Source organism: Pinus tabuliformis, chromosome 4_2 (genome assembly GCF_031772625.1).
Source record: "Pinus tabuliformis cultivar Carrire ecotype Pingquan chromosome 4_2, CPIR1, whole genome shotgun sequence".
Lineage (NCBI taxonomy): Eukaryota > Viridiplantae > Streptophyta > Pinopsida > Pinales > Pinaceae > Pinus > Pinus tabuliformis.
The window spans coordinates 448,337,830-448,409,918 of record NC_142304.1 but is presented as its reverse complement, the minus strand read 5'-3'; the positions used below and the strand labels follow the sequence as shown (position 1 = coordinate 448,409,918).

General features: G+C 37.9%; 1 protein-coding gene across 1 annotated transcript; it reads right to left on the bottom strand.

Annotated features, from left to right (window-relative positions):
- Positions 1–13,346: 13,346 nt before the first annotated feature.
- LOC149169898 (S-adenosyl-L-methionine-dependent uroporphyrinogen III methyltransferase, chloroplastic-like) lies at positions 13,347–62,415 on the bottom strand. The gene is made up of 6 exons (XM_089428851.1): positions 61,641–62,415; positions 61,362–61,439; positions 26,163–26,232; positions 25,982–26,051; positions 16,157–16,364; positions 13,347–13,926 (listed from the first exon to the last, which is right to left on the bottom strand). The coding sequence occupies exons 1-6, from the start codon at positions 62,325–62,327 to the stop codon at positions 13,753–13,755; spliced, it is 1,287 nt and encodes a 428-aa protein (XP_089284977.1). The 5' UTR covers positions 62,328–62,415; the 3' UTR covers positions 13,347–13,752.
- Between the last annotated feature and the right edge of the window lie 9,674 nt (positions 62,416–72,089).

Sequence of the window (72,089 nt, the reverse complement as noted above, 5' to 3'; positions counted from 1 at the left end):
GCTATAACTGTATGTAAGCAGGCACATCTGTGTGTTTGGAAGCTCTCAACCACACACACACCTTTTCCTCTGTGTGGTTGGGCTCTAGGGGTGAAATTTGACATTTGATCATAGTGACCAATGACTAGAAAGGTTTTCTCTAATCTGGATTGATGTTGGGAACATATTTCTTAATGTTAATGGGTTAATTTTGCTGGATTATTTTGCATTGGGCACATTGTAATCTCTACTAAACATTTTATGAAAATCTAATAGAATAAGAATTTCAAAGTGTTTTCCCCATAGTGGGTTTTTCCTTGATCATTGACCGAAATTCTGGTGTCTCTTGTTGATGTGTTGATTGTCTCCTTTGTCATTGCATTTACTATCCCATCTTCAATTACTATTGATGATTGGAAATAATAATTATTGATAATAAATTGTTAATTGAAGAATTGAATTGAGCTAAAGTAATTGAAACATCATAGAGCAGTCTGAAATTTAACAAGGGAATGGTTTGAAAAATTAGATAACATCATGGACTAAAATTCTTCTTGTGACATGTACTTTAGGGAGGTTATCCCTATGTCAAGTATGTAGACCTTGGTTGAAGAATGGTCCAGAAAACTAACATTCTTCCTGTGTCACTTTGACCTTTGTTGGAGAATGATCTGAGAAAACACAGTCTCCCTATGACACTTTGACCTTGGTTTGAAGAATGGTCTGGAATAGGATATTCTCCCTGTGTCAGTTAGACCTTGGTTGGAGAATAGTCCTAAAGGCCACTCAGATCTCTTTCTAGAGTGAGCAGGAGCCTCCTAGCATCATGCTCATATCTCTTCTTGTTTTTGGCATCCATCCTAGGTCAAGGCCACTTGGAGTTTCACCTAGACTATGTCCATTATTCGTGTGATGGTGAACAGGGAATATTCTGGATACCATGAGGTTGAGACACCAAATGAATCATGGTGACTAGTTGATATTCATGTTGTACCATAGGTACTGAGTGGATGCCATGATTGTTATAGGTCAAGAGATTTGACTTGGATAATTGTGATGCTAGTGATTATGATATTGATGTTGATGGTTATCTTAATCTTGATCCTTCCTTATAGAATCTTTCAACTTGAGAACATCATGATAAGTCATTATGAATACCTCTGTAGTTGATAGGGATGTTGAATTTTGTAACTATGGTTGGTCTTCATAATGTAAATTGTTTACTATATATTTATTTTTAAGCATGTTCTTCATGCTAAGGTTGACAAAAGAAAAATGTTGTAAAGAATGTTCTGCATGCTCATTTCAAAAGAATAAAATTTGAATTTTAAAATTAGAATTTTTGGCTCCATTGAAGCCTAGTCGACCTCCTAGTCAAGTCGGCCCTCTAAACTTCTCAGGTCGGATCCAGCAAAAGACACACCCATTCGGCAAGGTGAAACACTCTATATTGACATTTGTGCTCCTCCATTTGGCATCCAACTAACCTTCTTCTATGGCGAATTCGGCTCTTATCTAAGGCATACGAAGTAGAAAATATGAGGTCATCAAAGAGGCTTATCTATGAATCTAAAGCCAACAAAACACTTAAGGCCAGAAAAATTATCTCTCTTGTATGAAGAACTGAAATATAGGTTGTGGAATCTTTCATGTCAATTGTTTGACTTGACTAGTAGGATGGACCACGTTAGTCCTAGTGTTTGACTTTGATGTCTCTCTCATTGACTTGATTCTATAAGGAAAGGATTGTTGGGTTTTTATCCAAGTGGGTTTCCCGGGGTAAATTTATTATGTGGTTATCTATTCATGTTTTACTGTTGTAGTTCTCTATGTACTTGCTTTATGATGCATATTAAATATAAGAAAGGATCAACCTAAACGGATAGTCATTAAAAAAAATAAAATAAAAAAATAAATAAAATAAATAAATAAAAAATAAAATAAATAATAATAATAATAGCAAATTAGAACTACTTAAAATTCAACATGGAAGACTTATAACCATCCTCCTCAATGCTGGAAAAGCCCTGTAATGAAAGTAAGCAAATATTTGATTCCATAACTCACATACAATGATAATGTCATGTACTAATTGCTAGGTTACACGTCCTAACAATTTGTATAGACCTCCCTCTTGAACACTAATCACTCCTGCTAAGTGGACATCCTAACAATCTGTACAAAACTCCCTCTTGAACACCAATTACTCATGTTGAGTCTATGCTTGAGCCCTTAGGCCATACAAGAACTTGACCATCTACAAATGCAACTCTGTAACCTCTATCCTCCAGTGCTGAGATAGAGAACAGTTTCTTCAAAACTGGTATAAACAATACATCTCTCATGTGCAGAGAATCTTCAGACTATGGCTGAAACGATGATGTCTCAACTCCTTTCACTGCATACTTTCCATTATCTCCAAGTTCCACCTACAATCTGTCAAATTTGTGAGAGGATTGCATGAACTTGTCATGTTTCTAGAAGCACCACTGCCCACCAACCAAATATCACTATTGTCTGTAATAGTCCCTGTAAGAGTTGAAAAAAATAAATATTCTTTTTGAAGTTCATATGAAATCTCATAAAGTTTAGATTCTTGTGTCTTCTTATGTGGTAGATGTTCATCATCATCATCAATATTGGTTGTTGATGCATGTTGCTTTCCCTTCGTGTTCTTCTCAGGACACTGGGAGTCATAGTGACCAAATGTGTGAGATTTGAAGCACCTGATCTTTGGAAAATCCTTCTTTTTTTATCTTGAACTAGTGTTGATCTTCCACCTCTATACTTCTTATCAAAATTTCTTCTTCCTTTTCCTTTCCTTGCATGAGCTACAAGGGCTTGAGTTTCTCCATCCTATAGTTTCTACAAGTTGTTCTTGGACAACAGTCTGGCCTTTTCTTGAACACAATTAGTCCATAACTGATCAAACTTGGGAAGCTCAACTCGTGCACAAATACCTTGTACAAATGGAGCCCATGAAGAAGTAAATCCATTAAGAGACACTGTAACAAGCTTTGAATCATCGATGGTATCTCCAAAGGCTTTAAGTTTTTCTCTCAATTAGGAGGCTCTCATGAGATAAGTGGCAATTTAATCTGATCTTAACATCATGATACTACAGATTTGGTGCCTCAAGGCTAATTTCTTTCAAGTGTTCTTTCTCTCAAACAATCCCATCAAGGCATCAAACATCTCTTTGGCAGTCTTTAACTCAGCAACATGTGGAATCAAGAGGTCCTTTATGGAATATATCAAGATATACTTAGCCTTTGCTTCATTCTTCTTATGCTTGAATTTCTCCTCGGCTCCCTCTGGTTCTGATACATTTTCCTTCACATAATTATGAATCCCAATTTCGTCCAAGATAAAGAGTATCCTGGTCTACCAAGATCTGAAATTTATAGCACCATCCAACCTGTCTTCCACTATGAGACTGGGTACCATCTTGATAAGAGATCAAGAATCTGAACAAGTTGTTGAATATTGGTATTTGAAGATGAAATCAATAGTTGATCTTCAACAAAGCTATTATACCATGTTGAAATTTTATGGCAAGTGCAATAGAATACAATTTTTTATTCTAATAATTACTTCCTAACTATTTTCAAATAGTATTTCTCATGCCATTGATATAATTGAATAATTACACACAGGAAATGTCAACGGTAAATACAATGTAAACTATAAACATCATAAAAAAATGGGTATGCACAATAGAAAATATTTTTACCCTAGGAAACCCAACAATCTTTTCTTAAGGAGAAATTATCTTTCAGCAAGGCTTACAAATCATAAATTTGTCTAGAAAATTGTGCCAACATTACGAGTCAAATACCCATCAAACCTTACCAAACTACTGCTTAGTCAATGTTGGTCAAACTAGTCAAAAGTCAACTTCGCGATCAAACTTTGGCTTGGTGAAACTCGGCCTTGTGGTCACCCTGCACGTGCGGTCTGCAGTCAACTTGCACATGTGGAAAAATCTACATTCAAACTTTGTCAAACAGTTCACACATTCATCTATCAAATCTAGCCAAAAACTCAATCAACTTCACTGGTCAAAGTCATTCAAGTTGTAGTCAAACTTGGTTAACCTTCCTCATACATGTAGCCTCCAAAAGAGAGATAGAATGATGTCTCCCTTAGCCAAATCAGCATGGCCCCATGGGAAAAATATCACCTATGGGTCATTGACCCCTAGCCCAATTAGCATGGCCTCATGGATGAATGTATCATTCTCCCCTAGTCAAATCGACATGAACCCATGGGAGAATGTATGCCCGATGTTGCAAAAACATCAACACAAACCCCCCTTATGTTTTTAGATCTTGATGGTTGATCTGGATCCATCTCCCTTAATGCCCCTTGCACTCTTCTTCAAACCCCCCACACTTGAATGGAAGTCCTTCTCCATCCAATCGTTGAGATCTCACTATCTCACTGTCTTGTGCTCAAGATGTGTCTTCTCCTTTAGCCTAGTAGTCATTTTATAAGTTTCATTTATTGATCAAATCTACAACCCATTTTGCTTCGTTTGAAGCTTTGTAAAATTTATGTCAATAGGTCTATAAATGCAATCTTGTTGGTTATCTATGTAGACTGGTTTGGGTCTCCTTTGATACAAGATGACAATTTTTACTTCTCTAAAAAATCAACTTTGTAATCTCCCAGGGATTTGTTGTGAACCAGGTGCAGAATTTATTCAATACTACTCATTTTTGTTTAAAAAAAATCTACAACCCTAATCTCCTAAGTGATGGTTGAGATTAAATCTCAACATCATTTAAGATCAATGCTTAAGATTCATCTAATCCATTAATGCAAATTACCTTTGCATTCCATTAGATTGACTCATTTTATCTTATAAAAGTCGATTACTTTAATTATTGAAGTAATTACTAAGGTCAAGGGGAAATTAAGCAACTTCCGCATGTCTAGACACTTAGGCATGTGCAAAAGTACCTGCTCGAGCTATTTTCATCGACACTTCTATTATGATCTACATTAACTTAACTAGATGATTTTTTACCTCCAAACTATTAACCTAAAACAAACCCAGTTATCTAAATGTATATTTATAAATAAGTTAGTGTGGTACTTGAGTGACTCTCATGCCACCTCTGTCATAGTTGGCAATGCGTCAACTAACTCAATGGTTTTTTTCAATTTCCTACACACTACATTTATTTTTAATTTCTTACACACTGCAAACCTGAAGTATAAGTTTTAACCTTGTTGCTTCGATTTTGCATTGCCTTTTCTTTTTACGAGAAAATGGGAGACACATGTTGTCTTTTTTGGTATGAGAAAGTTGGAAATTAGAAGCATTGCCTTTTCTTTTTAGGAGAAAATGGGAAACACATGTCTTTTTTGGCATGAGAAAGCTGGAAATTAGAAACACTTGTTGCAATTTTTGGTATGAAAACTTGAAATTAAAAACACTTTCATGCACCAACTTGAGGATAACACATTATCAAATGCAAGAATCCTTTCAGTTAAGCAATCACATCCAAGGGTCATCTTCACCTGAGACTTGCACATGGCCTTCTCTGCTTGCCTTATAGTAACACACGCCCAAATAAACATAGGGGAACATGCCCAATGGAGACTGAACCCTCTTGATTATCACATCAAGCACTTTGTCGTGCTGCTAGATCATGGCCCTTTGCAATGACTACTGCCTAGTGATTGTAGGAGTGAAGTGATGTGGTCATTCCAATCATGTAGGTTGTTAGTCAAATATATCCACCATAAGTTAGCTTTGATTCAACATTAATTCTACTTTGTCCTTCCAACCTCATTGTATCCCTTTGATTAGTAATCCAACCACCTTATATAATAATTGTAACAACATTATTTGAATTTAATAGCATAATAGCTCTCCTTTGTCGAGAAATGACCCAATTAACATATTAGCTTGGGTAGTTCCCCCATACTAGTGCACCCCATACCAAGTGTGATATGTAGATTCATGCTAACAGGGGAGGGTAAGTTTATTATGTTGAAGAATGTAACTAAGTTTAGTCTTCATAATTGTACTTGAGTCAAAATGAAAAATATTTGACAAAAGAAAGCAAAAGAAATTTTAGTATTTTAATTGACTTGTTAAAGCATGGGTTTCATGCTTGGGTCAATTGTTATAGGTCAAACCTCCATTGTAGGCTTTAGGTTGTTGTCAAATTCAATTGTGGTTTGGTCAAAGACTCCTCCATCAAGTCGCCCTCTTCATCTAGTCGGCCTAAATATAAAGACACTTCTCTTCAAGGACTAACTTCGACTCATTTATAATGGACAAACAACAATATATACAAGCATAAGGATTTTTCTCAAATGACAAGGAGACAAGTTCGATAAAATTTCAAAGAATGAGGATCGGTGAAATCACAGTCTAGTAGAGATGTAACTTCACTCAAATCATAGAAAAGGATTTCGGTGGAATTAAGTGACAGGGTTCCAATATACCTCAGCGAAAGAGTTTGGATCAATTTCAAAGAGGAGTTTGTAGAATTGCATAGATGAATTCGTGTGATCTCAGAAACAAGTATGGAAATTACAGATTTAAGTTCGGTGCAAATCTCAGAAGGAAGTTCGGTTATTACAGTGATGGATTTCGGTGTGCCTTAGTGACATAATTCGGATTATCTTTCAGAGAATGGGACCGAAGGTAGAATTATATTGAAGTGTTGATCATCATTGCTTGGGCTATCTCCACGACACCATACTACATAATAGTGTGATTCATCACACAATTGAACTGTGTCATCACATAAAGAACCGAAGCATGACTGAAAGGGTCATCTCATTGTTGCAAGGAAGACGTGTTGAATACGCATTAAAGAATAAGCTACTACTCACAGGACTAAGAACTAAAGAAGAATATACAAGGTTGACTTGATGGAGGGAGTCTCTAGTATAGGTTGTGAGGGTCTTGGTCGTCTTATCTTGTTTTGAATATAGTGAAGGAAGAATTATTGACCATGTTTTCCCATGGAGTGGGGTTTTTCCCTCACTGCATGCCTACATCTCGTGTCTTTTTCTATTTGTTGTTTGACATTAGTCTTGATGATAAGAAAATATAAATCAAAGAAAGAATAATAATAATGAAACATCACAAGATAATGTCATAATAAGATAAATCAATTAACTTGCCACTCTTTTGATTTCTTAGCATGGTATCAGAGCTACGGTAAAAGAATATCACCTTATTGGCAAGAATATTTTGGAATTAGAGCAAAATCATTTTCTGAGATCAAATTCATTGTCAAGAGAAAATTGAAACATCCAAGATAAACAAATATCTAAAGCCTCCTTAGTTAAGATATTTTGAAGGAACCTTCTCTACAGGCAAAAGATCATAATTTAAGGGTTGAGCAGGAATTCATCATTATCATCAACATGCTACAAGAACAATAGTAGTCCTCCTACACTTGAAGAACATATTGAAGTCAAAATTACTATTAGAAGCTTAATCCAAGATCTAAGAACAATAGTAGTCCTCCTACACTTGAAGATCATATTGAAGTTTGTCCTATGGAAGAAATACAAGCCTTGAGGATCTGAATTGATAGTCTGAGCACAAGGAACCAACTCAAGGAAATCAATCAAGTATTGTCATTGTTCCTTACTTAACAAGATGCATATACAACGAGTCTAATGGGCTATCAAACCAGAGGTATGTAAACACAAGGTACGTATGTTCGTAAGCTTTTAGATTTTCAACATATCTAATCTTAAATGGTTCATATAATCCTTGTCTATAGCCAAATTTAAGATAAAGATTATAACCCCTAGATAACATACAAAAATCTCATATTAACCTTAATCCTTATCTTCTAGAGTTTACAAGTAATCTAGGATGTCAAGCAAATGTCCTAATATTGATTGGAAAAATGAATAACTTGATCTTTGATATCATCCATGAAGATCTAACATGAGAAATTAAATCATGTTCTTGGTATCACATGTTTTGCTTCAAACTATGTATTACAGGTACAAAAGATCATGGCTTAATACAAAAAGAACACTCCAAGGAATCCTTACAAGGTTTGTCAACGAACATCTCCAAGTATGTATTAGATTATACACCTTATGAAATTCTCTTAAAAGATATGTTCATCATATTTTGAAATTTACGCTACATTACTAACATCATTATATCTAGCTCTCTTGAATCGTGAGGATTCTTGATTGGGTGATTCATCATTAGATAAATCTACCCTCCTCACATCTTTGATTATTTTTGTGTAACCCTAAAAAGAGTTCTCTGGAAAAACCCTAACCTAAGGGTATGTCAATGATAATGTGTGAAACCGTAGCCTGGTTAGGGTTATTGAAAAATTATATTTTAAGTTTTTGATGATGTCATGTTTGGGGTTTTAATATAAGTTTGAAAACCTTAACTTGTTAGGGTTGAATGATAATGTCTGAAATCTCGAACCTTTGAAGTATTGATAATTTAGGGTTTGCTACATTTTATAATGAAACCCTAGATCACTAGGGTTTGGTAGGGTGTATAACCAAGACCCTTATAATGTCTTAGAAATAAAATCCTTGGCATGTGTGTGTTTGTCCAATCAAACCCTAGTTTGATCAATTTTTAACTCCTATTGATATTTATGTAGTTGGGTTTGACTAACACATGTTATGAGATGTCTATGCATGATGATGAATTCCTAGATGTGTGAGTTGACCTGTTTGTTGATGGTCATGAGTCCTAGGGTTTGGAACTAAGCCCTAGTCAAAGTCAATTTCTCTAGGATGGTAGTATTTGTGAATTCTAGGGTTTTGGAGTTAAACCTTAGTAGAAGTGAAAATTCTTTGATGAAGAATAATTTGAGATATGTGTAAGATTGTTGAAATTTGAGTTTCAGTTATGATGGATGTTTGAGTGTTTGAGAAAATCTAGGGTTTGTAACAAATCCTAGTGAAAACTAGTCATGTTGTTGATTGAGCTATGATTGGTTTTGATTGTTGAATCTCATGAAAACTAGGGTTTGTATGAAACCCTAGTAAGAAGTCTTAACATATGAATTCTGAAAGTTGTTAGATACATTGTGAATCTATATTTGTTTGAATTCTTTCTAGGGTTTGCTATATAATGAAGGTATGACATATCTCTGAAATAAACATTGAAACTCTAGATGTAATGAAGGTTGTTATGAAATGCTCAAAGTCTTGATGATATAGTCTAGGGTTTATGACAAAAACCCTAGCAAGAAGTTGAAAAGTATGTGTCTCTTGTATGTAACCAAGTTTGAGTATTTTGATGTCTAAAGTTGAATGCTTCTGTAATTTTGATATGGTTAACTTCATGCTTCTATAGATTTGGTTGTACTTACTATCTAAGTTGTGCAGGTATGTGATCTTCAAGTTAGTGAAGATGTTCGTAAAAAAAAGTTGATATGATAAGCATGATGTGAATGGTGATGGTAATGATAACTCTGATGAGAAGGATGGAAGCCATGCAAGATTTTCCGATGTCGTAAGTAGAACTCCCTAAAATTAAGAGGGAGCCTAGATGAAATCTCCCTAGGACAAGAGGGAGCTTGAATGAAAGAAATCTCCCTAGATTAAGAGGGAGCACAGATAAAAGGAATCTCCCTAGTTGAGAGGGAGGTCATATCATAGTCATGATGGACACCTTGATAGAAGAAGTTGGAGAATGTATTTTTGAAGAGTTGCTGAGATAAGAAAAATCCAGATCAATTTGTGGAATATGTTGTTGCATGAGAAGTAGGAAAGGTGCAGCATGGTTGAGGAATCTTTTGGAAAAGCTCGAAGTCCTAGTGGAAAGTTGAGAAGCAACATCAAGTTATCTGGAAGACCCCCGAGGTTTGTATATGTTTATGTACATTTGAAAGTTTGTTACAGATTGGGGTTGTGTTTGTATAGGTAAATCTCTCGGATGTTTGATAGCATGTTTTGACATGCTTAGAGTTGTCAATCAGTTTGATTGGGAGAGATTTGGAAGGCTTTGTTACAGATTGGAATAATCGAGAAGTTGAGGCTTTGTGAGTGAGACATTGCCTGGGAGGACATTTGGTCAGCACTGTGTTGATTTCTAGTTCCCAAAGTAGGGAGGGTGGCGTTGGTCGTAGAGCTTTGACCCCGAACACGCACCTAAGATCCTTGGGTTGATGGTTAGCAAGTAAGACTGATGGTACCTAAATTGGCTGAAAGCTTTAGTCCATCTTAGTCCCACCAGGATAGATTGCTCTTGTCAAGAATCTAGTCCATGGCATCACGGTGCCCAAACTGTTGGAGGACCTTGGATAGATTTCCCTAGTCAAGAATTTAGTCCATGGCATTGTAGTGCTTAAACTTCTTAGTAGATTATGTGTTTTGAGTCCTTCCATGTACCTCTATGGTTATATGTAAATATGAATACCTCCCTAGTTAAGAGGGAGCGTTGAAAATTGTAACTAGGTTCGGTCTTCATAATTGTACTTGAGTCAAAATGAAATATATTTGTGAAAAGAAAGCAAAAGAAATTTTATTATTTTAATTGACTTGTTAAAGCATGGGCTTCATGATTGGGTCCATTGTTATAGTCAAGCCTCCATTGTAGGCTTTAGGTTGTTATCAAATTCATTTGTTGTTTGGTCAAAGACTCCATCAAGTCAACCTAAATATAAAGACACTTCTCTTCAAGGACTCATGTCGGCTCATTTATAATGGACAAACAACTATATATACAAGCATAAGGACTTCACTCAAATGGCAGGGAGATAAGTTCGATAAAATTTCAAAGAATGAGGATTGGTGAAATCACAGTCTAGTAGAGATGTAACTTCGCTCAAATCACAAAAAAGATTTTCTGTGGAATTAAGTGACGAGGTTTCAGTACACCTCAACGAAAGAGTTCGAATCAATTTCAAAGAGGAGTTAGTAGAATTGTAGAGATGAATTCGTGTGATCTCATAAACATGGAAATTACAGGTGTAAGTTCGATGCAAATCTTGAAAGGAAGTTCGGTTATTACAGTGATGGATTTCAGTGTGCCTTCGTGACATAGTTCAGAGTATCTTTCAGAGAATGGGACCGAAGGCAAAATTATATTGAAGTGTTGATCATCATTGCTTGGGCTATCTCCACAGCACCATATTACAGAATAGTGTGAGTCATCACATAATTGAATTGTGTTATCACATAAAGAACCGAAGCATGACTGAAAGGGTTATCTCATTGTTGCAAGGAAGACGTATTGAATATGCATTGAAGAATAAGCTACTACTTGTAGGACTAAGAACGGAAGAAGAATATACAAGGTTGACTTGATGGAGGGAGTCTCTAGCATAGGTTGTGAGGGTCTTGGTCATCTTATCTTGTTTTGAATCCACTGAAGGAAGCATTCTTGACCGGGTTTTCCCCTAGAGTGGGGTTTTGCCCTGGTTGTGTGCCTACATCTTGTGTCCTCTTCTATTTGTTGTTTGTCATTAGTCTTGATGATAAGAAAAGATAATCAAAGAAAGAATAATAATAATGAAACATCACAAGATAATGTCATAATAAGAGAAATCAAATAACTTGCCTCTTTGGATTTCTCAACATATTATGTGACTAAGAGATTTCCCATGAAATAGAAAAGCATTTGAAATCTTGACCATTGATTAAATCATAGGACTTTCCCCACTTAATGGATCTCCCGCCTTCTCCTCCATGAAATGGACACTGCTCATCTGAAGGGCATCTACCAAATTTAATCAAGCAATTAGCAAAGAGAAATTTGCTCGAGAAAGCATTTCAAAGACCTTTGCCCTTGATTAAATGAATGTGCACTTTCCTAAAAACTTCATAGATCTCAGTGCCTTCTTATGATTTGCATCCGCTATACAATTGAACTAAAAGGTAGACAATTTCCTTGCCTGCCAAATCATACGGATAACCGACTTGATCATAAACAAGAAAGGCATGTGAACTTGAACATTATTATTAAACCAGAATTTTTCTTTATCTTCCAAACTTATGAACAAAAAGAGTCCCCTAATAAAGTTCTTCTAAGAATCGAACCTTGTTATGTGCAGCCTTCGAGAAAAAATGTACATATGCATTTTTCCAATGGAAATTCCAGAATGTGAGATAATTACCTTCAACAGCTAAACAAACTGAATCCGTGGAAAAAAAACAGCTAAACAAACTGAAGAGAGGGACAAGCCCTGTTGCTCCATATAAGCTATTTACTGGAAGCACATTCAATATATGGTTAAATATGCATTATCATCTTGCATTTCCATCCTGTGACTCCACTTGCAGTTGTGTAGGTTGAATGACAAAATTTTTCTCCTGGCCATATACTATTGATCAATCCAATATTGTCTGTTTCAGCCAAGTGGCCTTTACTGAACACTAATTACATCGCATCCTAAGTATGTATAAGTTTCCTTGTTTCCAGATGTTTCCTATGATGGTATCTCAGCTCCCCAACATTCCACATAAGGATTCTAAGAATTCCAATAAAAGGAGAATCAGAGGACTAAAATTGGGGGTGCACTTCTTCCACTATTCGATTCTTTACCTGACTCTAACTTGATGTATCCGGACTCTAACTTGATGTATCTGGTTGTTGCTGGTTGCAACATGTTGACTGTAAGGAAAATTTTCCATAAATTAATCTTTATCCACTCCTAAGTTGTAAAAGTTGAGCTGCTCTGAGACTGCATTCTCTCGATGCAGTTAAATCAAAAACCATCCCACGGATTGAATGTTTGTAGGTCTCCAATGTTAAACTTGCGGAGTTAGAAATAGAAACTACCTTAAATGCTTCACTTTTGAATCAATACTTAGTTCTGCATCTCATGTGTTTATGCTCTCTTCTGTGATATTCTAGGTGAGCCCAATAGTTAAAAGGTTGAAGGAGCTCTCAATTATTTAGACTTTCTCTTGGATGCTCAGTTCTATATAGTTCTCTAATTTCGAGGGCAAATCATATTCTGGCAGTTAAGTTAGCTCCGAAATGGTTATTTAAATATCTTAAAATTATGTATTATGGACTTCATTCAAATTGAAGGCTTATTAATCCATCTTATCATTGATTTTTTATCAGCACCTCCACATTATAACATTTCAGTAGACAAATGGACAGATTTATAATGCACAATTGCACCCAAGAAGATAAGCTTTAGAAATATTGTAGCCAAGATCATGATTGAATCAAGTATAAGGAACTCAAATCAGGCGGGGTTTTTCAGGCTAAGTACCTTGATGCATATAAATCAAAACAAGTTAAGAATATAACATTTTGTAGAAATTCAGATACACATTATGCATAGGTACAGCATCCATTCCGTGCTTTCTCCCCTGTTGAATTCTAGCAGAAGATAAATGTACCGACAGAGATCTGGTTATTACAATAAAAAGGAAAAGATTTGAGAAAAAAATTCTGTTACAAATTGAGACCATGGTTCTCCACAGTCAGATATTATTCATGTTGAAGCTTACAGTGTTTCTGCAAGTTACAACTGAAGGAAGATTCAGATTGGTCAGCCATTAACGAATCTCCCTGGCTAACCCAAAGACCTGGTCAATTTTGTCATGGTCAGTATATGTCGGTAGACCAAGTGTTAACCTTTGAAAGAAAAGTGAGAATATGACCATAATTATTGATTACTTTGCCTCTATCACCCAGTTTCTGCATCTTACAAAAAATGAATGAGGTACCATGAAACAAGTGAGACCAGAATTATACGATTTGGGTTTTCTGCTACCAACCCCTTTGATTTCAAGAGGCAATGTATTGCAAGTGTATTGCACACATTACTGGTCTCCATTATATCACATTGCTTCCAAAAATGCAGATTTGTTTTTATTCTGCTCTGATTGTCCTTTATTTGAATTTGTTGACCAGTATGTTGAAAGTGCTACCACATTTCCAATCATGATCAGTGTAGGCGAGACTAGATGAGCATTTATAACCCTATCTGGCAAGTTCTGAAGCTCATCAAAAACCTGTCCACACATTGAAATACAAACTCATCATAATCATGTCTTTTATAGAAACATCTATCCTACTTTTATAACACGTACTTAATCAGAATAGCTACCGTAATTTTTACGACAGCTTGAAGCTCACGAAGCTATGATTGGAAACCATATGGTAAAGAGTTGGATGAAATATAGCATATATAGGCCATGTTTTATGCAATTGCGTGAGGTAGTGACAGCAATTAATTGACATAAATAGCTATCAGAAAGGTATGTTCAAAAGTTCAATATATGGGTCAAAAGAAAAGAATATACTATAGGTATAACACATATATATCTCAAATACGCAAAGAGGGAGAGCGTTTGAGAAACAAAAACATAGTAAGGTTTAGGCAGACAGATATGGTAAAAAGTTTGAACAACAAAAAATAAGGGCTTTAACGGATGAGGGAACAGTTAACAAGCAGTGTATGATCTCAGTAGGCAGCAAACACAACATGATAATAATAAATGAACTTGCGTTGTTATGATCCAAGCTGATGAAGTAAAACAGTATCAGAAAGAATCAAGGAATTGATTAAGAGATCTGCGTGACTGTATCAGGCAGTGCATTGCATAAATAGCTATCAGAAAGGTATGTTCAAAAGTTCAATATATGGGTCAAAAGAAAAGAATATACTATAGTTATAACACATATATATATCTCAAATACGCAAAGAGGAGGGCTTTTGAACAACAAAAAATAAGGGCTTTCACAGATGAGGGAACAATTAACAAGCAGTGTATGATCTCAGTAGGCAGCAAACACAACATGATAATAATAAATGAACTTGCATTGTTATGATCCAAGCTGATGAAGTAAAACAGTATCAGAAAGAATCAAGGAATTGATTAAGAGATCTGCGTGACTGTATCAGGCAGTGCATTTGACATAAATAGCTATCAGAAAGGTATGTTCAAAAGTTCAATATATGGTTCAAAAGAAAAGAATATACTATAGGTATAACACATATATATCTCAAATACGCAAAAAAGGAGAGTGTTTGAGAAACAAAAACATAGTAAGGTTTAGGCAGACAGATATGGTAAAAAGTTTGAACAACAAAAAATAAGGGCTTTAACGGATGAAGGAACAGTTAACAAGCAGTGTATGCTCTCAGTAGGCAGCAAACACAACATGATAATAATAAATGAACTTGCGTTGTTATTATCCAAGCTGATGAAGTAAAACAGTATCAGAAAGAATCAAGGAATTGATTAAGAGATCTGCGTGACTGCGTGACTTAATCAGAATAGCTACTGTAATTTTTATGACAGCTTGAAGCTGATGAAGCTATGATTGGAAACCATATGGTAAAGAGTTGGATGAAATATAGCATATATAGGCCATGTTTTATGCAATTGCGAGAGGTAGTGACAGCAATTAATTGACATAAATAGCTATCAGAAAGGTATGTTCAAAAGTTCAATATATGGGTCAAAAGAAAAGAATATACTATAGGTATAACACATATATATCTCAAATACGCAAAAAAGGAGAGCGTTTGAGAAACAAAAACATAGAAAGGTTTAGGCAGACAGATATGGTAAAAAGTTTGAACAACAAAAAATAAGGGTTTTAACGGATGAGGGAACAGTTAACAAGCAGTGTATGATCTCAGTAGGCAGCAAACACAACATGATAATAATAAATGAACTTGCGTTGTCATGATCCAAGCTGATGAAGTAAAACAGTAACCGAAAGAATCAAGGAATTGATTAAGAGATCTGTGTGATTGTATCAGGCAGTGCATTGCACATAATTTTATAGATGTATCTTATGCAAAAATGCTTGGTCCAGCACGAATAAGAGAAAAGAGCAACAAATTACTATTGAAGGTATCATTGCATCGGTATACAATAAATAAATCATGAATAAATCTGAAAAACATCGAATGCTGCTGAATCAATGAACTCAAAGATGCAAACTTGTAAGGGAAAGTATCAAAACAAAAAGGACAAAAAAAAGCTTAGCAACCATATAAAAAAAAATTGTATACTACCAAAGTCACAATACTTATAACTAGATGCATATGCCATAAACACAGTAGCAACTAAGAATGAAGGAACGAGAATGGGAGAAAACAGATTGCTATTAAAATAGCTTCCCTTTACAAGAACTCATGTCATATATGGTGATGCATTTCAAACCCTTGAACAGGTATCCTTTTAATAGACTGACTGACATAGTAAGTGACCAAATTAGAAGAAATACCACTCGTTGTTGAGAAGTAGTCCCACGCTCAATAGCAGCAGCTGGAGTTACAGGAGGCAAGCCATCAGATATTAGTTTGTGTGCAAGGCCTGGAAGAGTTGCCAACCCCATGTAGACTACAAGTGTCGAGTCAGGATCAGCCGAATGTCTGTCCAAAAATATTGGATCAGTGCCTCCTTTCCTAGAGTGGCCTGTGAGGAACCTAACACTGAAGGAGACAAGCACACACTTTTCTCAGAAAGAAATACCATACCCAGAGTTCATTTGTTGAAATCTAATGAAATGCAAAACATGCATTCTACCACCAGTACATAATCAATAATAAGCATAGAAATCTGTATGTTTAAAATAATGTACAGATAAATATTGCAACATCATCATCCATGGCAGTCGGTAAAACCAACTTCTTCTGAGCTTAATTAGATATTCAGACCAAATATTTCAGAAACAAAATCAGTTTCCAAACTTGTGTCAACCAGAACCAAAGCACCCAAATCTCTAGTATAAGCTGCTGAAAGTGCCAATTTTGTGAACAGTGAATGTGATTTTGCCATCCAAAACAGAAAATATTTCTACGCATGACCTCAGAAGAAAGAAGATTGTGGCTTTACTGAATATGCAGTCATATTTGAGACCAAAATTACAACTTTATACAAACAACTAAAATAAGACATGGTGACCACAAGCTCACCAAAATATGGCAGCCTGAGTTTCGAAATTGTTGTGCCTGATGAAGTTGAGAATCTGAGATTTATATGATACAGTGCTATGTTAAGGTTCCACCCAATTGAATTTATGATAAAAACATTGCTAACAATTTGCTAGCTACTGGAACAACCCAACTTTGCTTCAATAACAATTCATCTTGCACATTAAGATGAATTTAGATAGCTCTTCCCTGTGACTCATTTTTTATTTTAGAAGGGTTTCATGCAGAATGCCAAGACTAGTAATTTTTAAATTTTATGTGGTTGAAATGCAAGCCATGGGCCTTTATAAAGAAGAACCAATTTCATTCACATTATAAGAACTATTAAACTATTGATGGTTGCAGTTGCTTCAAAAAAGATATGACACAAAAACTGTGGAAGTCTATAATCTGGGTGATGGTTTAATAAAGGGATGTGAACTGGCACTGCCAGATCACAATTACAAACCATCCATTAATAATTTTATCTCTAAGCTCCTCTACAATGAAACAATCATTGCAACCATCAGGTGGATTTTGGTCAAGTGGTAAATCAAATGAGATTTCCTCAGAGACCTGGATTCAGCTCCATCCAAGATCATACCTCCAGGTTAATATGTCCAATTATTGTGCTTGTCACCGCAAAATCTAACACCTTAGTGCAAAGCCTCACTAAGCAACCTAGATTGAGTGCAACAATAGGATTATTACCACTATCACCTTAGCAACAAGTCCCCTTGTTTGAATGATGGAAACAATCCAACACAAGGGAGGCTTCCCTAGTAGATCTTAGGGATCAAGTAACCCAATTTAACCTAAATGCCCCCCAGGGGTTCTAGAGCAAGAGTCACCAAGGAATAAGAATGTAACAATTAGGGTTTCAGGTGGATTAACATATAATTCCAAGAGTGTTAATTCAAAGGTTCCTATGGCTCAGTCTATAGGGTTAGGTCAACCAATATAGGCTCAAATAAATTCCCAAACATATACAATCAAGAAATTATACTTAGCTGTCATAAACTAGGGTTTTAAACCAGAAATTGCAGGTAACAAATAAGTTACAACAGCATTAAGAAAAAGCCCTTAGGATCTATGAATAAAAGTCTAAAATTAGGGTTAATTAATGAGTAAACAAGAAAGTAAATTACAGCAAGTTTTTTGTGGTACAATTATTTATAACAACACACTAAACCCTAGACGTCAGCCCTAAATTATGGCTGAAAAATGCATGTAAATTGATAATTTTTCTTTTCAAATCAATTGCAAACAAATCCAAAACAGTGACAACCAAAACAAAGAATGCTGAAAATGTATGATTTTCAAATTTTGCTGTAAATAAACCCTAATTTACTCTCAAAAAAAATAAATTAAGAAGATTATTTAGGGTTTTAAAGGATTGGCAAAACAGATATAACTTGTGTCTTTCTCAATCTAGGGCTAAAGTAATCTAGGAGTAAAAATCCTTGGAAGAAAAGAGATGGATGTGAATTCAAAGAGATCAAGGGAGACAAACTACTGTCCATCAATTCTTTAACCCTAGCGTCCTTCTATTTTATTGGAAAATTCAAAGAGGCAGCTAAACCTAGGTCACCTCAAGAGATCTTGATGAAAAATCTTGTGCAATGGGATTTTTGAGCCATAAAAAAACAACAAAACCTCGGTGAAAGTTTTAATAAACCCTAATTCATCAACAAGAACAAGATTGGCAGATGATAACTCACATTTGCATGGCACATGTCATCAAAGACCACCAATAATCAACCAAGAGAAAGAACTATCCACAAAATATCCTCCAAGAGAAGTTTGCTACACTAGTGCTCCATAGCACACAAGCAAGAAAAGACAAGTAGCTAGTGTGAATTGATCTCCAAGCATCACAATCAATTCAAAGGTAAACTAACCTCTTACTTATAAAGTTATATAGGAGCTAGTTGGTTGATTTCCCTAAAATTAGCCTAAAAAGGCCTAAAATAATAATAATTCATGATTACAAGTTGGATAGGACATGTTACCACCATTTAGGCAGGGGATGATTTGGGTACATAAGGCCAACTCCATGACTTTACTTGTTCAATTTTTGGCTGGGAATCCTCTCCAAGTGAGGCTGAAATCCCTATTCTAGAACATTGCGTATTTGATGAGGATTAAAGGGGAATGTTAAAGATGGTCTATGGAGGCGTTATGCATAGGGATCATAATTCACAAAGCCTTGGGCCAATCCCAAGTGTCATGTTGAGCAAATCAAGATACAAACCCAATTGAAGTTAAACCAATAAAGCCACTTGCTCATAAGTGAAATAATAATCGCTTCTATTGCAATGTCATATCTACACAGACAAAGTATATTGGAAGATAATCTAAGAGTGGAATAGTTGAGGGCACAGGCAAAAATTCAATGTAGACAGCGATTACCTCTCAATCACATTCTAGCACCCAATGAGCACAATGTTCGCAGTCAAATTGGGAGACGAGGTATTGCTTAGCACCAAAAAATTCAAGCCAACAATTCGACTTGTAATGCATTTTCCATGTAAGGCTATGTTGGGAGCATTTGAGAACTATATGCAAATAAATGCTAGCCTTTTCCTTCACATTTCATGAAAAAGAGACTAGAGGAAAACCCAAATGCTTTGTTCCACCACTTAAAATTTCCCAAATGTGGCATAGAGGGAGAAGAATATATTTTGTAGAAACTATTCAATATCCCTCAACAAAACTATTGATTCTTTGGCTCAATGGTAGGTCTAGATGTTCGTCATTTGGATATGAATCAATGACGGAACTAGGAACTTCATTCACCATGCATGGAACCAAGTAGTGAATATATTGTTTTTGTTTTTCTCCTTATCCTTAATAATTGCTTGTGATCTTTAGTTAGATTCTTCTTATTCTTTATTAGATTCTCTTCATCAAACAATTATCAAGAGAATAAAACAATAAAGACAATAGACACAAGTAGGCTCCAAGCTAGGGAAAAACTCCTCCAAGGGGAAAACCCAAAAAGAATCTCTTCTCTTCTTATAGAATTTGCTTCAAATGAGAAAACCAAGACCCAAAACCCTAGACCAATCCTCCTCCAAGCACCAAGTTAACCCTCCAAGAATCAATCCCAAACAAGTCAAAGTTTGACCAAGTCAACCAAGGTCAAATCTCACCAAATCTGCTTCACTTCAGAAATTTCAGTCTTCTGCTTCAAATCTGTAATTCCGGCTTCTAGACCACAATAAAACTAGCTTACTTTCAAGAGTAAGCTCTCCAAGAGATCCTTGTTCAAACTAGTCAAAGTCTCCAAAGTCAATAAGAGCCAAACTATGTCAAAACAAGATTTCAATCCTCCTTCCAAGTCTACAATCTAGACCTGCAACAACCGCAAAAACCCTAATTCCTTCGCACATGTGAGAGAAAATAGGTCTAAAAATAAGTTCTTTTCTCCTTTGACTTTCACTCCTTTTATTATGTTTTTCTTGCTTCAGATCAAGTTCTTGTTGCAAATCGAATTGTGTTCTAAAGACGTCGAAGCTACTCTTATATACCAATTTGAGGAGGTTGAATAGCCTCTTCTAGGTCAACATGTCATTGATAGGGTTGACTTGTGCATGGAGGCCTACATTGACTTCCTAGACTCAAAACAATATCTTTTACATGTTACAACTTGCCCAATAGGGTCTTATACAAATGATAAAGACTCTCTTGACTCAAAAAAAATATATTCTTTTGATTTGACAAACCCTAGAAGCATGAAGAACATGCTTGACCTTGTTGACCATCAAAATGGAGCATGAAACCCATGCTAAAAATAATATTTTTCTTTCTTCTTTTTCTTGTAACATAAGATATACCTAATTACACGAGTACAATGACAATTATGAAGACCGAAACTAGTTGCATTTTCCAACAGTTTTTAGAGTCTCCCGTGAGCATGGGATTCTCATACTCCAATGCAAACTCCAAATATAACAAGACCAGCAATACACTAACAATCAAGTAATCACATGCCTTCCTTTCCATAATATAAATTCTGAATTTTAAAGCATTAAAGGTTGTCATAGGCATCGTTCATTGATTTCAAAGGTTCAAAGCATATATCAAGGAGGTTGAATCATGGACCTATTCAAAGGGGTCGTTAGGAATTATTTATCAAGAAATTTTGACCCTTTCCTCCAACTATTTAGTTCAACCCAATCCAAAATGGCCATTGCACTACCTCTTCAAAAGGATCAGATATTTTATTCAAGCATTGTGCTCTTCTTGTCAACCATTGAGGGGTTTATGATTTTTCATTGTACATGTGTCATTGACCACTTATTTTATTATTTTTTTTAGTTTCTGGAAAGTTAGTTAGATCTAGTTTTTTTATGCTAGATCTAAGGAAATCCCATCCCTTAAATAATATTATTTTAATGTAAAGGAAGCCCCCTAAAACCCACTATATAAATGATGAACTTCCTCATTTGTAATCCATCGTTGAATAGTGGGAGTATTCCTCTCCCTGGAGCTTAATGAAAATATTTCTTGGTATTTATTAGGATTTTGAGTTTATTATGTGACGTATTTTTCAAAATAGAAGGTTTTTCTTTCTTAGTTCTATTTGCAGTATTTTAAAGCATTTAAATTTGCATCAAATTCTTGTTTCACTGCCTTATCTTCAATACCAAGTTGCAGTTGCCTGTTTTCAACTGAGAAGACCACAATTTGGCCTCTCATTGGTTCATTGTCTTCATCATACTTACACATGGTCCCCACACAATAATACAACTTGTTGTCATTTGTGAATGAACATCTCAGGAAGCAGCGTGTTTGTTTATTATCATCAAGCAGCGTATATGGTGTAACATTTTCAAATCTTTTATCATCAAAGAAACGCACCAAATTGTTTGTTCTTCTTTCCTGATCATAATCACATTTCTCAGTGCAAACAGCGAATGAGTGAGATTGTTCTTGATAGTAATTGCGACAACCCTATTCCTCAGGATGAAGCTTCCAAAATTCATCCATTGATCCAACATTAAGCTTGTCTTCCTTTACGATCACAACAGTGTTAGAAAAAGATTGTATTGAAAGCACACATGTAAGTCAAGAAAGAGCAGTGTGAAGAATAGAGACCAAGTTTCTCTAGAAGGAACTGAGAAGAGCAGTCCAAGATCAAGAAGAAAGGCAAGGAAGGAGAGAGGCAGAGCATCAAGGTTAGTGACAAGGTTCTTGAGAGGATACTAGAGTCAAAGGTCTGTGTCATGGTCTTGGTTCTTATCAATTGAAGATCTGGAAGAAGAATTTCGATCGGGTTTCCCTCTCAAGAGGTGAGAGGTTTTGGCCATGGCTGAGAAGCCTACATATCGTGTCACTTGTCTTTTATTGTGCATATTGGTAATTGTCTTGATGAAGAAAACACAATAATAACATAACGAAGAAAAGATTATAAGCTAAGAAGTAAAAGTGCATCACAAGCAATTATCCAGCAGAGAAATCTTGTAACTTTGAATGCCCTAGATTTCTCAACAAGGTGCTCTTGAACATGATTTGAAGCATTGTGAGCTTGTTGCACCTGTGCATGCTGCTAACCTTCCCTGGATTGGCATAAAGATGGAGAAGAATCCCCTTGCATCAGAGAATTGGGATTAGATTGATTAGTGAAAATAGAATTTCCAATATGAGAAGCTCCAAATCCAACGTCTTGAGATAGTTGTGTTAGATCATCATATCTATGATCTGCGTCCAGACGATACTGCCACATGGGTTGATGCATTGGAGGTGAAATTTGAGCAACCTGCTCCAAACCCATAGGATGTAGCCCATCTAACCTAAAATCCAATATTGGTTGTGCAATCTCAAATTGGTCTTGCAGTTGACTAGGCTTTCCATAAGAGTATAATCTTAGTAAATTGGTGTCATTAAGTTGCTTATCACCTCAATACATTGAATTTGGGTGACTTTGTAGCGAGACATCATGAAGTTGATTAATGGGCAAGTCTAGGAATGTCCTAGCTGTAGTATGTTCATATTGGAGCTCATGGTCAAATGCCCCAGAAGAGGATACAGATGTTACATAGTGGCCCTCTGGTGGATTAACTGTACAGTATGACTGGCAATCAACCTGCGAGCCTTTATCAGGAAGAATGTGGATAGAAGTCTTTGTTACTTCAGGTTGCTGGACATGAACTAGCAGAGTAGAGGATGGTGGTGGAAGAGTAGGTGACTTGGTTGCAAAAGAAGCAGTAGATATAGGTGGCTTTGAAAAGTGTGGTATCATACATGGCAGATTTGCAGTCTTCACACCATCTTTTACTGCCTCTTCCTTGGCACGTTGAGTTGCAGCCTCTTTTGCCTTCAAGGAGCGAATTAATTTCATAGCTTTCATCATAATTTCCTTCTCTTTCTTAGCCTCAAAAACGAAATCTTCCAGGGTATCAACGGTTACAATCTGGCTGGGGCGGAAAGTCCGACTGCAAGAATGTGACTCATGTTCAACAAAACCTTCCAGGGTATCAACATTTACGATCTCACTGCAGCTGGAAGCCTGACTGCAAGAAAGTGAACCATCTTCAATACTGATAAATGAGCATCCGGTATCTAACTCCACATTCAGGGTATTGTCATTTTTGAACCCACTCGAGCCAACAAAGTCTGTTGTCTCAATGAGAGGAAGACTGTCCATACTTTCTTTATAGAGGGACTCAGTTGCATTAAGGGGTTTGATTTGCTCTTTGACAACTGAAAAGTTCAGTTGGGACTCGCTTGTCCTTACTGTAGCTTCTTTTGTGCATTGATTTGCTTTTTCATAATTGCTCATCTTTGTGGCATCAGTACAAGGACATTGTTCTATTGGAGTATTTGAATCAACCATACCACTAGCTGCAGAACTTGTTGCCAGCAGGTTAACCTCGGTACCTTTTGAAGTGCTGCCACATTTTTCAACGGTGACATCTTTAATGGTCTTACCATCCTCAGACTACATTAGAGGTGTTTCACTGCAAGCTAGGTGATTACCTTTAATTCCACCCTTATCATCCAAATGAAAACTGAATCCCTTGTTTCCAATTCTAGTTTGAGATTGGCTCAAGTTAAACTGACATGATGAACTAGAGGTTTGGTTCGTGTTTTCACCACAGGACTACTTAAGTTTATGGTTTTCATGGACACATGTCTGCTTCTTGTATAGCGACGACCATGCCTTTGTCTCTACCCCAGTGCCTCCTGTACTTTGTTCTACAGTCTTGGACTTATCATCAGTATTGCTCAATTTGTTTTTCTTGCCACAATTCCAGAAGTTGTTCCATACTTTTCTTAGATGCTGCGGCATTTTGTTGAATTCTTCAAACCTTCGAATCCTTTCTGCTTGCTGCTCTTTTAGCCTCTTCCAAGACATTGCTTGTTGTTCCCAAAACTCTGCATACTTTTCCCAAAAATTTGATTGTGGTAGTTCCATTTTCACATACCGTCCAGGCTGGCAAGATTTCTGCTCCGATACCACTGTAGTGATTCAGGGCAATTTTCTTATACTAGGGTTTCACAAAAATCTTTTAATACACAGTTAATTCAAACAGTTAACCAGTGGTGCACAGACAAAACAATACGTCATTTAGTTAGCACATATCCTTAAGCTAATAATACAACCAAACCAACAAGATCATGTATTGTTCTTGCTAGAAAAAGTTCATAAATTAATCCAACACAATATGTTCAGTACTTCTCACAATGCCACACGCCCATATCATAGTTCTTGTTTATTCTAATACAGTCCTACACAAGTAAAACATTGATTTCGATCAATTCTACAGCTACGAACTATCAAATACCAATCTATTCCGCTACTGCTTCAGATCCCGAACTTTCACTTCAAATTTTGCTTTGTCTGCTACGGACTCAGTTCCACTGCCTGGGAGGCCAAGAAAAGCCTTGACTTGTTGGCCGAAATCCACCTTCCGAATTGCTACAGATGCCACACTTATTATCAAGCTCTGTTGATACCAGAAACCGTAACAAATTGCATAGATGGGTCTTCAGCTGCCTTTGATGACCACAGGGATGATGTCCTTGAAGCCCTAGGAATGTTTGGAAGTCTGACCAAAGTATATATTGAAATGCTTTGATGAAATAACCGTGAGCCTATATCTTGATTAGCCCTTGGATTCCCAATCTAATCACAGAAGAGATATTCGAGTTTGCTGGCTTCAGGATCCTGGCTTGATTCTGCTCAATAATTTGAGGGCTTCCAGATCCAAGATGAGCCAGGTCCTATTTCTTCCGACTTTCCACAAACTCAGCTACCTTGGAGACTCCTCATTGTCTTTCCTAGCCATTTTCATCAAAACCTACCCCAGATTTAGAACCTTCACTGCTCTCCTGTGTTAAACAATTGCAAGGGTAATGTTTCACTATTTCTCTAGATCCACAATACTTCCACTGTGCTTCCAGACCAGAATTCGCAAATCTTCCTCAATGTAATTTCCACCCTGTGCTCAAAACTAAAGAAAGAAGAATATGTTGCCTGAACAGAATGAAGGGAATGGAAATGTCAACTAGGGTGGAATCTCTCAGCACCAAAATTGACAAGAGAGAGGAGGGGTCTAATAACCCTCAGAGCTAATGCTCAAGAACAATTGATTTTGATCCACAATGATGCTCCAAAATGAATTCAAGCCTCCTCTATTTATAAATTTTCTAAGGGGTTTCATCTTCTCAATTGATTGAGTCAATCTTACTCGAGTCAAAACCCCAATTTTGGGTTTCTTCGCCCAGATGCCCCAAAACTTGCCCAACAATGGGTATTTTGGGGTTTCTCCCCTTTCAGGTGGACTATAGCCTACGGGGATGGATAGGCTAATGAGTCCCATTTGTCCTCAATTCGTAGAGGACATTAGAAAGGTTGGATATACCAAGCTCTCTAAATTGAAGTTGTACTTGGAAAAGTCTCAACTCTCAAGTGAAAAATTATTGCATTGACTAAAATTTGCAAATTAATGAAGTTTCAATGAGAGCTAAAACAGAAGGTGCAAAATACCCAAAGAGAAAACATCATCTTTTTATTCGTAACGTCATTTGTTTACAAACTGGTTTCAAGGTAAATAGGAAAGAAAGCAATTCATGCATTCAGAAACCAGCTTCTCTTATCATGCATTAAAAAAAATAAAGTATGGTACCTATTCGCAACACCCCGGTGTGTCAATGGGATTCCCAGTTCCGCTGCGATACCTGAAGCAGCAGTGATTCCTGCAGTAATATTTATTTTCGTTCATTAAGAAAACACAAAAAATCTCATCAATCCACTGTTAACTTTGAGCAGTTTGATCCCCAGTCTAAAATATACAATAACAAGTATACCCGGAATGACTTTTACTTCAACTCCTTGCTGTCGGAGGAAATCCATCTCCTCTCCACCCCTTCCAAACACCTGTGCATATTGTATTGATACTCAATTCTGTTAGAGAGTACAAACAAATCAACCCAGTTATAAGTATTGAACACATTGCAAAAAAATATAGTTTCCAACAATTCTAAAGTTTCAGGAAACGTATCTTCTTACAGAATCCTTAAGACTAGTTTGTAAAAGAAGAAATCAAACAAAAGAGAAACAGTATAGTCCTCATCACGATATCATCTCTGAATCAGGATCTCCAATATATATCACAAAGCGTACACTTACTTGGAAGAGAATGGCTCTCCCAACCACTCTCCCAATTGGAAGCCTCCTTTTTATGAAAAGACAACTTGAGTGGTATTATTATTATTATTGGCTAAGGGAGAGATGGCAGTTGTGTCATTACATGCATGACTGAAGGAATGAAATATTAGTTACATTTCTATTGAATTCTACATTTCATTATTGCAGAGTTTATTTCAGAACAGAAAAAAAGGCCTGCCCATTATAATATCAATGTAATATGACATGTAACATTGATGAATTATATACGGCGGTTTACTTTTGGGTCTTGAATGGATTTGGATTCACTAAATTAACACTTGTATACTATATTCTTAGTGTGCAGGAGGGGAAACATTTCTTACCCAGAAACCCTCTGACCCCATTTCTCATTGGAAGATTTACCCATTTTGTTTCCCATGTATTCTTGTTAACTTACAAGCATTAATCCGGAACTTTATGGGAGATTTGTTGCTAATATCCATGCATCTCCAGACTGGGATGCCTTTTATAAAGTAAATTTACTTTGGCAGTGACCTCAGAAGAGGCACTAATTGTCTAGACTCTAGACTATAGAACTGTTTTTTTGGTTGCTTGTATTACTTTACTCTGTCAAAGGATATAAGTCATGCCTCAGCACATAATTCATGATTCATGCACTTTTCTGATTAAAAAAAAATTACAAATGATATAATCCTCCATCAGGGAAACATTTTTTTGGGCTTCTTTTAGTACATGTCAAAGAAAACAAGCCATCATTTTTAAATACCATGATTTCAACTTTCCTTCCAAGCAGAACATTTTGAATCATGAAATTTTCCTGATTATTCCTAAAGAAATCTATGTACTTTCAAGTATTGATCAGCAGATGCACATACAGGAAGGAACTCTGGCATTCCTAATTAGTAATTATTGATCTAGTTGGGCTGTGAAAAGTGTGACTGTCCAGGGGCACTTCATTAGATGTTAAAGTGGGGTGTCTCAAAACCCCCACAAAGGTTGATATCTCCAAGACATGTTTCACCTCTTGCAGACCATCTCGTCCATTCAAGCATTTCAAGTGTTTGGGGCCAGGTACAATTCTTGGGGGCAGCTTGGTAGAAAAGATACCCTAGACCTGCAGCCTCTTACAGAAAGGGATATTTCAAGACTATTGTAAGCCAGCTATATTGCATTGTAATACTCCAAAAGTTGGGAAGAGCATGGTTGCTGCCCATTGATAATAGGATGCATCTTGTCAAAAAAGAAGGATTGTAATGTCACTGTTGAAGAGGAAAAAGTTTTATTATAAATGGAATGAAAATCATGTTGAAAATATTAGCGAGAAAGGGTTCCTTGATTTGTGCTTAGCCTTTAATCACAGAAGCCAGAACGAGTTCCTTCTTGTGCATGACTCGAGTTCCTAAAAATTAGGAAATTCCCTATAAATTAGGAAGAGTTCCTATAATTTAGGAATCAGTCCCTAAAAATTGGGACGAGTTAGGATGCAGTTAAACTAATGTGTTGTAATTGAAAGTCGAGTTCTTGATTTTCTAGTGTGAGTCAATTGAGGAAAAACACAAGTGATTGAGTTTCAGGTGGTTGAATTGAAATAGGGCGAGTTGCATGAGCAGTTAAGTCATGCTAACTCAATCAATCACAAAATCATTCCATAAATAGAAAACTCACTAATTTTAACCATTCAAATTGCCTTTAAAAGGAGGAACGAAGGCACAAGTTTAATCATTGTTTTGGTGAGCCCGAGTTGTTGATATCAAGCAATAGGAAGCACGAGTTTGTGCATGGAGCTTGTGAGAGGCAGGGTGTGCAACAGAAGCTTGTGCACAGGTTGGTAGAGGGCAGAAGAGATCAGCAGTCTTGCAAAGGTTTCAAGCTTAGATCAAGCAAGAAAGACAAATGTGTCTTTCAAATTGAAACAGCTGTATTTTGTAAGAGATCAATTGCTCAGTTTCTCTATCAATAAAAATCTCAAACAAGCAGAGGATTTTCCTAGTTGGGTTCCCTAGACAATTCTGTGTTTTTGAATTGTGTGACTGTGTTTTTATTTCGGTTCCTATTCCGCTGCATCTAGTAGAGAAATTGTGTCTATATGAAAAGAAATTTTATTTCAGATTGCTCAATTAGCAGATCAGAATTTCGTGGATTTTCTACATGCTAAGTAACCTGACACGGGGATTTAGGATTCGTCGGATACGAGGATTCGAGTGTCGGATTTGGACACGTTGACCCCCCGGAACAGGACACGTTCAGATACGTTATATATTATTTTATTAAAATATATATATATATATATATATATATATATATATATTAAAAATTAAATATTTCTTACACAAATTCTCATTAATGATACAAATTCATTGATTTCAAACATAGATCTTCATCTAGATGTAAGTTTTACTGTTTACAAAGTAAGTTAGTAACATTATAGCATGCATAGTACATACAAAATTCAAATACATGTCAAATAAATGATAAATCAATGAATCATAAATTCTAAATTCTAAATTCATAAATGATAAATCATAAATCATAATACATATTCAATTCATCAATGATCCAATAGGAGAAAGACAAGATAGTAAGATAAAGACACTGACAGCTGTAGTTTTCTCATTAAGTCATCAAAATCAAAATGTGTTACATAGGTAGTGCAATGCCAATGGCAAATAGAAATATAAAATACAAAACAACTACAGGTATACAAGCCTCAAGGCAGTAGGTAGCCCATGACTCATGAGTCATCAATCCTCATAGTCATCATCAGAATCAGCATCACTATCCTCATCATCATGGTCACCACTGCTCTCCTCTGCATCCTCCTCCCCTGTATCCATAGTCGCCTCTACATCTGCTGGTGTGGAGGATGACCCCTCTACAGTATCACCATCATCAAATCTAACAGGCTCTAGCACTGGATCATTGAGATCCATGTTGGCCAATGCCAACTCAACACTGTTGTCCAGACCCATATCATCAGGAAAGACATCCCACATCTTTGTCTTTCCCTTCAACCACTCTTCCCTCTGCCTGTAAATAAGACGAAGGTTGGTGTGCACATACACCATTGTCTCTACCCTGCACTGCTCAAGCCTGCTCTTCTTAACACTATACGGATTCCCATATGTGCTCCAATTCCTCTCGCAACAAGAGGATGAATTCACCTGAGAGAGGAGTCTCATGGCTAACTGTTGTAGAGGAGGGCTTGTTGCCCCATGATTTGCCCACCAAGAATAGCGCTTCTTAGCCCCCTTGTCTCTAATCACATCATATCCTGCAAATCGACCAATGCCATTGGAAAACTCTGCAAAGGCATCCTCCACCTCATCAAGCAATGCTCTATCCTGAAAAACCCGCCTGAATGCATCTTTCCTCCCCTGTGAGATTTCACCATCCATGTGAGGAGGGAATCTGCCGAAAGGTCTACCATTCAGCCACTCATGGTTGTAGTATTTTGGGTTCAATGAGTGAGTCAAACAATGTAAAGGTGTGCAATTCTTGTCCCATCTGCTGACAAGAATATCTTGTATAGTACCACAGAGGCCTCTGGTGATGTCTCATCCTCGGGGCACTCACTTTGTAGAATAATGCTCCTCACAGACTCAATCATAGAATCCCATCCCTCATAACCCTCTCCTAGGATGGGTTTGTCTATATCTGTAAATCGAAGCAAAGAAACGATAGGGTCCATGATCTGAATAATTAGATCTGCCCTCTCCCGCCAAGCATCATCTAGCATTGTGTCCTTCACTCTTTTACATGCTAGTTGATCTGTCTTTCTCCAAAAAGACCAAAACTCTAAAATAACCATGGCCCCAAGAGAGGTCTTGACCTCCCTCAACTTCTTCAACATGATGAATGAAGAGGCAAACCATGTATCGGCAATGTTCAACAATGATAGATTGTTGTACTCCTTGTAGATAGTGAGGGCATTTGTATGATTTTGTACAAAGTTACAGATATGCCATGCATCCTCAATAATGTTACCAATCCAAAGCACATCAGAAGCAATGGATTTCAGTGCTAAGTTCAATGAATGGACAATGCAAGGTGTCCAAAACACTTGTGGATATTTAGCTTCCACAATCATGCCAGCAGCCTTGCAAACAGGTGCATTATCTATAATGATTTGCAAACAAGAATCAACACCTACATCTTCAATAACTTAAATAAACAACTCACCCATATATTGTGCATCCTTGTATTCTCCAAGTGTATCCACTGCTTTCAAGAAAACTGGACCATTCAAGGAAGACACCATGAAGTTGATGAGTGGGTGTCGTGCTGGATCTGTCCATCCATCAGAAACAATGCTAACCCCAGATGTTGGTTATGATGCTTTAATAGGCTCAAGCATTTTTTGCACCTCTTTTTTTGTCTTCGTCAACAATGTGGTTCTAAGCTTCTTTGAACCAAGAGACACATACCATGACGGAGACCCGTGAATTAGAGCTCGACACATATCAATAAATAGAGGTGAACGTGCAACATTAAAGGATATGAAGTTTTGATAGAAAAAAAGGCAATGGTGAGATCAAGCTCTTCTCGTTTCTCTTTTCGAAAAATCTTGTCCATTGGACCAAGTGAAATTGCTTTTCTTTTTGTTGCTTATCCCCCAATAGAACTCTCAAATGGAAATTTGGTGGTGCCTTTCCTAAAAAATGGAAGGGGGTCATCATTTTTGTTTTATTTTAATTTTGCAGCCACATTTGCCATACCAACAGTGAACTCTTTTTCCATTTCTTTCCTATTTTGTAAAGGAACTTATGTACAAGCTCCAACTCCACAACCTGGTAAAGCCAACAAATGGCCTTCTACACGAAAATATGTGCTTGTGAAAGTACTGTGGCAAAAGTTGCATCTCCAATTCACTTTTCCTCCTCCCTTCCCCTTGCCGCTTGGCCCATCCTCTCTTGTGACATATTTCCGCAAAGGATATTTCTCAATGTTACCTTTAGGAGAAAGTCTTCCCTCAACATTACTTGCAACAGACTCTGATGATATTGGGGGAGGAGGGGCATCTCCAATGGGGACATTCTTCCCTTTCCTTTGCCACCTACCTGCTGCCCTTGATTGAGCCATGAACACTGTAAAAAAAAAATAAACAAAACATGCACAAATTTGTAAAAGAAATGCATATACAAACTGTTGTAATACAAATGCAAAAAAATAGAGAGGAAATGCACTTACATGTTGCTTGAATCTCCTTGAAAACACTCCAAACCCTTGGCTCCTTGCTCCAAACTCCTAATAGCAAACCCACAGCTCACTTCTTGCAAAAGGAATGACACAAAATGATAAAAAAACATAAGCATTTTCACCCTTTTATGGTCGCGTGGGTCCTGATTTGTCGGATTTGTGTCCGGATTTCGTGACACGTTGTGTCTGAACGGGACACGATCCGGATTTGATGTAACACGTGGTCAAAAAATAACAAATCCAGTTTCAGAGTCTACATGGTATCAGATCTGGTTGAGGAAGAGGGTCGGAGGATGAATTCTAGGTAGTTTTGTGCATAGTTTGAAGTGTTGTTTCTCTTGGGAATAGACCGCAGATTTCAGTGCAGTTTGAGGAGGCGGAGCTCCTGTAGCCTAGATTGGGAGGGTCATATGGCCTACACGTGGCTAGTATTGAGGGCCGAGTAGTCTCAAAAGTACAGCGCAGGAATCGACTTGTTAGAAGAGGAAGGAGTGAAGTTTTTGTAGCAGTTTGAGGCCGAGTAGGAGAGCTCTAGCAGCTGCTACAAGCAGCCCTAACCAGGGGCAGAAAGTTGCAGTCTTGAGTGCATGCACAGGACCAAAGATTTGGGATAGAAGTTAGCATCTCAGGTATGGTAAGTTTCCTTCTAAGTTGGTGTTGTTTACTAGATTGATTTTCCAGGTTTGGGACAGTTTTGGTGGATATCTTATGTACTATTTGGAGGGCAATTAGAAGGTGTCTTTGGTGCCCTAAGTCCAGTATTTGAGAAGGAAATCAAATCTGGTTGGAGTGACAGAATTGTTGAAGCCCGGGGTTGATCCTTAAACGGACAAAGTGTTGAAATTTGCTACTAGTTTCGGTCTTCATAATAATCTATGTGCTATTGATTTTTTGTATTTGATGTAAAAGAGAGAAAAAATGTATTATTATTATTTTATAGCATGGGTTTCATGCTCAAGGTCAATTTATTTTTAGGTCAAAGCACCCATTGTGTGCTTCTAGGGTTTGTCATAGAGTCAAGGAGTCACTGTTATATGTAAATAGACAATATTGGGCATTTTGTATTAAATCACTATAGGATGTAGGGTCTTAGATTAGGACATTTGGCAGACATCCTAGTGCAAGGAACATAAGGTATACACCAGAGATAGCAGCAGTCAAATCAAGTCATGCAGAGTTTGTTATGACAACCTTGGAGAAGGTCTAGTACAAAAGGAAGGCAGGGCTTGAAGGAAGGCATCATAGCACAGAACTTAGAGGAGTTTTGAGGCAGTGTTAAGGGTTGTTGCAGTAGGTCAAGAAGCGCTAACTAGTGGGTCGAAAAACTCAAACTCTAGGGCACAAAGCAAAGTTACATATCAGATATAGTATGGTGTTTCAAGTTGTTCTTTGCTAAGTGGATGAGGTCCTAGAAGAGGACAGAATTGGAAGGTCATCCTAAGGCTGTAAGGAGGGCAACAAGTGGATGGTCTTAGTAGCCCTAGGTCAGTTGACAAGAAGGACTTTGGCAGCTGCAAGAAGGGTGAAGACTTGTAAGCTCAGGATTGATCCTTGAAGGACGAAGGAAGGAGGTCAAGGGAGAAGATTACATCAGCCCAAGTTCATTGTTGAAGAAGGACGTTTAACAGTGATAGGTGGCAGCCCTCCATGCCCTAAGTGTGTCTTCATCAGGCATCACAGGAAGTCACTAGTGGGAAGAAATACCTAAGAGTTGTGTCCTTGAAGGATTAAGGAACAGCGAGTGGGCAAGAAGTCCCAAAGGAGCCGAGGAGCAGCAGTGGGCAGTTGAGAGTTGTTCAAATACAAAGTTGTGAAAAACTCGACAGGGGTCTTGATGTGTCGATGCTTTGAAGGACTAACGATCAGCTAAAGAGCAGATTGGAGTTGTGTTCAGTGACCTAATGGAGTTGGTTCATTGATAGAGGCATGTTGGTTGTAGGTTTCAACCCTGTACAAAAATTACCTGCAAACAAATTCTTAAAAACAGAAAATAAACAATGGCAAGAGCATAAAACATAAAACAGATATACACAAATATTTTCCCCTAGATCCCAAAATCGGGACTACTAGATTGATTTTTCATCATATTCCTTTCAATGTTACAATACATATATGTACATGTCGAAGCATTCATAAACCCCAATCCATTAACCCTGGATTAGAACATAACCGTAGTTCCCTTGACCAGATCTACAAAATACCATGGGCAAAAAACCATTAGTCCAAAACCATGTGTGAAATCCATGCACAAAACCATAGGTAGGTCCACCCACCTAATATAGGGTCCAAAACAAAAATCTCGGGGCACTGCCCCGGACACCGTGCACGGGGGCTACCGCCCCCCCTCTAACCCCTCGGCTTCGCTCATGGGGCTAGTCGTGGAAAGAATATAACACACACCCAACATTCTGCCACTTGTTGTTTTCTTTCCACAGGGGGCCACAGGAGAGCTTAGTCATTGGTCCAACCCTGCAACACCCATTGTTTCTCTACACCAAGAAAACTTCTCAGTGCTCACAGACTTCATCAAGGCATCTGCAGTGTTCTTCAAAGTCTCCACCTTTACCAGCAACACCTTTTTGTCCTCAACCATATCCTTCACAAAGCGACACTGAACATCAATGTGCTTTGTCTATGAATGATAAGAAGGGTTCTTTGCCAAGAAAATTGCACTTTGGTTATCACAGTCTATCGTTATAGCTCATTGTACTAACCCCATGCTTGAACACAATCTCTGCAACCAAACTGCTTCCTTACTTGCATGAGTGGTTGCCATGTATTCTACCTTTGTAGTTAAAAGTGTCACTACAGACTGTCTCTTGCTCATCCAATTGATTGCACCTCCAAATAGGTTAAACACATACCCACTTCTAGATCTTCTCTGATCCAGATCTCCATCCCAGTCTGCATCAACAAAGCCACGGATGTCCAAAACTCTGTCAAATCTCGGTCTTCCTTGGTAGCACAGACCATAATCACTAGTGCCACTCAAATACCTGAAAACTCGCTTCACTATTGTCCAATGTTCCTTCCCTGGTTTTGACATAAACCTGCTCAATACTTCCACTGCATGTGCAATGTCTAGTCTAGTACAGACCATTGCATACATCAGGCTACCGATTGCACTTGCATATGGAACACGGGACATGTCCTCTTCCTCTTTGTGTGTCTTGGGACATTGTTCAGCAGATAACTTTACACCTACAGGAATAGGAACCTTCACCGATTTACTATCCTGCATATTAAACCTCTGCAGTATTGTCTCGACATACTTCCTCTAGTTTAACCAGAGCTTCATCTTTGCGTGATCTCGTTTAATTTCCATGCCCAAAATATAGTTTGCAGCACCAAGATCTTTCATGTCAAACTTGGAGGACAATTGGGTCTTCAAATCCTAGATAATTTCTTTATTATTTCCAATCAGCAACATATCATCCACATACAAGACCGAATAAATAACACGATCACCAATTAATTTGAAATACACACAATGATCCGCTTTGCTTCTGGTGAAGCCAAGTCCCCATATAAATGTATCAAATTTCTGATACCACATCCTTGGTGACTGTTTTAACCCATACAAAGACTTCTTTAACTTGCATACCAGTACTTTCTTACCCTTCACCGCAAAGCCTTCAGGTTGCTTCATGTAGATCTCTTCTTCTAGATCCCCGTGAAGAAATGTTGTCTTCACATCCATCTGTTCTACCTCAAAATCAAAAGCAACAACAACAGATAAAAGTAATATAATAGAAGCTACCTTGGCAAGAGGAGAAAAAATATCACCAAAATCAATTCCCGACACCTGGAAATAACCTTTTGCTACCAACCGAGCTTTGCATTTCTCCACCTTGCCTTCTGCATTCACCTTCTTCTTAAACACTCATTTTCTTCCAATGGGTTTCCTTCCAGTCGGCAACTCCACCAAATCCCAAGCCTCATTTTTGTCCAAAGATGCCATTTCATCAACCACAGCCTCTTTCCAGAGTTTGTCATCCTCTGAATCTATTGCCTCCCTCACAGTTTTGGGATCATCATCAGTAATAGATAAAGCAAAATATGAATAGAAAATAGATGGAATATACATTTTTGGCTGCCTTCTTTCTCGAACTGATCTTCTCCCGGCTGGAGTTTGTGGTTCTTCATCTTCTGATTCCTCTTCTACTGTAGAGTCTGATTCTTCCTCCTTTAGCTCAAACTATATCTTCTCAAGTTCCTTTGGTAGGACTTCATGTTTAATAACATCTTTCACCTCTCTAAACACCATATCTCGGTTGTACACAACCTTCCTTGTTTCTGAGTTCCAAAGCTTATAACCTTTCAAACCATCTTTATGCCCAATAAAGATGCACCTTTCAGATTTACTATCCAACTTGGTTCTTTTCTCCTTTGGAACATGTACATATGCATCACAGCCAAATATCCTCAGATGTGAAAGAGAGGGTTTCTTATCGATCCATACCTCTTACGGAGACTTATCCTCTAACGTCTATGAAGGTGATATATTAACCAGGTAACATACAGTCTCCATCGCCTCTGCCCAGAATTCTTGTCCTAACCCGACACTACTAAGCATGCTCCTTGCCTTTTCCATCAACATCATGTTCATTCTTTCTACAATTCTGTTTTGCTGAGGTGTATATGGAGTAGTCTTCTTCCGTGCTATACCACACTTCTTACAGAACTCTTCAAATTCCTTCTTACAGAACTCTCCACCATTATCTGTCCTCAGCACCTTTATCTTCTTCTCTGTTTGGTTTTCCACCAAAGCCTTAAATTCTTTAAACTTGTCAAAGACTTCAGATTTCTTCCTAAGGAAATATATCCATGTATTCCTTGAGAAGTCATCTATAAATTATACATAGTACACAGACTTACCTAGTGATGGAACCGACACAGGTCCAAACACATCACTATGCACAAGCTCTAATATCCCTTTCGCCCTCTTAGCACCAGAGGGGAAACTCACCCGATTCTGCTTCCCATATACACAATGTTCACAGAAATCGAAATCCAGAGAGCAATTAGACATACCTTCTACCATACCATTACCATGAAGTATTCGAAGGTCCTTCTCTCCAATATGTCCAAGCCTTTGATGCCATAGCATGGTCTTTTCTCTAGAGACCACTAAATTTTCTGCTCTACTTTCAGGAACCACAAAACTGTTGCACCCATCAATAACAGTGCTACCCAAAAGCTTGTACAGAGTTCCAATCCGAACTCCCTGCATCAATACTAGTGTTCCCCAAACCATCTTGCAAGTATCTTTCTCGAACACTGTTTTTACACCTGCATCATCCATCTTGCTTAAAGAATCAGATTTCTAGTCAATGCAGGAATATGTAGAACACTCGAAAGTGTTCTAAACCTTCCACCTTGGAAATAACACTGAGAGGGGGGGGTGAATCAGTATTATCAAACTCTTTTTTAATTTAAACTAATATTTGAAGTTCTAACTAATGAAACTTGTGTATACCTTCCAGAGTTATAATTCAATATATTCTTCAGATGTGGATCATTAATCTGAGTGTCAGAACCATATAACAGTAAACAGGAACAAGAAAAATAGAGCAACCAATCACACCAAAGAACACAAGATATAAGGTGGAAACCCATTGTGGGTGAAAACCACCTGCTGCAATATGTCTTTATCTTCTTTCAATTAGAAACTTCTTTTTACAATGCTTCTATACTGGTGCAGTCTTATACCAGCACGCAGGCTTCAACCTGCAGAAAGCTACAACCTTCTCTTTTCTCTCAAGGACCACGTTTCATGAATTTTCAGACTGGATCCATGAATATCAATCAAACTTCAAATAGATCTGCAATTAATCAACTTCCTTGTGCAACTACGAAATCAATAACTTCTCAGAACACAGTACCAGTAACCAGACACTAATTCAAAACCCAGAACACAGCAGTAACAGAAAGAAGCAGTTAAAACAGATTTCAAGAAAAGTCCGCAACTTCACCAATAGAAACCTGCGCACATCCGCGGCTTCTCTGAGTCTAATCTGCGGGTCTCCGTGCCCACACTGTGTCAGTCCTGCGAACTTCGCACCTGTGGTGTGCAAAACCTGCGAACCTCCGCACCTGCGGTGTGCAAAACCTGCGAACCTCCGCACCTTTTCCTTGATAGACCTGCGGATCTCCGCACTTTCTCCTTCACTGGCTTGCAGATCTCCACACCTGCACCGTGTCGCACCTGCGGTCCTACGGTTATAGAGATTTTCAAACTTCAAGTATACCCCAGACTATCAGATTTACAGATCTGATCATGCGCCAAGGAGATCTCGACCCATCAGTAGATCCGCCTTATAAAGCTCAGGTTTCTCCTTGATTCAGATCTAGCTATCACTCACCAACCGATCACCAAAATTTCAGATCTTGCTTTCCTTAAGATATTCAACACATGAGTGCTCAGCCAAATGATCTCCTTTCCTTTTTATAGACAAGCCCTTACTCAAACCATGGACCAAAACCATAGAAAGCCAATACAAGGGACCCAAAACCGGGGTTCAATACTTTAGGAACAAAAACCACAGACCAAAACCATAGGATCAAAAACATCGGACTAAATACCATGGATCAATCATAAAATTTCCCACGTGCGCGCGCTTCTCTGCATGAAAGTGTGTGAATTTGATGACCGCACTTTTTGTTTGGAGAACCTGTGGTTATGTCCGCACCTCTTGTTCGGAGCACCTACGGGTCCGAGGCTTTTGTTCGGCACACCTGTGGGTATCTCATTTTCTATCATTTTGAGAGCCTTAACTGTGATTTGCCACTTGAGTGAGTTGCCATCAAGGACAACACTTATGCCATAGCGCCACACCTGTGTCATAATGCCAACAAACCAGGTAACATGCAGTCTCCATCGCCTCTACCCAGAATTCTTGTCCTAACCCGACACTACTAAGCATGCTCCTTGCCTTTTCCATCAACGTCATGTTCATTCTTTCTACAATTCTGTTTTGTTGAGGTGTATATGGAGTAGTCTTCTTCCGTGCTATACCACACTTCTTTCAGAACTCTTCAAATTCCTTCTTACAGAACTCTCCACCATTATCTGTCATCAGCACCTTTATCTTCTTCTTTGTTTGGTTTTCCACCAAAGCCTTAAATTCTTTAAACCTGTCAAAGACTTCAGATTTCTTCCTAAGGAAATATATCCATGTATTCCTTGAGAAGTCATCTATAAATGATACATAGTACACAGACTTACCTAGTGATGGAACCGACACAGGTCCAAACACATCACTATGCACAAGCTCTAATATCCCTTTCACCCTCTTAGCCCCAGCGGGGAAACTCCCCGATTCTGCTTCCCTTATACACAATGTTCACAGAAATCGAAATCCAGAGAGCAATTAGACATACCTTCTACCATACCATTACCATGAAGTATTCGAAGGTCCTTCTCTCCAATATGTCCAAGCCTTTGATGCCATAGCATGGTCTTTTCTCTAGAGACCACTAAATTTTCTGCTCCACTTTCAGGAACCACAGAACTGTTGCACCCATCAATAACAGTGCTACCCAAAAGCTTGTACAGAGTTTCAATCCGAACTCCCTGCATCAATACTAGTGCTCCCCAAACCATCTTGCAAGTATCTTTCTCGAATACTGTTTTTACACCTGCATCATCCATCTTGCTTAAAGAATCAAATTTCTAGTCAATGCAGGAATATGTAGAACACCCGAAAGTGTTCTAAACCTTCCAGCTTGCAACTTCAGCTTGACTTTTCCGCATCCGACGATTCTAGCCTTACTGTCATCCCCTAAGAAGACATCACCACCATCATATTTCTCATACTCGCAGAACCACTACCTATGGGGAGTGAAATGAAAGGATGCACCTGAATCAATCAACCATGCCTCATGATCTACATGTGTACTTGAAGAAGAAGCCAAGAACACATCTCCACCTTCATCTGAGGTGGTTTTCGCCTTCGTAGAAGAAGCATCGTCAGATCCCTTTCCTTTCTCAAGAGCTTTAGATTTACAGTCCTTTTTGAAGTGCCCTTCCGTTCCGCATTCCCAGCACACCTTTACAAGTTTTTCTGAATTTATATCTCCCTCTAGATTTAGATCTCCCACTGGAGGACTTATTTTTGTTTATGTTCTGGGACCGTCCTTTGTACAGACAAGGCATCACCATTCTGGCCCTCCATATTTTTCCGTCTCATCTCCTCCGACAGCAATGATGAGACTATTTCATCAAATTGCAAGGTAGCTGTATTGCTACCTATTTCAACAACCAGACTATCCCACGAATCTGGTAGAAAACACAACAAATTGATGCACTTTATCTTCATCTGATATTTTAATATCAACTGATAACAATTGGCTTACCATAGAAGAGGCGTTCAAATGCTCTGTCACCAAGTCTCCATCCTTCATCCTCAGGTTATACAACCTTTTCCATAGGAACAGTTTATTTACCAAAGACTTAAATTGGTACAAAGTCCCTAACTTGTCCCACAAAGCCTTCACCGAAGCTTCCCCTAATACATTCAACAATACTGAATCTAAGATACACAACCATATTGTGCTCTTTGCTTTCTGATCCAACTTGTTCCAGTCTTCATCGGACATTGTCGTTGGTTTAGTACCCGGATCTATCGCGATCCATTGATCTTTATCCACCAATAGATCCTCCATCTTGAGTTTCCACAACTCAAAACTCTGACCATTAAATTTCTCGATCTATATCTTTCCACCGCTCGCCATCTTTCACCACAAGAATTAATCCCGCAGATTTCCCACTAAACGGGGTCTACCACAACCCCAAGAAAACCTCTCAGCAGCAAAGGCGTCCCCTTGAAGCCGAAACAGCTCTGATACCAAATGTAGGTTTTAACCCTGTACAGAAATTACCTACAAACGAATTCTTAAAAACAACAAATAAACAATGGCGAGAGCATAAAACATAAAACAGATATACACAGAGTTTTCCCCGGATCCCAAAACCGGGACTACTAGATTGATTTTTCATAATATTCCTTTCAAAGTTACAATAAATATATATATATACATGTCGAAGCATTCATAAACCCTAATCCATTAACCCTGGATTAGAACATAATCGTAGTTCCCTTGACCGGATCTACAAAATACCATGGGCAGAAAACCATCATGCCCAAAACCATGTGTGAAATCGATGCACAAAACCATAGGTAGGTCCGCCCACCTAATATAGGGTCCAAAAAAAAAAATCTCGGGGCACTACCCTGGACCCAATGCAGGGGATCTACCACCCCCCCTCTAAACCCCTAGCTTCACGCATGGGGCTAGTCATGGAAAGAACATAACACACACCCAACATTGGGGTTGTTTCAAATCGGGAGTCGAAGAACCAGGCAAGTGTGTTCAGGGTACGAGTCACGACCAAGAGGAGCTGAGAGAGAGCGCTACATCAGCGAAACGATCAGTGTATCTTGTTCGGGCAGTTTGATTGTCATAGTTGTTGACACCAAGTCCAAGTTGTAGTCTTGTACCAGTGGATGTATGAGGGCCATTATCCCTGGCACGGGAGCCCTAGACAGTTGTATTACAGTTTGTTAATATAACGAAGTTGGGCTTTGTAAAAAGTGTAGAGAAATCTAGGGCAACAAGTTAGGTGATTTCTCTTACTTTGATAATTGTTTGTGATGTCTTTTTACTTCTCTCAATTAGATTCTTCTTCAACTTGATTATTATTGTGTTATTATCATCAAACAGCAACCAAACCATAAAGAATAATAAGACAAAGGACACAATATATAGGTGATTAGCCACAAAAAAAACCTTTCCAATTGAGAGGAAAACCCACAAGAATTCTTCTCTTCTTATAGACCCTTGACCAAGACTCCTCCAAGACCAAGTCAAACTTTGCCCTTTTCTTGTCAGGTCAAACAAAGTTAACCTTGACTTAGAATTGTTGCAACTTGTACTTTGGTCCTGCAAAACTAGTCTGCTTCTCTTCCTGCAATTCTCAGCCTCCTGTAACTTCCTGCAACTTTTGCACGTGTGAAGTGATTAGGGCAACTTTTAGCCCTTCTTCTCCTTCGCTTGACTAGACTCCTTCTCTTCAAGACTTCAGCCTTCAAATTATACTACTTTGGCACTAAATTTTAGACTCTTAGTATGACTGAGATTCGGTCTATATTCTGAAGTGGATGCCCTAGCTTTAGCCTGCACATGTGAGACTTTTTACCCAAAAACAGACCTTAAAGTGTGCTTCTTCTTCTTCTTCGTTGTCTTTTGTGCTTCTAGATCATGTTTCTTGTGTGTGATTGATGCTCCCTAAGGTGGTCGACTAGTCTTATATATAGGATTCTAGTCACTTCAAAATAGGTTGACTTCTCACTGTCCCTAGTCCGACTTGACACTATTTGGAAGGCCGACTTGTTGCTTGCATCTTGACTTGGTCTTGGAGGGTCCTTTGACTCTATTTGACTTAAATAATTTTCCTTACAATATGTAACATGCCCAAGAAGGGTCATTCATACATGATAATGACTCTTATGACTTGTAAACTTAATGACAAGCCCTAGAAGCTCTCAGTGGGAGCTTGACCTATAGAATAAATTTCCTTGAGATGAAACCCATGCCTCAAGAATAACAATGATAAATTTATTTTTCTCATTACATCAAATATATGAAATCATGATTACATATGTCCTTATGAAGACCGAACCTAGTTACATATTTCAACACTCCCTCTTAACTAGGGAGGTATTCATAATCCATACAAGGTACTTGGATATTCTCAATCTGAAGAATTCTCATAAGAAGAGTTGGATTGGTAACCCGTCTATTTAGCATCATATCAACCAGCATTATCACGTAGCAAGGCCTTGACTAATAGCTCCATCTCTCCACAAGATCATAGCACAATGTTGGCGAAACCAATGACTTATAGACACCATCATCATTGTCTCTCAAGGCACATACCCCACCCGGGTTTTCACAAAGTATGTCCTTCCGAGACTATTCTTATCTTGGATTCCCAATCCTCAAAGAATATCAGTCCTTTATGACTACTCCTATCTTGGATGCCCTACATAATCCTCAAAGAGTATCGAATGCCAGATGCTTACCCAATCCTCCATTCTTTCTTTGCAAAGTGAGGACAAGAATGATGTGTCTTTCTCTCCCTCTCAATTAGGGAGGATATACCCATTCCTATAAAGGAATGTACCTATTCCTCTAAAAGGAATGTACCCAAGCTCCCTCTTATCCAGGGACTTCTCCAAGCTTCCTCTTAACCAAGGACTTGCTTCCAATAGCTTTCTGCTTTAGGTGGATATCATGGGACTATTAGCTACTTGTTGGGGCTCCTTGTTTCGATGTCATGAAGTTCATCTTCAACACTATGGACCCTCCATCTTTTGTAGGGCATCGACCATCCATCACTTTCTTTTACGAGCCACATTGGTCATGTCATCCTTCTCTCTGTCGGAAAGTGATCCTCTAGTCCCCATCTAGATTTTTCCTCATACAACGACCTCTTTCAAGTCATGTTTCCTCCAGGATCTTTCATCCAACCACATGAGTGCTAGTTGTAGGCGACATCTACAACTCTCTTTTCAGTAGCCCTGTACCAGCCCATTCAAATGTTGTTCAATAATCAAAAATAAACATCAAATCAAAGTTACCTTTTGTGATGGCCTTTCATCATGACATCTTGCTTTCTTGCAACATCCTACACATTCATAAGCACCTCTCCAAGACTTCATATGTCAAGGTTTTCCTTTCTTTACAGACCTTATCACGGTCTTCTTCTCTATGGAGATGTCATGATCAATTCTTCTAGTCATCGAATGTTGACTTCCTGTGAACGTAGTTGCATCTTTCACAGTCTCTTCTTTCTTTCTTCACACATTGTTTCCCAGGAACTCATAGTTCCTTCATCTTTGTCAACCACCTCATATTCCATATGAGGACATATTATGTTGATTTCATCTTATCAATATGTGAATCATGCCTTCATGCATCTTTCCAAAGAAAGAGATCCCTTTTCTTTGATCATGCTCATGAGATAGAGCATTTTCTCATGCTATTTGCAACTATATGATGACATGACTTAATCTATCAAATATATACATACCTCTTTTCTCTTTTTGGTCATCTAGACTTCCTTCGGAAGCTTCCTTTCCTTGATTGAGAGTACTTCAATCAACTTGTCCTGCTGCACTCCTTTGTCACCATACCATCATCCTTCTAAACAATGTATCCCACACAAGGTGGAATGATCAGCGAGACGCTTCTTCCAAGTGGAGGTGAACCTTCTAATGAAGATTTCAACAGAGGATCTAGATTATCCTCAGTTGGCAAAAGCTACTTTCTTATGATGTATGATGAATTTCCTCTATCATGCTAGATGACTTTCTTTCAATTATATGCACTATATATGCTTTCAATGAGGTTACCATGAGCCACTTCCTTTAGGTGATGATTACTACATCCGTGTAGACTTCTACTTCAGTTATCCTTTTCAAGCTTCTATAATGAGCTCTTGCTTCAATCGTATGCTTCCCCCATGATTTCATTTCCTCATATGATGCATCCTATCATACTTACAATGCTTCCTACCATGATAGCTATTATTTACAAAACTGAAAAGAGCTTTGTGGAGGAGATTATCTTAATCATAGTAAAGATCTTTTACTTCCACCTTTGATTTCTTTTTTTCAACTTCTTCCACTTCTTCGGTGATATGGGCATCTTCCCTTCCTCTTTTGTTGTTGTCCTTCTTGAGTTTAGGACAATTTCTTTTGTAGTGCCCATATTCATGACAGTCGTATCATTGGATTTTCGACCTATCCTTCTTATTCTTTTTCTAAGGACCAAACCTTCCAAATTTTCCTTTCTTCTTAGCCATGGCAGCAAATGCTTGAGCTTGCTCGTTTGATCCTACCTCGCTTTTTGCCTTCAACCTGGTTTCTTCAATCTTACATAATGGGCAAAGTTCATTAAATGGGGTAGCTTCTTTCTTTCCATAGATGCTTGATGTAAAATTTCCCCATTCCTCTGGTAGTGCATTGAGCACTATGGTGGTCATTTCTTTATCGGACATTATTTCTCCCAACTCTTGTAGTTGGTCTCTTATTTCTAATACCCTCATAAAGTATGAGGCTATTCCATCTTCCTTTGATATCTTCATCTTGTAGAGTTCTTGTTTTAATGATATCACTTCTCCAGCAGTACTTACGGAGAATAATTCTACTAGCTTATTGTATATTTCTTTTGATGTCTCCAACTTTGATACATAGGGTATGAGGGGATATTTGATGGATTCTATAAGGATCCTTTGAGCCCTTACTTCCCCTTTCATATACTTTGCTAGAGCTTGAGCTTCTTCCTTTGGAGGCTTAGTGATTGATCCCTTAACATGTTCAACGACTTATTTTTCTATGAGGATCAAATTTGTCCTCTTCTTCCATGCAAGAAAGTTTGATGACCCAACCAATTTGTTGTTTTCCTTGCAAAAAGGAGTCATTTTGATAGATTCAGATGTGGACATAAAGATACTTACTTGTGAAGATAATCTTTGATGACAATATCTTCAACTTGATGCCTTCTTGATTTTGATGATGATGACGATAATAGAAGATGTCTCCTTGATGAAGATGTCTTCCTTCAAAAGTGATCCTTCAAGGAGAGGGAAATCAGTTTGATTCCTTGATGATGATGACAATGCTTCTACCTACTTTCCTTGGACGTAAGGACTTCTAGATGCTTCAATTTGTTGTCCTTTGAGTAGAGGTAGAGTCTTTGAGGTCTTCTTTTTCTTGAGGTGATGATTGTGCAAGGTTCCCAAGAATGCTTCAAGTGTAGAGTCCTTCTTTGAACAAACTAGGGTCTTGAGGTCTTCTTTAGCGTCTTTCTTCTTCAAGATGATGATGTAATCCTCGTCCTTGTAGTGCCTTTGAGATGAGAGGTCCTTCTTAATGATTGATGATCTTCTAGTGCTTCAGCCCTTGAGTGTCCTTGTTTAAGCTTCTTTTCCTTGTCTAGTCACCTTAGCTCCGATACAATGTTGAGAAATCTAGGGGCAACAAGTTAGGTGATTTCTCTTACTTTGATAATTGTTGTGATGCCTTTTTACTTCTCTTAATTAGATTCTTCTTCAACTTGATTATTATTGTGGCTTATCATCAAACAACTACCAAAACATAAAGAACAACAAGACAAAGCGCACAAGATACAGGCGCTCATCCAGGGCCAAAACCTCTCCAATTGAGAGGAAAACCCACAAGAATCCTTCTCTTCTTATAGAATCTTCAATTGATGAATTCCAAGACCTAGACCCTTGACCAAGACTCCTCCAAGACCAAGTCAAACCTTGCCTTTTTCTTGTCAAGTCAAACAAAATCAACCTTGAATTAGAATTGTTGCAACTTCTACTTCGGTCATGCAACACTAGTCTACTTCTCTTCCTGCAATTCTCGGTCTCCTATAGCTTCCTGCAACTTTTGCATGTGTGAAGTGATTAGGGCAACTTTTAGCCCTTCTTCTCCTTCTCTTGACTAGACTCCTCCTCTTCGAGACTTCAGCCTTCAAATTAGACTACTTTGGCACTAAATTTTAGGCTCTTAGGTATGACTGAATTCGGTCTATATTCTGTAGTGGATGACCTAGCTTCAGCGCGCACGTGTGAGACTTTTTACCCAAAAATAGACCTTAAAGTATGCTTCTTCTTCTTTGTTCTGTCTCCTCTTTTCTTCACCGTCTTTTGTACTTTTAGATCAAGTTTCTTGTGTGTGATTGATGCTCCCAAATGTGGTTGACTAGTCTTATATACAGGCTTCTAGTCACTTCAAAATAGGCTGACTTGTCACTGTCTCTAGGCCGACTTGTCACTATTTGGAAGGCTGACTTGTTGCTTGCATCTTGACTTGGTCTTGGAGGGTCCTTTGACTTTATTTGACTTAAATAATTTTCTTTACAATATGTAACATGCCCAAGAAGGGTCATTCATACATGACAATGACTCTTATGACTTGTAAACTTAATGACAAGCCCTAGAAGCTCTCAATGGGAGCTTGACCTATAAAATAAATTTCCTTGAGCATGAAACCCATGCCTCAAGAATAACAACGATAAATTTATTTTTCTCATTACATCAAATATATGAAATCATGATTACATATGTCATTAAGAAGATCGAACCTAGTTACATATTTCAACAAAAAGTTGTCTATATTTGGGCACGTGTTGATTTACTGCTATTTATTGTTGTGTTGTGCAAAGTAGTTTGTTGTGATACTTGGATTGGTAGCGTCAATGATTGTAAGATTCTAACCTAGACCCCAGTATTGTGGAAAAACAACAAAGGAATGGCCCACTCCTTCCAACATCATGGTTACTCTCATATCACCCACCTCTTCATCAACTTCAAAATCAACAAACTCTCACTTGGGGTCCCATAGTTAATAAAGCTTTAGCAAATTGAAAGATGTTCATACTCTATGTAGAAATTTTATCATTGTTACCCACCAAAAGTGGGTAACCCATGGAAGAAAATTTTATCATCATTTGACAACTACACAATTAGCAGCCCTATTGTTGAAATTTTGATTTTCTATGTTGTTACAATCACTTAAATCCATAACTTCTTTATGCTGCAAAATAAGTTAAGCAATTGTAGATAGAACATAAACCATATAAACCATATGCACAATGGAAGATAGCCAAGAACTCAATAAGACACAGAGAAGTTAGGCCAATGACCAGGGCAAAACCCACATGGGGAAAACCCAACCAGACTCTTCTTCTATTAGAAAGCAATTGTTCAGCAGAGATACAAAGTACAATGAGAGAATGAAAAAGTTCACCCAAATCTGAAGATCTTTGATAGCAGTAGTTGATGCAAACACTAAATCACTTTGGTTCACCAAGATCTGTTCTTGCTCTTCAAGACTCTCTTTCTCTCTCTCCCAATCTTCCTTTAGACTCTCCAACTCTCACTTTCTCAAGTTCGAATTCTCCTTTCACAAGCACAAGTAAGTGTGTTAAGAAAGGATGAGAAGCACAAATATATAGGAAGAGTGAGGAGGTCGAATTAATGAGGGAGTAACTCCTATGCCTTGAGGAGGAGTTACATATGCCAAAATAGGAGTGTAACTTATGCCATAAAGGAGAGGAGTGTAACTTATGCATTTAGGAGAGAAGTGTAACTTATGCATTAAAGAGGTGTAAGAGGAATATTTTTATGATGAGTCATTAAAGTGTGTAAGAGAGTGTAAGAGGTGCGTAAGAGCATTAAAGAGAGAGAGGAATGAATCCATTAAGAGAGAGAGAGTAACATATGCATTAATTGAGGGGAGTTACATATTACATGATTGAGTCTAATGATTGAGAGACTTGAATTTCTTTTTAATAATAATGTAATAATATCATAAAGAGAATAATAGTAATAATAATAATATTGATCATTAAGTTAAAAAATAAACAATTGAGAATCATGATTGATTAAGGACAAGTTAAGTGAATGTCCATCATATATATATGATTACGAATTGATGGAAGGTGATTTACTATTTTTGGAAGTCATGGTTGCAAAGATAGACATGACTTTCTATTTTTAGAAAGTCACTTTAGAAAGGCCAAAAACAAAATTCTATTCAAGGAAATTCATCCCATAGCCATCAATTTTCAACACCTATGAAGGTCAGCACTGGTGGGTAACCCATGGGAGAAAATTTCCTCCTCATTTGACAACTAGCCAATTAGTAGCCCTATGAACGTCAGCACATAACATTATGCCAAAGTTCTCCACCTATTACTCCAGTTAGATCTCTCTCCCATCTAGCATTTCTTCTTGAAGGAAGGTGATTCATCTCTCGACAGGTACTCTAACCATTTTTGCAATCATGTTCTTTCATTTAATATTATGAGCATATCGATATGGATCACAAGGCAAACCTATGTAACAAGGTTCATCTAACTTTAACCTTGAGGTTCGAATTTTGGCGAACCTTAAAAAATTTTGAGGTTTGGCAAACATCATCGAACCTCGTAGCCAATGACCGAGCCCATAGATCAAAACTCATAACTTCATGTCACAGCTCAAGCCTGTAATTTATCCTTGCAATTTCCATGTCCAAGATAGCATTTTTGATGTTTAATGGTGTTGATTTCTTAGTTTCCATGTCCAAGATAGCTTTTTTGATGTTTAATGGTGTTGATTTCTTATATATATATATATATAGATATATAGACGATATATATATATATATATATATATATATATAGATATATAGATATAAACGAACCTAATGGTGAACCTCATCAAAAAATTCGAACTCAAACCAAACCTAATCATTGTCGAACCCGAACTCGAACCCACACTTCACTTAGAAGGTTAGCCTTTGACTCTAGTCTAGTGGGACCTCCTCTGAAGCCTTAGAGTTTAATAAGGGCATTACTAGGGAGACATTGATTGATATAGCATGTCCAAAGTAATCCATACTTTCCATTTCTCTTGATTATCCATATCCATTCTTCGGGATGGTATGCATCCACATCCTAGAGTCAAGGCACAAAAACTTGGCCCCAAAGGTTGATGCAGCTGAAAGAGAGTTAAAACTATATAGAACCACAATGAAAGAAAATGTAAATGCAAAAAATGGTTGAGACAATATTGAAAGTGTGGACAAAAGCCTAGCAAGGGCTCTACCCCCCTTATTAGCCATCACCCAGTTCCTTAAAGCATTCAATGCTTCATCTCAAATAAAGGAACTCTTGAATGTCCTAAACTCGATGAGTGAGAAACTACTACATCTTAAAGGGGTGCTAGAAAAACATAAAGCAAGTTTGGGCTCCTGAGCTATGCACTAAATATAGGGAAACATTAAAGAAATAGGCGCACCAAAGGGGCGAAAAAAGCAAGCCAAGGAAAGGGGTAATTCATGCCACCACGATTGCTTCCTCCTTACATCATTACACTCATAATGTTGGAACCCCATTAGCTAGTCTCATGGCTGCAGCACCTACCTTGAAGTCTCTCCCATTCCATAACCATCATTATCACACACACCTCTGGATTGATGGGCTAAACTAGGACATGCCAGTCCCCTTTGGGACTAGGAACACCTAATAGGGTTGTTGACCTATTCATCCTAACATAAGTGAGGTAACTTGTATATAGATCTTGATCTAGTTAGACATTTGAAGGTCAATGTTGTGTGAAGTATTCTAGTGCCCTTAACACTAGATATGCTTCACTATGATGCTCTAATGGTTTTATGTCCCTAATGACGTTGATCTCACTTGATATTGAGAGGTTTTATTCAAGTGGTCTCACCTATGTTGCAGGAAACGTAGGGCAAGGGGGCGTTTCCGTACGGAAACGAGTACGAAACGCTAAAACGCGTGTGGTACGGCCCTGAAACGCGTTTCAGGCCGTACTGCCACGTTTCACGAAACTGAAACGTGGCTAGTACGGCCTGAAACGCATTTCAGGGCCGTACGACTCACGTTTCAGCTTTTTACTTGTGTTTTTTTTAAATTTGTTTTCTAATTTATTTTTAGGTTATCCTAGTGACTTCTAGTTGCTTGTAGATGCCTGTCTAAAGTTATAAAAGTGAACTTTTGCCCTAGTGTTGATATGCAGTTCATGGTAATGTTAAATTCTTAAAGTAAAAGGATTCATCCTTTTACTTAAATTTTTAACATTACCATGAAATGACTCAGGATGTTTGAGAGTGGTTTCGCCCTCATTGGATTTCATATGGAGAAAGTAGAATTTTAGATCTCACTCAAAATCCAGCAGACTTATCTGTTTTTCAGGATTTTAGGAGTGGGGGGATTGCAATGTTTCCATTGGATTTTATCATGTACTAGGGTATGGAACTTGTATTTAATCAAGAGAACCAAGCCCTCTATGCAGGAGAGACTCCCAATAATGAAGAGCATGTAGGGTACTAGGGTATGAAACTTGTATTTAATCAAGAGCACTAAGTTCGTTCGACTATGTAGGAGGAGACTCCCAATCAAGCATGAGACAAGAAATTAGAAATTTCTCGTGGCTGATTTTGGATATTTCTATTTTCATTATGTGATCATTCATGAGTAAATGTGATGTAAATTTAGAGACTTATAGTTTATGCATTGACAATTGACCATTTTATAATAATGTAATAAATTAGAATGTATCATATATGCTTTATGATTGCACATATTTCTTAAATGTCCTATAATATATATATTTGCGTTTCCCCGTTTCCAAAATTTGGGGAGGTCACGTTTCGTATTGGTTCCCGTTTTGAAAACTCATATCGGTACCCGTTTCCTCGTTTTGTGCAACCTAGGATATCACATATGCTGTAGAGATCCCTTTAGGGATAGCTATATTCTTCTTCAGCATCTTCCAGTGGGTTCTTTCCCCCTTTCAGAGAGCAAACATGACTTTGTGGCCCCAAGGCCTTCCACAGATGAACATTGGGCCTTGAGGTAATTCCATATGATGTTACACCCCTTGATGAACCTCTAGATGTTGAATCAATTGAGATTAATAGCTTGGGCATTAGACTTTTTTATGATGTGCCCAGATGTACCCAAGATGCCCCCGGGCTAGCCTTGACCCTGTTTGATGGACGGTACCTTTTTCAAAGCCCAAATGAGGATGGTAATCACTAAGATGACTTGGGAGGGCTATCACATCCCTTTTTGATGCCAACGCTTTGTGCCATGTCACTCCCATATGCTTGAAAAGGGCGATGTAGGGCTTCTCTTGAATGATTTCATAGTGGAGAAGGCACCATTTGGAGATGTACACATGCACTTTGGGACTTTCTTGGAGTGAGGGCCCTCTTCGACCATTGTCTCAGTTCCTTGATGCCTTATTACATATTTTGGAGGATGACATCATGGTGGAGACCATTTTCTCCCACGTGTTTGGGCTCTTTTCAACATTTTGTTATGTTTTAGAGCTATTTTAAGGTTGCCTTGTGACCTTTGACCTAGTTGAATGCCCAAGTAAACTTGTTTAGGGGTTTTTCTTGTAAAATTAATGAAATAAGGCTTGGTTTTGGTCATATAAATAGAGGGAAGACTTATTCATGTTTTATCATCATTCATCATCACACTTCTCTCTCTTTTGGAAGTGCACATTAGCTTTTGCCTCTTTTCTACTTGGACAAAATGTAGTTCTATGGTGCGAATTGCTCTTGGAGGTGGATTTTGCTTGAGGTTGGTTTCTTGGGATTGATTGAAGAGATTCTTGTGGAAATTTTGTAAGTTTATTACTTATCTTCTATATTTTGCATGTTATATTGTGTAAATTAGGGTTTCTACATGTACCATGGTTAAAATTGCTAAATTTATTTAGAAATCTTGATACTCTATGCCATGCAAAATTGTTTTCCTTGCGTCATTTAAGATAACTCTTAGTTGTGCATCTCTTAAATTTAAAATCTCGCTATTAAGGAAGTCGTTAGGGTTTATAATAAGAGGCTTTAGCCCTCTCACCCTCTTCAACAAGGTCATCCTCATTGAATTTTCCCTAAGTAACTCCATTTCCCATTTAGATCAAGGCACTAGTCTAGGTGGTGGTGATCAAACCTTCTACTTTTACTATTTTCTCTCTCTTCTCTCTTAAATTCTAGATATCTAAAGTTAAGGTTAGGGTTTCTTTGATATATTGCTAAAAAGTAATTTCATTTGATGTGTTATTGCCCAAGTAGGAAACGTATTAGATAATTGTTAAAAAACAAAATCTAGCATTAATTGCATGTTGAAACCCTATTTCTAGGGTTGGCAACATCATTGTATTGTTGATTTATGCATGTTCCAACCATAAAAACTCAATTGCAAACCCCAAGCCTTCAATATCTAATTGAGAGTCTTGATCCTTTCTTGATTAATCATTATAAGACTTTTTCTTCTACCTGCTATATGATATTGCATGCCCTATTATTGAAAATCAATCAAACCCTAACTTATAATGGCCCTATAGTCTGCTTAAGTGGTCTAGGGACAAAGTACTTGTATTGTGGTAAAGATTATCTTAGCCCTCTAGGCTCCGTTGGTACCCTATCCCAACCCTTAAACCTCATCCATCACCTTGAACCATTCTTATTGAATATCCTTAGGTGATCTTTATAGGGAAGCCTCCCTAGTGGTTCAAACACCACTAAATAGCTAGAGAAAGGTTGTTGATGTGACAATGGTAGTCGATCTCTAGCTGCCCCAAGGTTTGGACCTACTTAGTGAGGCTTTGCACCATGCCTGCTAGATTTTGCACTAACAAGCACAAAATGGCTTTTAATGTAAAACAGAAATATCATCTCTTTGACTACAGGTTTCCTAGATCTTAACCCAATGAATTTCAACCTTAGGATTGTTAAAAGATAGATTATAATACAGCAGCAGAAATTGTACAATGTTTGACTCTCTAACAACCCAATCTTCTAGACAATCTAAGGAGAAAATATACTAGACTGTTTAGATAAGTTTTCAGCCCTCTAGGGCAACTTATCACACATTAAATAGATCTAAAAATTTCACTTATAAAACAATTATAAAAGCAGCAAAATAGCCCTTAAATTCTTCAATGATAATGTCAAATCATTCAACGAATTGTCCTTTTACTTATATCAAATCATCAAGACATATATAGTTGTAAATAACAATCCATGATGAACATATATGGTTGAAAATTAAATTTGGAAATTGCGCAAGTTTTGGAGACCTAAAAACTTCAATGATATGCTCAAAATGAAGTTCATGCACATATCATAGTCCTCTCTCAGCTGGTACACACCACAAGCTCTCCAAAACCTTAGCTAGGGAAAACAAAGAAAAACCCTAGCTTAACCAAGAAACTTCAACATGTAAGAATCAATCTAACAAGTCCTCCAAGGTAATAAATCTTCTTCTCTACCCTAGGGTTTTATCAAAAAACCGCAATCTCAAACCTCCAAGAGATTAACCCTAACACTAGACTTCAAGATGCTTTGAGAGCATGAAACCCTGGTGCCTCCAAGAGAGAAAGAGAAGACTAATACATACACCTCAAGATCACATCTCTACACGAAAGTGAAAATATGAGTGAATGATACGAATGAGAAAGACACTTCCTTCCTCTATATATATGGATAATGGGAGGTAAGGAAGGCCAAGAATACAATGTAGATCCAGGCCCTTACAAGCAACCTACAATAAGCTCATATAGGCTTACACTAGTGAAGCACTCCACTACAAGGGTACACATGACATGCTCCAAAGTGATGTCATACATAATATGAGCTACAAGATAGTGTAGCTACCTTACCCAAGTGAAGCACTCCACTCCAAGGGTACATGTGTATGTTGATGTTTTTGTAGCATGGCCAAACATTCTCCCATGGGGTCATGCTAACTCGACTAGTGGGGGAATGATACATTCGCCCACACAACGATGTTGATTTGGCTGGGCCAAGCTAATTTGGCTAGGGGTGAATGGCCCAGGGGCAGTCTTTCTCCCATACAGCCATGTTGATTTGGCTGGGCCATGCTGATTTGGCTAGGGGAGATTGGCCTAGGATGCTCACATGGTGCTCTGTGATGGAGTGATCTATTTTTCAAAGAGTGGGTTTGAATTGTTTATTGATTGGGGTTTTTCACCCATCCGTGGGGTAAACATTTCTAGTCTAATGTTGAGTTGACATGTAGGCTCCATAAGTGACGGAGTTTCATGCTAAGTTGCACTGAAACGAATACGAGAACGGATACGGAAACGGGGTTTGAAATGGATATGGCGAATTTCCAAAAAATCCAAATATGATACGGCAAGGAAACGACGCACACACACACACACATATATATAATAGGGTTTGAAATGGATATGGCGAATTTTCAAAATATCAAGATATGATACAAGAAGGAAACAACATATATATATAGAGAGAGAGAGAGATACATGTGTGTATGTGTGTGTGTGAAAATAAAAATTTCATCTTACCATTCATCTTTAAGAATCTAGATTCTATATTTAAAAATACATAATCATCATCATGAATTCAACATAAACAAATCATCATCATGAATTCAACATAAACAAATCATCATCATGAACTCAGCATAAAGTTTAAATATTGTAATCATCATTAATGATTATTATAACATTCAACATATCATCGAGTTTTTGTTTCCAATTTCAATCATCAACATCATCACCAAAATTAATAATGCTAAAAGCACACTACATAGTACAAATTACAACATGAACTATGACTGGCAGTCTACTATCGTATGACATATTATGGTATTCAATGTTCATTGTTCAAAAGTTTAAAACATCATCATAAATTACATTTGCATATTATCAAATATGTCTTCATCCATGTGATTAAGACCACATCAACAATTGGATCCTCTTCATGAGTGGGAGCATTGTTGCCATGTCCACTTGAAGATGCAGTTATTGGTGCCTCCTCATCAAACAAAGTCATATAAGACATGGTATTCAACGTCATATCCAAGTCATGCAACTCTGGAAATGGATCCAAAACCCTTAAAAATGCCCGAAATGTTTCAGAAATAAAATCCTACATTTCCAAAAATACTAAAATGTTTCAGAAATAGGATCTTGCATTTCCAAAAAAACTGAAACATTTCAAAAATAAGATCCTGCGTTTCCAAAAAAAGTGTCATTTCCGTGCCCTTTCGTACCTTTTTTTTGTTTTTGAAACGCAAAACGGTGTTTCTACAATTTTGGAGGGACATTTCCAGTGACTTCGATTTCATGTGATGAGATGCCCCCATATGTGTCTCCACTCAACATTAGAGCTATATATAAATAGACAAACATGTGAGAGGCAAATCATCATCATAACAAGCTCATTGAATCTTTTCTTGTAGAGGAGAAATTTAGCAAAAGGAGAAATCCGTTGTCTTGGTTCATCTTCATCATTTTCTATCTCTCTTGTTTTGGCTGCACATGTGAGGAAGGAAGATTGAGTTTGACCGGTTGAGTTGACCAAGTTTATTGACCAGCTTTGATAGCCACATGTGTGAATTGTTTGACCGAAGTACAACCAAGTTTGACCAAAGCAAAGGTCACACGTGCCAATTGTTGACCATAGGGTTTTGACCGCAAATTTGACTAGGTCGCACGTGTGGACTATTGATCGCAAACTGCAGTTGACCGTAGTTTGACTACAGGGCAAATTGACTGCAAAGTCGAATTTGACCAAGTCAAAGTTGGACCACAAAGCTGATTGTTTGGCCAACATTGAATTTTGACTTTTTACTAGTTTGACCAGCAACTATTTGACCAAGTTTCACTTATATTTTGGCACAGCTTTCTAAACAAATTTCTGATTTGTAACCTCGCTGAAAAAGACAAATTTCTCCTAGAAAATATTGTTGGGTTTTCTCCTAAGGTTGGGTTTCCTAAGTGAAAAATTTTGTGTCTATTGTGCATGGTTGTCTTCCTATGATCTTTACTGTTTTCATTGGATTTACTGTTGAGATTTTCTAAGTATAATTATCGAATGATCGCAGTGGCATAAAAATATTGTTTGAAAAATCATTAGGAAGAAATTATCAGGTAGAAAATTGTATTTTGTTGCACTTGCCATAGAATTTCAACAATGTCATGCTCCAACGTGATGTCATATAGAATATGAGCTCCAAGATAGTGTAGCTAGTCAAGGTGTGTCCACACCTCCCCATCCCAAGACCACATGGACTCCATCACTCCCTTAAGCCATGTACTCCACTAGGTCAACTGCTCCTATAAGAACATTGTTATAGAGCATACATCCTCAAGCTAACTCCAAGCCTCCATCTAGGAATCCAAGCTACCCCATGCCATCTATAGCTTTATGCCTCCCCTGAGATGCCCAACACTCCTCCTCCTCCTAAAGCAGGTTCTCCAATCCAGTGTATCTCTACATGTGTCCACAACCAAGGGTGTTCACCTAGCAAGCAAGAGAATTCCAATGCATTAGGGAAGAATACCAAGCAAGCACCTACATGAGGTTAAGCAAGCAATGAGCAAATTGTCTCCATATGCAAATCCATCACAGACCATCTCCCATGCAATAGTCCATCTCAGACCATCTGTGGGCTAAAGCCTAAACATGCACCATGTGCCCCAACACTCATGAAGTAATTCCAAAATACGGTATAAACACTTTTAGAATAACCCAAAAGCTAATACTCCAATGTTTACTCTTTCAAATCTACAACAACCTTTTGAGATTGAGACTGATACACATGGTACTTAAGTAAGGTGGACATCCAACGGCCTATCATTTGGAGATTTTGTCACAAGCTAAGTTGAATTATAGCACTTGTAACATGAAATTTTGCATCTTGTTCCAAGCAAGGAAGTAATAGAGAAATTTTGCATCTTGTTCCAAGCAAGGAAGTAATAGAGACACTATCTCGTGGACAACGAGGTTATATTACACATTGATCACCAACCTCTCCAATACTTGAATTCTCAAACCAAAATTTAGGAAGATTGGCTTCTTATATCCAACATTCATTTGGTTATCAAGTCTAAGGTGCCACTAACAAAGTGGTTGACCTTCTAAGTCGCCCTCCTACTTGAATACTTACCATTTTGGATCCATGATACCCTAATTATGAGGAATGAATTAGCTTTCTTCCAAAGATCTTAATTTGGGTTCAAATATAGTTGCACTACAACAACTTGAAGTGGTTAATTAGGGGCTCTTCCTAGATTAGCACTTATGGGATGAGTTCCTCTACAAGTTGAATTAGTTGTGCCCCAACAAATTTTCCCACCATCTTCTACTCCAAGAGACTAATTCCTTCTCCCATGGTGGCCATTTTTGGGCACACAAGACTTTGTAGCATCTACAATGTTAATTTCATTAGCCTTCCATGTGAAAACAACGCGAAAGTTATCATTTGTCAGTGTTCTCTTTATAGTCAACCCAAGCATGCCAATCAAAATCTTGGGTTGTATCAACAATTACCAATGCCTTTCTCATCCATAAGCATCCCTTTCTATGGACTTTATTAGTGGTTTACGTCAAACTCAATGCCATCATGATTCCATCTTTGTGGTGGTTAGATGCTTCACCAAGATGGCAATCTTCAATCCATGTACTAAGTCTATAGATATTCCACCACCACAAAACTTTTCTTCAAGCATGTACGGAGCCATTTTAAGTTGCATCTCATTATTAATTATGATTGCAACTCATGGTTCCTTAGTCATTTTGGGCGGTCATTATGATGGCGTCTTGGTTTTCAATTATGGTGATCATTATGATGGCTTCTTGGTTGTCAATTATGTTTCTCCATAGACCAATGGTAAAATGAAGTGGTAAATCGCACCTTAGTCCATGCTCTCTACATCCACCACCAGGATATTAAAAGAAAATGGTGGGACACATGTCTGCATATTCTTCAACATAGAAATAACCAAGCAACACAATTCCACAAGGCATTCTCCATTTGAAGCTTGTTATCCAACTCTTGGGGCCTTATGAGAATTTTTATTGGTCTTCCATCACCAAACATGTCCAACCAACAAATGAACAAGAAAAGCCTCCTCCTCTGTGCAAAATTTGGCCTAGCTTCACACCAAAGTGCAAAATATTCTCTAGCAAACACAAGCCAACTTCAATGCACTTCATAATCAACATCAAGCTCATCCTTCTTTCAACATTATGACCAAGTATGGCTTCATTCACAGAAGTAGAGGTTAAAGAACAAGCAACATCACAAGCTTAATGCAATTCAATATGGACCCTACACTATAGACCTTTGATGTATTGTACCACTACGTAGAGTCGGGGACCTGTACGCTGTACCCATCATTTCCCTACTGCTGTGATCTTCACAGTGGGTGCAAAATTTACTATAAATTTGGTGGGAGTGGCTTTGGGAATGGGGGATATTATTGGGAGCTTTTCATGCGTCATTTTTTTAGAGTGGGTACTGATGGTCAAGAGTGCTCTGATGGTCAAGAGTGCTCAGAAGCTCCTTTCCTATGAAGCAATGCCTGGAAGCGCCTCAACGGACAGGTAACTTCTACAATTTCCCAGCCACAAGGGGCCTGAAAATCCCAAGTGCCAAAAAAAATTGCCAACTTGCCCAACTCATCCCTAAATAAACCCCTAACACCAAGTGAACTCGATTTAGAAATAAAACAAAGAAAAAAAAAATCATATTTTTCCTATAAAAACATGGTTGCATGTGAGTGAGTCACTTGTTTGTGAATGAGACTTAGGGCATTCCTGATTTGTTTCATGTTCCTTCAAACTCACCCTTTGTGAACTCATTTGAATCCTACAGGTTCTTTGGCATGTGCTTCCTCCTGGTCCTCCTTTGTTGCTTTTGGGCAGGCTTGAGCCAAAAATGTGACATGTCACAATTGGCATTTATGGGGATTCAAGGGCAATGGGGATGTACATTTCCAATGCAGTGGAGATGGTTGTTTTCAATGTCAACTCTAATATGATTGGCTGATTGGAGTGCATGTTAACAAAGAGTATGAAATAAACTGAATTTTTTTAATATCCAAGCTCAACCAAAAACTTTAGCAACGCCCCTGAAAAATATTTTGGGCAGTTTTTTGAGTTCGTTTTTGGCAGTTTTCGGCACATGGTTTTTGCTTTTGGTGGTTTTGGTAGCACATGGTGGTTCACCGTTCAACCCATGGATTTGTAATTCCAGTTAAGGAACTACAATTGTATTTTAATCCAAGGTAAATGGATTGGTGGTTTATAGATGTGACAGAATATACATATTATATTGTAATACTGTACAGAAGGGATACACAGAAAAATATTTCTGGTTTTCCCAGTTTGAATTTCCAGGTAAAATCTGTGTGTTAATGTGTCTGAGCGTCATTGCATTTTTTCTATTTTATTAAGAATCTGTTTGCAGCAATTAACTGTACACGGTTAGAACCTACATTCAAGAACCAGCAATGAACTTGCACATGCTTCAATTTCTTGGCAATGTTGAACAATGACATCCCTTATGGCAACGGACATTTAGGATTATGGATTTCAATGCCAAGAAGTTGAGTTCCTAAAATGATTCTCTGGATTTCCTTTTAACCAGTCAACCTCAAAGTCTAAGGCTGAAACCACCTCTTCAACAACAAAAAATTCAATTTTCTTGGACAATTGTATTGCTGGCTATAAAACAAAAGACAGTGAAGTTGGGGATGAAATAATTATATTCCTTGCTTTTCAGTTAGGCATGGAAAAGGCCTTCATATATTTCACAAATCACTTGGCTTAACATAAATTTATAGAAACAATTAAGGATTTACGATTATTAGACTGCATACAAGTCTCCAGTAGGTGGAATATTTAAATCAAAAAACTATCAACAAATGGAAATTTTTCCCAATTTTTTCTTTTTTTTTTGCTTTCTTTTTTTATTTTCTATTATTTCACAAATCATTTGTGTTGGAACTTGACATAAATCTGTAGCAACAGCTTAGGATTTTCAATCATTAGACTGCATACAAGTTATCAGTAGGCAAAAATTAGAATATTTAAACTAAGAAACTATGTATCAACAAATGCAAAATTTCCCCTATTTATTCTTTTCTAGGTTTCTTTATTTGTTTTATATATTTTCTAATAAATAATAGTGCCCCTCCCAATCTGTCATTTCCTGCAAATTTGGGCAAAGCTTCTACCATAATGGGCAGCTGTACCCCACATTCTGAACATCCCTGCATTCTGGGAACTTGCATTGTCAATGTTATTCAGCTCAAACTGTATGAGCAGTCCCACTTGGATAAAGCGGTTCCAATCACTTGTCCTCAGGACAGTATCCCAGATTTTCAATCTCTTTTGTGTGGGGACACCTTGTTCAATGTCAAGACTCACAACACTCGATGGAATTCATATAACTGGAGTCTGTACCTAGGATCAGCACACTAATGGGATGGGGGTGTTTAACTTAGGCAAATAAGGACAATTTGCACTAAACACCAATGAAGGACGGAGGACCCAATGTATCCATTCAAACTAGATTACTCAAAACAATGGGATAGGCTCCCGTTAGTCTTTGATAGGTGCTTAGAATACCCTCAAAATACTCCCAACTTTTCTATATGCCACTAAGCATAAAGGTAGGTTTTGTTTGCGTTGAATATATGAAACGACAGAGCTCAACAACAATAAGATTGGATTAGATAATTTTATTTATGTACAACAAATTACCAAAATAGTAGGTCAATGCAACTAAGGAGTAGCATCTCCTAAATCTAATATAGCAACGGTAAGCAAAGATATAAGAACTGCTGCATAAGGAAAATGAAATGCGTAAAATAGTGCAAACATCGATGGGAAGAGCATGTCAGATGGAACTGCAACTGGGAGCCGATGTCAAAAGGGACTAGATACTTTGTATCCTAATTAGACTAGACATACCCTTTCAGATATTGGCCAAATTGCGCAAAGAACATGCCATCAGTTCAGAATTTCGCACAGGAAAAACTACGCTTCTATCACATTGGACCAGTTATGTTTCAGGTACAGTTAATTTTCTTTTGAATAAGTTAAACAGCATTTCTTATGTTCACTTTTCATTATCAGAGAATTAACCTAAGACGTTGTAAAAATAACCTTAGTCTTTCAAACTGCAGGTCATATTAAGTTGATAGCACTAGTTATGCGATAATGTAGAGGTGCTCTGTGCTACTGCGGTGTCTTATGCAGATGAGATACAATGAGTTCTGTACCCGGAAAACTTACCAATGGGTCGCCGCCTTTGAGTCTGACAACAGTTGCTCCAGCCTCAGCAAAATTAAGGAGGAGTTGGTGAATTTCATCCTAATAAAATGCATTAACACAATCATATTCGTTGACCCCAAAAAACACTAAAGTTCTGAAAAAGCCAAGAGACTATTTTTCAATCTCGTACTTTTCAATACCAAAGAGCCATGGGGTAGAACAAAGAGGCCAGATTGCAAATATCAAAGAAGACATCCTAAGCCTATGAACTAGCTTTATAAAGAAGGCGAGTGAACAAACCTGAGTTCGACTATGGTAGCCAGCAGTCTTTCCAACATACAGCAACCTGGCTCCAGGTTGAACCATGTCCATTATATTTGTGGATACCAGGCGATCATACAAAACAAGATCTGCAATTTGCATGAGTCGGAAAGCCTTTAATGTTAGCAGCTCTGGATCGCCGGGGCCAGTTCCCACCAGATAAACACTTCTCTTCTTCCTTTGAGAATTCTTCGTATCGCGCTGATTTCTGAGCAATTTTAGCATTTCATGTAGTTGTGGCAGCTGCAGAGCAATGTCGTGCTCTTCTTCTTCGACAAACACTTGTTCGTTGGAGGATGATGAAGACGATGGCGAGCCTCCAGTAACTGAGGAGTATTTATGCAGCCATGTCGGTGCCGAATGCCCTTCAGTAAAAGGGGAGGAGCCCTTCACATCGAGGTGGGAGTTGATTTTTAAAAACTTTGATTGCCCTACTGAAACCTTCGCGTAAACAACAATTCCGTGACTTCCATGGTGATGTTTAGGGAATGACCGGTATTTGGGGGTCAGAAAAGATGGATTTTTTGCAGAGGTGATTGCAGAGAGCTGAGGAGCCATGGAATGAATGAAATAATTCTCTGGACTGGTGGATGCATTGGGCATCAAAGAATAATTATATAATACTTGCTGGAATTGTAATGGCTGTTGAAACAAGGGGAGAGACATCCATGACAGGAAGATTCAAGCGACCCTCCTTCTATTACCCGGCCCCCGCAGTCTCCAACAGGCCAACGTAACTATAACAACAACTCCAAAGGGCAATTTTTTTAAAAATGAAATATCAATTTATTATTGCATTGTCGTAAGCGAATCTTAATTTTTTAAATTATTGACAGAAAAATAAAATTATATTTTTAAATTATTGGAAGAAAAGTTATGTCATAATAGGAATAGTATTTAATTTTATTTACGGAATAAGACTATTCATTAATAAAATGTATATGATTAAGTGGAGTAGTATTTTATTTTTTCTCTGAGTGAAAAAACGTTTGTTAAGTTATTAAAAAAAATGATATTTTACATTCCAATTTTTTGTTTTTTTTTATGTTTTTTGGTTTCACTCGTGGCTTTACAAAAATAAAGAAGATATTGGTTTTAGATGGCATTTACAAAGGAGGATTTGGTGCTCATCGGTTTGATGATCAAAACTTTCAAGCGTGTGGAAATCAACATTAGCGAGATGAGCTTCTATTTTGTTTAGTTACTCATTAGTTATGTGTTGACTCCAATGAACCAAGGCTATACACTCCAATATTTTCCCTTGGGTGAACTGGATATCGTTAATATACGCAATAATTTCATTGTGGTTGACATACCTTTGTTCACGTAGAATATCCACACCGGCCACCATATCCTGCAGTTGTTCCGCAATTGATGTGAGGGAAGGTGTCTGCTCCAGACTCAGTGACAGGGCACAATTATGGGAAACCTCACCCTCTTCATCAATTCTACTTGCCTCCTCATTGGCTCTCTCCCCATTAGTGCCCTACGGCCACCACCCCGTCGGGCTCGACCCCGTTGATAGATCATTGATGCACTAAGCATGCAACACCAACTCCGTTGAGGGCCCAAGACACCACACCCACGCCACCAACCAACACAATTCCAGCACTTAGGAGGTCGCGTAGCCCCCATCGACCACACTGGCCAGGACTGTTACCACCCCCACCTTGACCACAGAAACAAAAGAGATTCTTGGGAGGGTTGGCACAGGACCCCCCAACGATACAGTAATCCACTAAATTACTTCACCACAAACAGAAATCTACTAAATTGCCACATGCAATACTCCACAGACTCTCACAATGCACAATGAAAAAGACCCACATGGAACCAACACCCTTCCCAACACCTAAAGCAAGCCACAGGCATCTAAACAGTCGACTCAAGACAACCCAAAGATTCAAGCCAAGCCTATTAAGTGGAGTAGTATTTAATTTTATTTACGGGATTAAGATTATTCCTTAATAAAATGTATATGATTGTATTGAGGGAGTCTCAACAATTAAAAAGAAATATTTTGGTCCGAAGTATGTCCTAAAACTACTTTTACTTGGTTAAGAGCTTGTTTTCTTTAGACGTAAGGAAACAGGGTACAACTGATGTATTTGGCAAAAGAAAAAGTTTGCCCCTTATGAATCAGAAACAGGGAATTACATGTTGTGTGGTTTATAATAGCCTTGAGTTGATTTCCCATGTAAAATAAAAAATAAAACCAAGATCATGGGACATGTATTCCAAGTTGAATGGTGGTAAACATTATAGTGGGAATCACTTTCGGTTTATTAATGGCTATGGAAATTGGCAAAAGCATTCGCGAGACAAAGAGGCGTTAATTAGCATTTAATTATGAAAAGAAAGAAAATAAGATAAAAGGAAGGTGAAGAGACATAGATTTGCATGCAAGGGAAATTAGAGGAAAAATGAAGGAAAATGAAGAAAATAGAGGCATCAACAATAAAAAGGCTTATGAGGATTAGTTGTTAGCTTTTGTCAGATGAGCCTTCTGTTAGTCTAGTTATGGGAGCTCTCATTTCATTCTCTCGCACTCTTGCACACTTAGAGAAATCTTGGAGCATTCTTGGAGCACTTGGACATTCACTTTGATTGGAGAAAGAAGGCAAGGGAAAGCAGGAAAATGCAAGGGAACAGTTGGATCAGCAACGACATTTGTAGGTAACAGGTTGCATGTGTGATTTCCTTGCTGATTTCTGGATGCATGGTATATGCATGTGATTTTCTGGTTGCGTGTTAACATTGGCATGGAGATTTTCCTAGATTGACAATGGTTTAAGCCTTGCCTTGCCATTTTCTGGATAGCCATGATGTTGTGGTTTTTCCACTTGTTGTTTTTCTGATTGGTACTGAGGTTCCTTATGATTGTGGGTTGGAATAAATGTTCTAGAAGCCCTAGAACAGCTTGGGTTGAGTTACTAGTCCTGGAGCCTAGGTTGGGACAAACGCTTTGGAGCCATTGGTGGGTTGAGTTACTAGTCCTTGGATCTGAGATGGACAAACGCTTTGGAGCCCTCGAAGGTTGTGGGTTGAGATACTAGTTCCTGGAGCCCTAGATAGCTTGGGTAGAGACTGATCTGGCTGGTGTTAGTGATTTCCTGACCGTAGAGGTGGAATCACTGTGGATGAGGGTTGAGGTGGTTTGGCCTCTGGAAGTCCTGGTTTAGTTTTGTTTTGGTTTATTCCATGAGATCTCACATTCATGCTTGGAATATGGCATGGAGATGATTGGTTGAGAGAGAGATTTGGTTCAGCTCAATCTGTGGTCGGGTGGTACATGGAAGTCCTTGACTTGGTTGGCATTTTCATATATTAATAAGAGTTATTTTCTACTGTGATTCAAGTATACGTGTAGTGATTATGTTGGTTATATTATGGTTGAATTGCCATGGTTTCTATATTGGTGATTGTTATATGATGATTACATGATGTATTTTATCTATGGTTGTTGACATGTTTTGATAAATATATGAATGGTTGATGAATGCATGGACTAACAAGTGTTATTGCAACCAGTTAAAGAGGGTGTAGTGCCTTCTTGGTGATTCTCAGATGAAGAATATCAATTTATGATCCTATATGCATTCATGACTTGTAAATTACATGTTTGTCATATGTTTGATGAAATGTTTGTTATGGATTAGACAGTTTAAGTTAAGTTTTTTATCTGAGATTGAATGTTTAGCTTTTTCATCATGTTAATTGTGACTCTAAAAAGTCCCAGGCAATTCAAGGCAATGGTTTGGATGTTGGCCTGAAAAGATGGCACTGATCTCGGGACCGCATGCTCATAACTAAATAATTTAGGTCATAATCGTTGGTAACAAAGTTTATGAGTGTGGTTGGAGCCTCATAACTGCATGCATGCTTTGTTGTGGGTGCGATAGGGGGTTAGGTCAGTGGAAAAACAGTTCCAACTCAAGATGTGGTCACCAGAGGTTGTGGACTGACTTATGGGTGATCTAGTGCTCTTGAGGGATATCAGTAAGTTGTCGGTTTGTCGGCCCCACTTCCATAACTAGAACTTGGAGGTAGGGCCATGTCATAGTGACACTTGTCTTATGTTTACCTTGGTGAGCTTGTGAAATTGGGTATATGTAGGGGGGTTACAGATTGGTATCAGAGCTCTAGGTTCAAACACTTCGACTAGATGGGCTAAATGTATATGGTTATGCATGCATAGTAGGTCAGACATGCATCGTGGTGGTCATTATGTAGTTTGTGTCATCATGATGTTGTTGGTATGTTATGATGTTGATATGTTGGCTGAGATGGAGTAGGAGATGCAGATTATCAGAGCGAGGTTGCAGCACTGGACCTCGGGGTAAGAGCAGATCATCATACAGGTTTGTATGTTGGGCATGCAGGTATGATGGTTAATGGTTGTTATATGCATTATGGTTATATACATGCTTGTCATTCTATTGTTGTTGTGGTTACATGCATGATAGATGTTAGTTAATCAATGTGGTCATATGCACATGTGTTAGATAGTCATGCATGGTAGTAACTTATTGTTATATGCATTGTGGTCATACACATGATGATTATGGTCATTGCATTTAAGATCTTGATGTTATATGTATCGTTCTAAACTTGATTGGCCTATGGAGATTGTTATGGTTATGATATTCAAGTACGAGTCGATATATTTGTGATATTGTGTCGTACTAATCTAGACTGATTGTGCAGACGTGATAGCCTCCCCTGAGATACATCGAGGTATGAGTTTGATTATGTCATATATTTGGTTTATTTAATATGGTATGTTTACGGGAAATAGAAGATCAAGGATGAAGAGAAGAGTAGTGGACTATGGTTCACACGGCTCCCCTTAGAGGCTTGATGTGAAATCAATGGAATGGAAAAGTGGCATGATTATGTGGCATGTGTTTCAGGTACAAAATGTATGAGAAATAAAAATCAAGTTTTGGCAAGTGTGGTTAAATTTAGTAGAGCTTTGGAGATTGGGTCATTATAGTAGTTGCCTCCTTCTACCTTGGTGTGGACCATGGATAGTAAGGGATTATGTTTACTAGTTGTTTGAATGTTTGATTAATTGCATGATATGAGTATGTGTCTATAAGATTGCATGAAAAAATGATATTGTTTGAAGACGGTTGTACTAACGCAATATGTGTTAAGACAACTGATATGCACTTGAATGCAAGTGGGTGTTAGTTGTAGTATTATGACTAATGATTGGGTTGATTACGACATGGTTGTTAGTCTTGGTAAAGGTTGATTTCAAATTAATAGATGTGATATCTTGATATTTGGAACATGTGACTGACGTGTAAATAGTTACAGGACAACATGTTTGGTATTAACATGACAAGGTAGCAGTTGATTTGTTTATATAACTAATGGTTGGGTAATGCGATAACACATAATAAGACTCACTTGTAGCAAGGAGAAACAGTAAAAGAAAGGAATTGGGTGAGAATTCCTTTGGCTATGTTTGGAAACCACAATTCCAAACGAATGAGTGCTTTGCATGAATACAGGAAGTCTTCTTAACCTTGATTTTGTCTAACATTATGTGGATATGTGCTATATTCATGAACATGTATTTGACAGGTATAATAGTTGGTTTCTAGTTATGGTTGGATTCGTCAAGGAATTGGAGTCCCTTGAGAGATGATATATGTACGTGTTCAATTACAGGTCAGTGTGTTGGGTACAACAAGGTAAGGTGACTGGTATATTCTTATATTTATTTATGCATTGACAATTATGTGTTTATGGCAGCATGATGCAGGGGATTGCATGGAAAAAGAGACTGCCATATATCTTGAAGAAGGCTTGGGTTGAGCTTTCCCTTGGAAACACTAGGAACCATGGGATTGAGTTATGGTGTATGTTGAAAGTTTTGTGCTTTCGGTGCTTTGTGTTTTGGTTGCATTTTATTTGCAGTTTTGTTTATGTCTAGTGCATGGCCATGCCACTTTGTTTGTGGTGTCACATTGCTACTGGTTTTTCATGGTTTTCTTCTTCTTTGTTTATTGTTCTAGCCTTTTATGTTATGAGGGTCTTAGGAATTGGTTGGGGAAAGAGGAAATTAATTGAGCTTGGGGAGAATTAAATGAAACTCAATAGGTAATGTAGGACCCAGATAAAGCCTAGTGCATGTATAAGGGTAGTTGAAGGCAAGAATATGATAGACAATTGGATTGGTTGGGCCCATTGAAGTAAATGGACAGTGGCAGTACAGTCATGAGAAAGGTAATTAGGTAAGGTAAAGTAAATGGATTTGAGGCGTCAGATGCCTTGGCTATGTTGGATATTTTTGTTCTCAATGTTGTGCATGTTATGCACAAATAAAGGGAGTTCTCTTAACCTTGATCTTATGAACACTGGTAATTGTGTTGTGATTATGAATATGCTAATGATTATATATGTGTGTGTGTGTGTGTGCCATTGTCTGAAAGGGTCATCATGGATCATGATTGTTTTATGCTAATGTTTATGTGTGCGTGTGTGTGTGTCGTTGTCTGATAGTGTCGTTAGGGATCATTCTTGTGGAGGAATGTTTGCCTATGCAGGTAAATGGTATGAAGAGGTTCCTGGTTTTATGATAAATCAAGTGGGAAGAGTAGCCCTACAAAGCTACGAGGTTAGTGTCATGTGGACATGAATTGATATTATGTGCTTATATTATGCCTATGATTATGCTATGGCAGGGAACGCTGAAGGATACACCAGTGAAATGAAAGCAATGATCTGCAGCATGTTGGGACAAGCATGGATAGTGGAAAGAACCATAGACCCGGAATTTGGATTATGGATGCACGCAGTAAGGCATGGGAAAGACACTAGAAGCAAGGTTGCTTGGTAGAGACATTGTGGTCTCCGGATGTGCAATATTATTGTCATGTACATGTTGTACATGTGGTGTTGTGTACATGTTGTGTAGGTGGTGTTGTATACATGTGGTGATGTGTACATATTGTACTCGTGGTGTTGTGTACATATTGTACATTTGGTGTTGTGTACATATTGTATATGTGGTGTTGTGTACATGTTGTATCGTGACATGTGTATTCGTTGTGTTGTACTTTGTGTACCTATATGTATTATGTGGTACACCAGGTGTAGGTGTATGTGTTGTGTTGCAGACCGGGTATAGGAGTATATATTGTGATGTACACTGTGTGTATGTGTACATGATTGAAGAGAAGATAAGGCATTGGGTGCTTTCCGGGTGTGGCAACCGATTCAGTGAGTGTACAGAAAGGAGAAAGGCAGAAGCAAAGAACCATTTGAAAGATAAGTATTAGTATTTTATTTCATTTTTAATTATGCATGTGATCTATGAATCTGATTTATGATGGTTACATGTGATCTATGATTCTGATTTATGATGGTTGCATTTTGAGCTAATCAGATGTGATATGTTTATACATGATGATTTGATCAAAGAGCTAGTTTGACTTGTTGTGACGGGAAGTAAACTGAATTGCAAGTGTACCTTATTGGTGGGCCACCAATGAGGTATGATTTGAATTTATTTCATTTCCTTTTGAATCTAATGACAATTATGTGCTTGGTATAGAAAAGCATGGAAAATTCCCAAGTTTGGGTGGTTGAAAATGCTCGGTTTGGGTGGTTGAAACTGGTTGTCAGAATGTTAGCAGCAGTAGTGAAAAGAATTGGAACATGTAATAGTATGATGGTAAAGCTTTCAGGAGCAGGGCCATTGTGGGACATTGGTACCCAATAGTGTCCATTGATTTCCATGAGCATTCTATGACCGATATGATGGTTTTGAGGCAGGGATATGTCTTGGTTTTTAGACCTTTCGATGTGAGGAAACCTTGTCAAGGGATGGATCGCTCGAGGGATTGTGTAGCAGAGAAGGGGATGCCAACAAAACTTGGAAGGTGTGTGACTACACAGAAGGGGAGTGACCGGATTGCTCGAGGGATTGTGTAGCAGAGAAGGGAAGGCCAGGGAATAAATTTGTTTTGGTCATTAGCATTGTCAGATGGAATCATAAGAACATTCGGAGTGTGCCCTGAAACAATGAGCTAGTAACTGTTCACTGATAGAACAAGTAGTGCAAGGATCATAGCGTTGAACATTGGATGCAGGTTTGAATTTAGCAGTGGATTCTAGACTTCCTGGGAAGGAGGTGAATCCTAGTACTACTTTTGATAGTGGAGGTGTGAGCCTCTAGATTCCCTTGTTGACTAATGTGGGCACCATATCCTTTTATTTGTTGGTTAGAGAAAATGTGCATATGTATATCTGTATATTATTGTAAATATTGTATTGAGTTGTGGTTATAAAGCTCCATAGGCAATATGATTATTTGTTGGTTGAAGTAAATGTGCATGAGTATATATGTGGTTGTTATTGTAAATATTGTAATGAGTTGTGTTATAAAGCTCCAGTAAACGGTATGATTGTCATGTTTCAACGGTGGTCATTGTAAACACTGCAATGAGATGGGTTATAAAGCTCCATGGGCAGTATGTTTTTGTTTTCAACAGTTTGTTAGTCACAGGTGTCATAGAACACCGAGGACAGTGTTCCCCCAAGGGGGAGGGGTTTGTAACAACATCGGGTTGATTTTCCATGTAAAAAATAAATAAAACCAGGGTCATGGGACACCTATTCCAAGTTGATTGGTGGTAAACATTATAATGGGGATCACTTTTGATTTATTAAAGGCTATGGAAATTGGTAAAGACATTGCGGATGTAAAGAGACATTAATTAGCATTTAATTGTGAAAATAAGGAAAATAGAAGAAAAGGAAGGTGAAGAGACGTATATTTGCATGCAAGGGAAATTAAAGGAAAAATGAAGGGAAATGAAGAAAATAGAGGCACCAATAATAAAAAGACTTGTGAGGATCAATTGGGAGCCCTCATTTCATTCTCTCATTCTCTCACACTCTTACACACTTAGAGGAATCTTGGAGCATTCTTGAAGCACTTGCGGGTTCCCTTGGATTGGAGAAAGAAGGCAATGAAAAGAAGGAAAGCACATGGGAATAGTTGGATCAACAACTACAACTGGGTTGCTTTGTAGGTAATAGGTTTCATGTGTGATTTCCTTGCTAATTTGTTGATGCATGGTATATGCATGTGATTTTCTGGTTGTGTGTTGTCATTGGCATGGAAATTTTCCTAGATTGACAATGGTTTTAGCCTTGCCTTTCCATTTTCTGGATAGCCATGGTGTTGTGGGTTTTCCACTTGTTTCTTTTCTTATTGGTACTCAGGTTCCTTATGGCTATGGGTTGGAAAAAACGTCGGGAAGTTGTGGAACAACTTGGTTTGAGTTACTAGTCCTGGAGCCTATGTTGGGACAAACGCTCTGGAGCCCTTGGTGGGTTGAGTTACTAGTCCCTAGAGCCAGGTTGGACAAATGGTTTGGAGCCCTAAAAGGTCGTGGGTTGAGTTACTAGTTCTTGGACCCCTAGACAACTTGGGTAGAGACCAGACTGGTTAGTGTTAGTGATTTCTAGACCATAGAAGTGGAATCATTGTGGATGAGGGTTGAGGTGGTTTGGCCTCTGGAAGCCCCGGTTTGGTTTTGTTTTGGTTTATTCCATGAGATCCCACATTCATGCTTGGAATATGGCGCGAGGGTGATTGGATGAAAGAGATAATTGGTTCAGCGTAATTTGTGGTTGTGTGGTATGTGGAAGTCCCTGACTTGGTTGATATTTTCTTATATTAATAAGAACTTTTTTCTATTATGATTCATGTATACTTGTAGTGATTATGTTGGTGATATTATGGTTGAGTTGCCATGGTTTCTATGTTGGTTATTCTTTGGTTATATGCTAATTACATGATGTATTTTATCTATGGCTCTTGACATGTTTTGATGAATATATGAATGGTTGATGAATGCATGGACTAACAAGCGCTATTGCACTTAGTTAGAGAGGTTATAGAGCCTTCTTGGTGATTCTCAGATGAAACTATTAGTTTATGATCATATATGCATTCATGACATGTAGGTTACATGTTTTCCGTATGTTTGAGGAAATGTTTGTTATGGATTGTGTAGTCTAAGTAAAATATATGATCTAAGATTGAATGTTTAGCTTTGTTATCATGTTAATTATGACTCTAAAAAGTCTCCTGTAATTCTAGGCAGTGGTTTATGAGTCAATTTAGATGCTTGAAAAGATGATACAAATACGGAATATTCAGGGCCTAATTTCAAGAGAATCAAAAGGATGAGTTGATCTTCCTCTTTCTTGACTCCACATGAATCAAGTTGAACAAGGATGGATTTAAACTTGGTGAAGTATTCTTGTAGGTTGCTAAAAGGAGTTGTACTGAGGGATATGAGTTCATTCTCCAATTGATGCACTCTCATTTCATCTTGCTTGCCGAATAGTCCTTCCAATGTGGTCCAAACCACATCGGGAGTAGTGGCTCTGCTGACA

Coding starts and splice junctions, on each gene's coding strand:
- LOC149169898 (XM_089428851.1), bottom strand. CDS start 62,327: ATGTCTCTCCCCTTGTTTCAACAGCCATTACAATTCCAGCAAGTATTA. Junction 26,233..61,361: donor TCAAAGGCGGCGACCCATTG/GTAAGTTTTCCG, acceptor CAATATGCACAG/GTGTTTGGAAGGGGTGGAGA. Junction 16,365..25,981: donor CACCGGGGTGTTGCGAATAG/GTACCATACTTT, acceptor TGTCTCCTTCAG/TGTTAGGTTCCTCACAGGCC.